Genomic DNA, 72,089 nt, shown 5'->3' on the forward strand with positions numbered 1-72,089 from the left:
ACACTCTTCAACATAAATCACAGCAAGATCTTTTTTGACCCACCTCCTAGAGAAATGGAAATAAAAACAAAAATAAACAAATGGGATCTAATGAAACTTACAAGCTTTTGCACAGCAAATCAAACCGTAAATAAGATGAAAAGACAACCCTCACTATGGGAGAAAATATTTGAAAATGAAGCAACTGATAAAGGATTAATCTCCAAAATATACAAGCAGCTCATGCTGCTCAATATCAAAAAAACAAACAACCCAATCCAAACATGGGCAGAAGACATAAATAGACATTTCTCCAAAGAAGATATACAGATTGCCATCAAACAAATGAAAGTATGCTCATCATCACTAATCATTAGAGAAATGCAAATGAAAACCACAATGAAGTATTACCTCAGAATGGCCATCATCAAAAAATCTACAAACCATGAATACTGGAGAGGGTGTGGGGAAAAGGGAACCCTCTTCCCCGTTGGTGGGAATGTAAATTGATACAGCCACTATGAAGAACAATATGGAGTTTCCTTAAAAAACTACAAATAGAACTACCATATAACCCAGCAAACCCACTACTGGGCATATACCCTGATCAAACCATAATTCAAATAGAGTAATGTACCACAATGTTCATTGCAGCTCTATTTACAATAGCCAGGAGATGGAAGCAACCTAAGTGTCCATTGACAGATGAATAGATAAAGAAGATGTGGCACATATGTACAATGGAATATTACTTAACCAAAAAAGGAAATGAGATTGAGTTATCTGTAGTGAGGTGGATGGGCCTAGAGAGTGTCATACAGAGTGAAGTAAGTCAGAAAGAGAAAAACAAATATCGTATGCTAACACATATGTATGGAATCTAAAAACAAAAAAAAAACAACAAAAAAACAAGTTCTGAAGAGCCTAGGGGCAGGACAGGAATAAAAATGCAGATGTAGAGAATGGACTTGAGGGCACAGGGAGGGGGAAGGATAAACTGGGAGGAAGTGAGAGAGTGGCATGTACATATATATACTACCAAATGCAAAATAGATATCTAGTGGGAAGCAGTTCATAGTACAGGGAGATTAGCTCAGTGCTTTGAGTCCACTTAGAGGTGTGGAATAGTGAGTGTGGGAGGAAGACGCAAGAGGGGAGAGATATGGGGATATATGCATATGTATAGCTGATTCACTTTGTTATACAGCAGAAAATAACACACCATTGTAAAGAAATTATACTCCAATAAAGATGTTAAAAGAAGATAAAAAACAAAGATACTAGATCTTATTCCAGTAACCAGCTTATTCCCGTTATCCAGGCCACTTGGTTGTTTCATCTAGCAAGCTCAGAAGAAGGAACAGAACATGATTTTACAATACAATGTGGTGCCGTTAAAGACTGGATGAAAGCATAAGGGGTGGGAAAGCAAAATGTTCACTGAGGACAAGGGTCCCCTATGTGAAGTCACCAATGGAGTGAGCTAAGAAGTAGGAGCTTTAGCAGAACACCCTGTATCCATGTAAAAAGTTATGTTTACCTTGACATTCCCTGTAATGGACTGAATGTTTTAGCCTGTTACCCATTCATATGTTAAAACCATATTCTCAATGTGATAGTATTTGGAGGTGGAAGCTTTGTGAGGTAATTAGATAATGAGGGTGGGCTCTTCATGAATGAGATTAGTGCCCTTATAAGAAGAGGCTGGAGAACTAGTTTGGTCTCTTCCTGCTGTATGAGAATACAAGTCAGCAGTCTGCAACCTGGAAAGGGGTCCTCACCAGAACTGGACAATGCTGGCACCCTGATCTTGGACTTTCAACCTCCAGAACTGTGAGAAATAAATTTGTGCTGTTGGTAAGCCCCCTAGTTTATGGCATTTTGTTAGAGCAGCCCAAGTTGAATAAGATATCTCCTCAGGAAAAATAAGATGCATCTCTGAGTGACTAAGGAATGGGTTGAAACTTCTATCTTGTCTAAAGATGAAGAGGTTACACCTGACACATCTCATTGCCTAAGAATAAGGGAGATGGTCAGACATTGGATTCTCTGCAGAAATGAAAAATCCTGTTCCCCCCTCCCCTCTCTTTCAGACTGGTTCACTGTCCTGGCTCCCTCTTCTGTCTTTGAATGAAACAGTGTAGTTCTGATATGCCAGAGAGAAAAGGCTTGGAAAATAAAGACAGTGACTTATTACAAAGATAGAAAAGCATTATTGCTTTTACAGATGAAGTCTCAAGCTTTCCTATCCAAAATGCATTTTGAGTGACAGTGGCAAATATTACTGTACTGTTACTGGAAGAAAACTCTAAAAACAGAAATAGTAAAGAGTAGTAAGGATTGAAGTCTTAAGTAAAACTGTCACTCCTGTGGGAGCTGGGGTGGATAGGAGACAGTGGTAGCAGAGCAGGTGGGTACTTCATAGGGGAAAGCTACCCATACATCAAACATGAACTGGAGTGCTTGTGGTTTGACCATGTAAGGGAGACATGGTACGTGGCATGTCTGGTTCTGAATGTCCTGTTTGCTGGAGTTGTTTCTCACCAGGTACTTTTCAGCAGGAACTGTAAATCTTACTGCTCTGAAAACTGTTGTGATCCTTCTCTCCAGAGCTGTTTCCATGTCCTGGGCTGACAGTCAGCTCTTCTGGGCCCATTGAGGAGGGCCCAGTGACCTTGATCTCTCTTGAAAGACCCATCCTTCTCCACAGAGCTCAGATGCCCAGCTCCAGTTTGCTTCTTCAGAGATAGCAGGACCCTGGGGTTAGGCTAGAGCAGCTCCCCAGAGCTCTAGTTCCCTACCATGTGGAGTGAAGACTCAGGGTCTTACTGGTGCCATGCAGAGACAGTGACTCACAGTGTCAGAAACTGGAGCCTCCAATCTTAAATTCACGGGCAGAATAAGTATCAGTGGGGCTGAGCATGGGGAAAAACATGAACACTGTAGCTTCAGCATGGATGGCTAGTCTTTTGTTTCTTTGTTCAACTTCTGTCCTTGTGGAAAGTAGGAGCTGGACTAGAGAAACTCTCCAAATTGCTCTTGGCATTTCATAAGAATAACAAATGGACTAAGCTCCTTATAATCTTTCTCTTCTTATTAAAGTAATATCATCAATCAAATCTTCATTGATCACCAACTGTGTGCATTGGCATTTAGTAGAGGGTTGGGAACTTTAAAAGACAAGGCTCCTGCTCTCCAAATGTCTCCACATGCTGGATTGCAACACATATGGGGCTAAAATGAAGAGTCAGAAGAGCAGAAATCAAAGTGAACTGGAGTGATCAGAGGAGAGGGTGACAATTTGTGTTGATCCTTGAAATTGGGAATAATGGAGGAATTTTTATTGACATTATTAGGAACAGTGCCTTTTTCAAGGTAGACTGATGCTACCAGTGAACTTCTTAATTCTATGCAAAAGGTATGTGTCTGCACAGTGACTCATCCAAAAAAAATGTTTCTTCTCTCATGTAGTGGATGATTCATCATGATTCTTTAATGATTGCTATCCATGAAATTAGCCCAGATCTGGGTTAGGACCTGAAAGTATCTGTATCCACATTCTTCAAGGATAATTACCATGGATTCCTTACCATTGTATACTTGTAATATGTTACGTAAGCAATACCCATATTCCCACTCCTTGTATTAGAGGCTGAAATAAGTCTACCTTCTGTTCCCAGAGTCTTTCATAGTCAGGGTTCTCATATGTCATCTTCTATTCAGCTAGAAGTCCTGGGCTCTAATGTAAGCTTAGATACCCAGGTACCTGGGGGACGAGAGACTGAAGGAGGGGATCTCACCCTACTCTGCTCAGTGGCTGAGGGCACAGGAGACATCACATTTTCCTAGCACAGAGAGGCCACAGGAACAAGTCTGGGACAGAAGCCCAGCATTTCCTGTCAGCAGACCTGGAGATCCCAGCTGTGAAGGAGTACAATGCTGGCCAATATTACTATAGAGCTGACAATGGCCACAATCCCATCCAGAACAAGGTGGTGAATATTTCTGTGAGAAGTAAATTTCACTCCCATTCATCTCAGACAGAAATCCCCCAACCAAGAGCCAGGAGTCATGAGGAAATTCCAGGAGATCCTAGTGATCAGTGATGTGGAGAACCACCAACAACTTGAGGATGGGTTACCTTCACAAGTTAAACTGCTGACATCTTTTTTTTTCATAGCAGAAAACACAAAGGTGGTTGGGTTGGCATTAGAAGTAAATAAGATGAGAACGACAAATGATCATGTCTCTAGACAATTACCCAGAACTGATATTTCCCCAAATTTCTAAAGACACTTTGAAAAAACAACCTCTGATTGCTCTAATGGGAATACAGGAATGGAAGGAATACACAATGACCAAGAGCCAGGCCCAATGCTGAGATCCTGGTATGGGAATTCATGAGTCTAATGCAGCATCACAAATCCTCTCTGATAGCCCCTTTTGGGTCTGTTAGTTCCAACATCTTGTCCTGTCCTCACCCTCAGGGGTCCCAGGACCCAGGCTGTCATGGTGGATATGGTAGAGCTTTGCTGTGAGGCTTGGAGCTGCCCCTACATCCCCCACCCCAATCCTGTACCGGTTTTATCATGAGGACATCAACCTGGGTAGCAGCTCAGTGCCCTCTGGAGAAGGAGCATCCTTCAACCTCTCTCTAACTGCAGGGCATTCTGGAAGCTACTCCTGTGAGGCTGACAATGGCCTGGGGGCCCAGTTCTGTGAACTGGTGCCACTCTCCATCTCAGGTGGGTTGATGGTCCCTGGATACAGGAGTAGTATTATAGTCAATGGCTTTTTATTGGTACCATACTTGGGTTTCAGAAAATAGGTGGAGGTCGAGGTGATGTCTGCTCTATGGGGGGAGTTGGAGAAGGTGAGCTCCCTCAATGCCTGACTGCTTTTCTTCTCTCCACACTAACCTGAAAAGTACACACTATGCTTAAATTTACATGAATTTATATTTACTGTTTCTGCATAGTATTGGCAAGGATTCCAAGACCCATTACTGCTATAGATTGGATTTGAAAAAAAAAAGAGAGAAAAATGAAAACCTTCAAAAATCTGATCATTTATTTTCATGCTTCACAATTTTCTAAGGCTCCATGTAGTGGGCAATGTTGCCATATTACTAATTTTACAATTTGTCATTTTTCCCTGTGTGTAGTCACTTGAGACTAAAACCATTAGCACATTCCTCCATGCTTGACTTTTAAATAAAAAGTCCAATTATTAAATGTAATTTAATAATTTTCAATAGACAAAATTAGTTTATATGCAATGGAGTAAAATATAATTAAGAGTTTTATTTAAATAAATGAAAACAACTTAGTATAATATTTTATCTTTTATTTATCTATTTCTTCTCAGTTACCCAACTCATGACAAGAACAGTGACTCCTTTTTGAATTCTTGGATCTATTATATGGATCATAAGGGGCCATCTTCACCTGCGTGTCTGGTGGTTGATGCTGGCTATAGGTTGGGACCTCAACCTGGACAGTCAATTAGAGTGTGTATGTGTGACCCTTCAATGTGGTCTGGACTTCCTCATAACATGGTGGCCTCAGGGTAGTCAGACTTTTTATATGTTGGCTTAAGCTTCAAAAAAAATGTGATAGTAAATCTATAACATCTTATCAACTAATTCAAAAATTACAGTATCACTTCCACCACAGTTTTATTGGGTCTTAGCACCTAACAAACTTGTCCAGATACAAGGGGAGGGAGTATAGACTCCACCTCTAAATTGAGGAACTGTCAAAAATTTTACAGCCATATATATATTTTTTATTGAAGTATAGCTGATTTATGATATTGCATTAGTTTCAGGTATACAGTACAATGATTTGGTTCTGCTTCTGGTTTTTTTTTTTTTGCAGATCATATTCCATTATAAGTTATTACAAGATATTGAATATAATTCCCTGTGCTATACAGTAAACTCTTGTTGCTTATCTATTTTATGTATCATAGTTTGTATATGTTAATCCCATACTTCTAATTTATCCCTCCCTACCTCTCTCTGTATCCTCTTTGGTAACCATAAGTTTGATTTCTATGCCTGTGAGTCTGTTTCTGTTTTGTATATTTATTCATTTGTATTATTTTTTAGATTACTTACATGTAACTGATATCATATAGTATTTGTCTTTCTCTGCCTGACTTGTTTCACTAAGCTAAGTATTCTCTAGATCCATTCATGTTGCTGCAAATGGCAGTATTTTATTCTTTTTAATTTTACAATCATATTTTAAACATTTCCACACACACCAGCATGAATACCAGTCCATGTCTCCCAACCCCACAGGACTGTGCTGAAGCACAAGCCTCCCTGCTGCCCTTTGTGGACTTGGCAAGTGCCCTTTTAAACAAGTGGTTTCAGAAGCCAGGTTTTTGTCCCTGGGCTCCTTTCTTCTCTAATCGTGTCTCAGAATTCTTCGCTGTCTTATTATCTCTTCAGTACCTTGAAAGAGACTTTTAAAAGAATTTCGCCCAGCATTTCTAGTGATCCTCAAAAGAAAGGTTAGTTCCGTTTCTTCTTCCATCATTACTGGAAGTGTAAATGCATCCACCTTTTATAACCAACACTTTCATAAAGGTGTTATGTTTTTAGCCTTTTCAGCATAACTTTATCTCTTTGTAATATACAATTTTTAAGACCCAAAACTTAGAGAATACCTCCAAATGGTATATCATACTGATCCCTACTGATATTCTACTAGCCAAAAAATGTTACCAATGACTAATTATTGGGTCTATTATGTATGGAAAACTTACACATATTATCTGGAATTATTTAAAAAAAAGTATGTTTTAAGTGTGTGATATTGTCCATGGTTAACAATCTTGGGGAAGTAGTTTGCCATGTTCATACAGTCAGTAGAGGGTAGAGCTAAGACCAGAATCCATATTTCCCTGACTGCAGAGGCTTAAACCTGACTTTGTTGCACCTCCTCACTTTATTTTCCTCTTGTAAGTTTCACCAAATTTAGTAAGGCATCATTTATTAATCTGTAAGATACAGCATCTATATTAAACAGTATAAAGTTTCTAACAAAAGTTAAAGATAGAACTATTGTATGATCCACCAATCCCAGTTCTGTGTATTCATCCAAAATAATTGAAATCAGGATCTTGAAGAGATATTAGCACTGCTATGTTCATTAAAGCACTATGCGCAATAACCATGATGTGGAAGAAACCTCACTGTCCATCACTAGATATATGGATAAAGAAAGCATGGTATATATGTTACTGAGTCCAAGTTCCCTCTGCTCGCTGCATGACAGGCCAATAAATCAGGAGACAAGGTGTTGAGGCAAAGAATAATGACTTTATTTGGAAACCTGGCAGACAGAGAAAATGGCAGACTAATGTCTAAAAAAAAAACATCTTATCGGGGTCTGGATGTCAGTTTCTTTTATAGAACAGAGGGTGGGAGGAGGTGAGGAAGTAAAATAAAAAGGCCATAAGTCTTGCAAATATCTCCTGGAATGGCCAGCCTCGGAGAGGGGACATGCTAATTTCTTCTCTCTTGCAGCTGTTCCCAGGCGGACAGGGTCAGTTTGCTTCCCTAAACAAAGGCACTTTGGTTTAACATTCAGGCAGAGGGGCAGGGTTCCCAAAGGCAGGCCATTATGTATACACAGTGTCCTTTTAGTGAACAAAAGCAACAGGAAGCAAAGGTTAAAGTAAAGAAACAGATCCAACATGGAGACAGGATTGGCTCTTCCCTGTTATATGTACATACAATGAAAAACTACTCAGCCTTAAAAAAGGAAGGAAATTCTTCAACTTGTGACAACATGGGTGAAACATGAGGACAATTATGTTGTGACATAGGCCAGTCACAGAAAAACAAACATTGCATTATTCCACTTACATGAGCTATCTAAAATAATCAAATTCATAGTATCAGAGTGGAACTGTGGTTGCCAGGAGGAGGAACTGAGGGGTTACTAGTCAACTGGCATGAAGTTTCAGTTACGCAAGATTAAGTTAAGCTTTAGAGCGCTGCTGTACAACATTGTATCTATAATCAACGATAATGTATTGTATAATGAAAAATTTGTTAAGATAGATATCATGTTAACTGTTCTTTCTACAACAAAAAAAGAGAGGAAGGGAGGAAGGAGTGTAGGAGGAAATAAGGGATGGGAGGAAGGAAGAAAAGAAAGAAAACGTGATGGAGAATACACCAGACTCTTTTCAGCCCTGTGATACTACAGTCTAAGGAGAGAAAGGAACATCATAACCACGTAAATGCATACAGAAAAACAAAATTTGGTAACTGTCATGGGGGGGAACAAAAGAATGCCATCTGGTTAAAGGAGAGGACTTCTTTCCATTATAGCCTCAGGATAGCCTCCACAAAGAAGGGAAACTTGATCAGAGGTTTCTGTTTCTAATACAAAGATGTCTTTGAATGGTCATAACTTTCTATCCTGGTAGTTAGATTGCTGAGAATGGTCTGTCTCTACGTCTCGAGCATGCATTCCCAACAGAGGTGATACCACCCTACAAGCAGCAAAAATTGATCCTTGTGGAGGTGAAAAAAAAGTCTTACTTTTTATGTATATATATACATACAGCGTATCTGTGCTATTAATGTTTCATAGAGGAGGGGGGTGGATAGAAAAAAAAATCTGAAAAGGCCCCTTAGGGAAGTGCTAATGAAATAAATGTCAAGAAACCCTGGTCCAGAGTTTTTCATAGTTTCTCAAAAAATACTTATTTAATGCCTCCCTGCAAGAGAAAATTGGTAGAGGTACAAGGGATACAACAATGGGTAAGCTAAACATGGGCCCTTGAATGATAGCTGAGGAGAAGACCTAAAAACAAACAAGAAAATAGAGGAAATAATTACAAATAATGATAAAATGCTATGAAAAACAAGCATACAGGGGCTTGAAACAGAAAATAATCAGGTGAGACCTCTTTGATTGCAAGGCCAGGGAAGGCCTCTCTGATAAAGGCTCTGGCTTTAAAAACAGAGGTTCTGTAACGTGGGTCCTAACAGTTGTTCTTTCTTTCATAATGCAAGTGCCCGACTTAAACTTTGATTGCTGAGGCATCCACTTCAAAGAGCTACTTTGAATAAACACATTGCCAGCCACTAGATAAAAGGCAGCACCAAAGCCCACCCCACTGCCCTCCTTTGCCCCCCAGGCTCCTTTGTTTTAGAGATATTGGTTGATTTTGATAACTGACCATTTGGGCCTCTTGTTTTTTTCTCTTCCTGTGCTTTAACTTCTGGCTTTTATATTTTAAATTCACCAATAAAGAGTGAGCCCTCAAAACACTAAGCCCCACCCTCCACCCCAATAAAAGCTTTCCAGGACCTATGAGTAATAAACTTTTTTTCCCAAAGTTTCTTCGTGGTTATTGCTGAGGGTGTCTTGCAATCATAATAAGAATCACAAGGGCCTGTCCAGGCACAGCACTGGTTATAGGCTGAGATGGGGCACAAAACAGTTTCCTACCTAAGGCTTGTTCTTTTATCTCCTAATTTGCACCTGGGAGGAATTTAGGGGCAGCTCCTTTTGTAGTTGGTGAATTTAAAAAAAATTTTCCTCCTCAACAACTTTGTGCCAGTTTATGTAAAGTTAAAAGGCTTTCGTGTCTGCTTTGACCCTTTGACTTTTTGTGACTTACACCATAAAACATAGCAGGACACCACAGTCACCAGGTATGTCTATATTAGGAGCCTTATGCAGAACCAGATGTTGTATGAATTCAAGGTAATGGAAGGGTTTTTCCATTTGAAAAATGAAAAAAAGTTATTTGAATACTAGCAAATCTATAGTGTGGCATTTCAGAGAACCCAGCACAGCCTTGGAGACATTTCTCCACAGAGAGTTGAGCTGCTAGAAGATAACTGTCAACGTCTAAAACTGCACAGCTGCCGGGGTTGAAATACAAACAACATTTAGGAAGGTAGTTGTGTTAATTTTTCAGAACCCAAAGCAAGATATAATTCTTTTACTTCCCCTTTTCTAACTCTTGCAGATCTCATCTGAGTACCTCCCTTCTGTCCTCTTTCGTGGATGAGAAAGAAGCCTGGCTTATGGTGAGACAGACTTTCCCTGCCCTCAACCAGGCCACATCCCCATGTTTCTGTGGCTGCTACTGCTGATCCTGGGTGAGTAGATGGGTTGGACTGGGACAGGGGCCTCAGCTCCTAATGTCATCCAGGGAAGACCAAGGAGCTTCTGTCTCTGCTTCCACTTGGGGTTCAGAGACAGAGAGCAAGTGTCAAATGAAAGAAAAATGCACAACATAAAAGCTGAGAATTAAGTTTTATTAAGAAACTTACTGAGGACTATCGCCCAGAAGACAGCCTCTCAGATAGCTCTGAGGAACTGCTCTGAAGAGGTAAGGGAGGAGCCAGGATATATACAAACTTTTTGCTGGAAAAACATGTAGTCAAGCATCAAAAGATTAGTGCTAATCACAAAGAAGAGAAATCTCAACTTAATGATTTTAGTGCTTTTCTCTGTATGGGAAGATGTAAGAATCTGGGGTCATTTAAAAATTTCCCTTAGGGGCTTCCCTGGTGGCGCAGTGGTTGAGAGTCTGCCTGCCGATGCAGGGGACACGGGTTCGTGCCCCGGTCCGGGAAGATCCCACATGCCGTGGAGTGGCTGGGCCCGTGAGCCATGGCCGCTGAGCCTGCGCGTCTGGAGCCTGTGCTCCGCAACGGGAGAGGCCACAACAGTGAGAGGCCTGCATACCACAAAAAATAAAAATTTCCCTTAGATATACATCTTAACTATTTAAGGACCAGTATACCCAAAACACAGAATGTTTCTTGTTTTTCTCTATCCTGAATTCCCCTTGGAGCTCACTGTTTGTGGGCAACTGCAGTGGCTAATGGCTTGATCCTTATAGAACTGGAATGGCAGGCAACATTTTTTTCTTTACAGTGCCCTTTGTTGGTCATAAATTCGACCAAGGTTTGGGAGGCATTTCATGACCTATTTGTCCCGTGGCGCTAAGAACACTAATTCCTAAGTAAGGCGAAGATCTCAGTGATAGGCCATTCATGTGCTATATCTGGATTAGGCCCTGTTAATAACCTAAAATTCTCTGGATCATCTGTCTTACTAGTCTATTATGATCCAGGAAATGTTTTTCCCTTGTTACTTCTTCCCATATCTAGAGTTGCACTATTACAATTATTCTGTATAGAGTTATATATGTGATCATTGCCTCAAGACTTTTAGCCATCATTAATTTTGTTGGAGGCCTGGTTACACATCAGGTAATTTAAGAAACAACAATATTACAAAATAGACAGAATATAAGTAATATAGCTCAGAGTGGAGCAGAGAGAGACAAAAAGCATAGTTTGAAAACAACAAAGAGAGAACAGATTAAAATAATGATGAGTATAACTAGTTGTAATCTGGATTGCAATAAGCTATAAAGTCCAGAGGGGAGCCAGCTGGAAAAGCCAAATTCTGGAGGGATCAGGTAGAGAGAAAAAGCTAAATATTTCATCTTTGGTTACAAAGGTATACTTTATCATTTTTTTGTAGGTCATAGTGTAAGAGGAAAGGTTTTCTGGAAAATAAATATTAAAAGTCAATAATATTTCAGAAAAAAGTTATAAAATACAAATTGTGTTTATTAGTTCATTCAGTCCCGTGAAATTGATTCCTGCTGATCTGGATGAAGTCATCAGGTTTTCCATTAGAGTTTTGTAATTTCTTACCCAGTTCAGTGGTATGATCTACAAGTCATCAGAAACCTTATTTGTCAAAAAGTCCTTTCTGTGAATCTTGAAGATCTTGATTTTGTAAAAGCATAAAACAATGACTGTCTATAAAAGACAAAAGATTTTAAATGGCATGGTTAAATATCTGATTACAACATAACTGACAAAGAATATACAACATTCTGTGACATAAAACATTTTAAGATAATAATTAGAATTATGACTAATAACACTATACCAGGACATATCGGATTTTTAGGAATTTCATATAATTTTTAGAAGCTCTATATTAATGACATATACCCATATAATATAGCCTAAGAAAGTTTATCACAACTTATTTGACAATATTTCCCATGTAATTGAATATACTCAACAACCCTAATTAGTTTAATATCTCTCTTTGGGATGTTTCAGTGGCCCTTTGAAGCATCACAAAGTCAGCTAGAAGTCAAGAGAATTCATTTGGAATTTGACTTGGGAAGTTTGTCAAAGATATCAAAAGGTTTTTAAAACACTTGGTCAAATAGGATCATAGGTCAGTGTGAAACAATACTTATTCACTCACCCAACGTGACATTAAAGATTTTAAAGGCAAATACAGGAAGCTACAACAAATTATTTAAAAGGTAAAGAAACGTTACAATCTGTTATCAAAAGCAGATCAATATTCCAAGAAAACTTTGTTCTCTAAACTTGGAGAGAAAACCAAATTCTAGTTTTGTACCAGCTTACTTTTAATATTTAAACTTATTTACTCAATTAAATTTTATTTTAATTCTAGCCAGTCCTGACCATGCACAAAACTCTTTTCTCAGGGTTCCTTTCCCACAAACTTTCTATAACTGTCTTTTTTACTTTCAGATTTAGTCCAGTGCTTTTTCTTCCTTTTTTTCTCTCCGGAACAAAATGACTCTCTTTTCCCATAACAAAATGTTCATTCTTTATGTCCTTTTCCTTTCATGCAAAGTTGTTACCCTTATTAGTTTTAGTAGTTTTAATTATGTATATTAATTAGAATTCTTAATGTTTAAGTACTGTAATTTCTAGTAAAAGCTAAGAAGTAAGCAACGATGCACTGTCTTTTACATTAGCATTCTGTAGATCGGCAAACTTACAAATATTATTTATGATTTCTAAAAATATGTGCTTTTTTATAGACTATTTTTAGTGTGGCACCAAACATTTTCATTAATAGTCCGAAATATCTTTAGTTTCTCTGCAAAATGAAGCCTATATTCAGTAATTAATATTTCAGTATCTTATTTTATTTGGAAATGGTCTAGATATTTAATAAATTTCCATCATTTAAATTCACTTACCAAAATTCTAAAGTTTCAAGTTACCAAAAATCTAGAGAAACTATTTTTAAGTAGATATACCATAAAACATAATTATTCTTCAAGGGTTCGCCTAAAAGCTCTTACCCCATTTATATCTATTTAATTCATTTGTTCTCAACAATTATGTTTAGATTATCCATGAAAACTTTGAGACATGACACCAAGTCAGCCACCATCCCAAGCTATTTTTCTCACTGATAAATTTTATAATAGAGATAATATGACCTTATTTGACTTTTAGTAAAGCTAAGTGTAATAAAAAGTAAGATATATCTGTATTAATTAAACCAACAAACTTGAACTTTAATACTGAATATTAATTTAATATTGAATATTTCCCAGATCATGTGAACTTGAAATTCATTTGGGTTAGTTTCTACTACATTTAAAAATATTTAATTTGTAAATGCTACTTTTAAGTCAATTAGATACAGCTCTTCTATAAATTTAATTTTGATAATACTATCTGAAGGTAAAGATGTATCATATGTATAATGTACACACAGATGTATAAACAGACATAACTAGAGATCTCATAACTTCATTTTAAATCTGAGTCATGAATCAGGTATTACAATATAAACTTACTAATTTATAAATGACAGTTGGTGTAAGTTAAATTTATTTGCTCAGATAATTAAGGCTTATTACTATTTGCAGAAAAGACTTTGAGATTTGTATCTGTCCTTGATAAATCCTTAAGGAGGCCGTTAATTCGATTTTGGGTGAGGGAGCCTTTCAAGCAGTTTGAATTTGTTTGCTTTTGTTTTGTTTAGTTTTTTTTTTTTTTTTTTTTACATCTTTATTGGAGTATAATTGCTTTACAATGGTGTGTTAGTTTCTGCTTTATAACAAAGTGAATCAGTTATACATATACATATGTTCCCATATCTCTTCCCTCTTGCGTCTACCTCCCTCCCACCCTCCCTATCCCACCCCTCTAGGTGGTCACAAAGCACCAAGCTGATCTCCCTCTGCTATGCGGCTGCTTCCCACTAGCTATCTATTTTACGTTTGCTAGTGTATATATGTCCATGCCACTCTCTCACTTTGTCACAGCTTACCCTTCCCCCTCCCCATATACTCAAGTCCAATCTCTAGTAGGTCTGTGTCTTTATTCCTGTCTTACTCCTAGGTTCTTCATGACATTTTTTCCCTCAAATTCCATATATATGTGTTAGCATACAGTATTGTCTTTCTCTCTCTGACTTACTTCACTCTGTATGACAGACTCTAGGTCCATCCACCTCATTACAAATAGCTCAATTTCGTTTCTTTTTATGGCTGAGTAATATTCCATTGTATATATGTGCCACGTCTTCTTTATCCATTCATCCGATGATGGACATTTAGGTTGTTTCCATCTCCAGGCTATTGAAAATAGAGCTGCAATGAACATTTTGGTACATGACTCTTTCTGAATTATGGTTTTCTCAGTGTATATGCCCAGTAGTGGGATTGCTGGGTCATATGGTAGTTCTATTTGTATTTTTTTAAGGAACCTCCCTACTGTACTCCATAGTGGCTGTACCAATTCATATTCCCACCAGCAGTGCAAGAGTGTTCCCTTTTCCCCACACCCTCTCCAGCATTTATTGTTTCTAGATTTTTTGATGATGGCCATTCTGACTGGTGTGAGATGATATCTCATTGCAGTTTTGATTTGCATTTCTCTAATGATTAATGATGTTGAGCATTCTTTCATGTGTTTGTTGGCAATCTGTATATCTTTTTTGGAGAAATGTCTATTTAGGTCTTCTGCCCATTTTTGGATTGGGTTGTTTGTTTCTTTGTTATTGAGCTACATGACCTGCTTATAAATTTTGGAGATTAATCCATTGTCAGTTGCTTCATTTGCAAATATTTTCTCCCATTCTGAGGGGTGTCTTTTGGTCTTGTTTGTGGTTTCCTTTGCTGTGCAAAAGTTTTGAAGTTTCATTAGGTCCCATTTGTTTATTTTTGTTTTTATTTCCATTTCTTTAGGAGGTGGGTCAAAAAGCATCTTGTTGTGATTTATGTCATAGAGTGTTCTGCCTATGTTTTCCTCTAAGAGTTTGATAGTTTCTGGCCTTACATTTAGGTCTTTAATCCATTTTGAGCTTATTTTTGTGTACGGTGTTAGGGAGTTATCTAATCTCATATTTTTACATGTACCTGTCCAGTTTTCCCAGCACCACTTATTGAAGAGGCTGTCCTTTCTCCACTGTAATTCCTGCCACCTTTATCAAAGATAAAGTGACCATATGTGCATGGGTTTATCTCTGGGCTTTCTATCCTGTTCCATTGATCTATCTTTCTGGTTTTTTGCCAGTACCATACTGTCTTGATTACTGTGGCTTTGTAGTATAGTCTGAAGTTAGGAAGCCTGATTCCTCCAGCTCCGTTTTTCGTTCTCAAGATTGCTTTGGCTATTCAGGGTCTTTTGTGTTTCCATACAAATTGTGACATTTTTTGTTCTAGTTCTGTGAAAAATGCCAGTGGTAGTTTGATAGGTATTGCATTGAATCTGTAGATTGCTTTGGGTAGTAGAGTCATTTTCACAATGTTGATTTTTCCAATCCAAGAACATGGTACATCTCTCCATCTCTTTGTATCATCTTTAATTTCTTTCATCAGTGTCTTATAATTTTCTGCATACAGGTCTTTTGTCTCCTTAGGTAGGTTTATTCCTAGATATTTTATTCTTTTCATTGCAATGGTAAATGGGAGTGTTTTCTTGATTTCACTTGCAGATTTTTCATCATTAGTGTATAGGAATGCAAGATATTTCTGTGCATTAATTTTGTATCCTGCTACTTTACCAAATTCATTGATTAGCTGTAGCAGTTTTCTGGTAGAATCCTTAGGATTCTCTATGTATAGTATCATGTCATCTGCAAACAGTGACAGTTTTACTTCTTTTCCGATTTGGATTCCTTTTATTTTGTTTTCTTCTCTGATTGCTGTGGCTAAAACTTCCAAAACTATGTTGAATAAGAGTGGTAAGAGTGGGCAACCTTGTCTTGTTCCTGATCTTAGTGGAAATGCTTTCAGTTTTTCACCATTGAGGATGATGTTGGCTGTGTGTATGTCATATATGGCCTTTATTATGTTGAGGAAAGTTCTCTCTATGCGTACTTTCTGCAGGGTTTTTATCATAAATGGGTGTTGAATTTTGTCAAAAGCTTTCTAGCATCTATTGAGATGATCATATGGTTTTTCTCCTTCAATTAGCTAATATGGTATATCACGTTGATTGATTTGCGTATATTGAAGAATCCTTGCATTCCTGGAATAAACCCCACTTGATCATGGTGTATGATCCTTTTAATGTGCTGTTGGATTCTGTTTGCTAGTATTTTGTTGAGGATTTTTGCATCTATGTTTATCAGTGCTATTGGCCTGTAGTTTCCTTTCTTTGTGACATCCTTGTCTGGTTTTGGTATCAGGGTGATGGTGGTCTCGTAGAATGAGTTTGGGAGTGTTCCTCCCCCTGCTATTTTTTGTAGGAGTTTGAGAAGGATAGGTGTTAGCTCTTCTCTAAATTTTTGATAGAATTCGCCTGTGAAGCCATCTGGTCCTGGGCTTTTGTTTGTTGGAAGATTTTTTTTTTTTTTCGGTATGTGGGCCTCACTGTTGTGGCCTCTCCCACTGTGGAACACAGGCTCCGGATGCACAGGCTCAGTGGCCATGGCTCATAGGCCCAGCTGCTCCACGGCATGTGGGATCCTCCCAGACTGGGGCACGAACCCCATCCCCTGCATCAGCAGGTGGACTCCCAACCACTGCGCCACCAGGGAAACCCTGTTGGAAGATTTTTAATCACACTTTCAATTTCAGTGCTTGTGATTGGTCTGTTCATATTTTCTATTTCCTCCTGATTCAGTCTTGGCAGATTGTGCATTTCTAAGAATTTGTCCATTTCTATCAGGTTGTCCATTTTATTGGCATAGAGTTGCTTGTAGTAATCTCTCATGATCTTTTGTATTTCTGCAGTGTCAGTTGTTACTTCTCCTTTTTCATTTCTAATTCTATTGATTTGAGTCTTCTCCCTTTTTTTCTTGATGAGTCTGGCTAATGGTTTATCAATTTTGTTTATCTTCTCAAAGAACCAGCTTTTAGTTTTATTGTTCTTTGTTATCATTTCCTTCATTTCTTTTTCATTTATTTCTGATCTGATTTTTATGATTTCTTTCCTTCTGCTAACTTTGGGGGTTTTTTTGTCCTTCTTTCTCTAATTGCTTTAGGTGCAAGGTTAGGTTGTTTATTCGAGATGTTTCCTGTTTCTTAAGGTAGGATTGTATTGCTATAAAATTCCCTCTTAGAACTGCTTTTGCTGCATCTCATAGGTTTTTGGTTGTCGTGTCTCCATTGTCATTTGTTTCTAGGTAGTTTTTTATTTCCTCTTTGATTTCTTCAGTGATCACTTCGTTATTAAGTAGTGTATTGTTTAGCCTCCATGTGTTTGTATTTTTTACAGATCTTTTCCTGTAATTGATATCTAGTCTCATAGTGTTGTGGTCGGAAAAGACACTTGATACAATTTCAATTTTCTTAAATTTACCAAGGCTTGATTTGTGACCCAAGATATGAGTCCTGGAGAATGCTCCATGAGCACTTGAGAAAAATGTGTATTCTGTTGTTTTTGGATGGAATGTCCTATAAATATCAGTTAAGTCCATCTTGGATAATGTATAATTTAAAGCTTGTGTTTCCTTATTTATTTTCATTTTGGATGATCTGTTCATTGGTGAAAGTGGGGTGTTAAAGTTCCCTACTATGAATGTGTTACTGTTGATTTCCCCTTTTATGGCTGTTAGTATTTGCCTTATGTATTGAGGTGCTCCTATGTTGGGTGCATAAATATTTACAATTGTTATATCTTCTTCTTGGATTGATCCCTTGATCATTATGTAGTGTCCTTCTTTGTCTCTTCTAATAGTCTTTATTTTAAAGTCTATTTTGTCTGATATGAGAATTGCTACTCCAGCTTTCTTTTGGTTTCCATTTGTATGAAATATATTTTTCCATCCCCTTACTTTCAGTCTGTATGTGTCTCTAGGTCTGAAGTGGGTCTCTTGTAGACAGCATATATATGGGTCTTGTTTTTGTATCCATTCAGCCAATCTGTGTCTTTTAGTGGGAGCATTTAGTCCATTTACATTTAAGGTAATTATCAATATGTATGTCCCTATTCCCATTTTCTTAATTGTTTTGGGTTTGTTATTGTAGGTCTTTCCTTCTCTTGTGTTTCTTGCCTAGAAAAGTTCCTTTCTCATTTGTTCCAAAGCTGGTTTGGTGGTGCTGAACTCTCTCAGCTTTTGCTTGTCTGTAAAGGTTTTTATTTCTCCATCAAATCTGAATGAGATCTTTGCTTGGTAGAGTAATCTTGGTTGCAGGTTTTTCTCCTTCATCACTTTAAATATGTCCTGCCAGTCCCTTCTGACTTGCAGAGTTTCTGTTGAAAGATCAGCTGTTAACCTTATGGGGATTCCCTTGTGTGTTATTTGTTGCTTTTCCCTTGCTACTTTTAATATGTTTTCTTTGTATTTAATTTTTGACAGTTTGATTAATATGTGTCTTGGCGTATTTCTCCTTGGATTTATCCTGTATGGGACTCTCTGTGCTTCCTGGATTTGGTTAACTATTTCCTTTTCCATATTAGGGAATTTTCAACTATAATCTCTTCAAATATTTTCTCAGTCCCTTTCTTTTTCTCTTCTTCTTCTGGAACCCCTATAATTCGAATGTTGGTGTGTTTAATGTTGTCCCAGAGGTCTCTGAGACTTTCCTCAGTTCTTTTCATTCTTTTTTCTTTATTCTGCTCTGCAGTAGTTATTCCCACTATTTTATCTTCCAGATCACTTATCCATTCTTCTGCCTCAGTTATTCTGCTATTGATCCCATCTAGAGTATTTTTCATTTCATTTATTGTGTTGTTCATCATTGTTTGTTTCATCTTTAGTTCTTCTAGGTCCTTGTTAAATGTTTCTTGCATTTTGTCCATTCTATTTCCAAGATTTTGGATCATCTTTACTAACATTATTCTGAATTCTTTTTCAGGTAGACTGCCTATTTCCTCTTCATTTGTTAGGTCTGGTGGGTTTTTGTCTTGCTCCTTCATCTGCTGTGTGTTTTTCTGTCTTCTCATTTTGCTTATCTTACTGTGTTTGGGGTCTCCTTTTTGTAGACCACAGGTTCGTAGTTCCCATTTTTTTTGGTGTCTGTCCCCAGTGGCTAAGGTTGCTTCAGTGGGTTGTGTAAGCTTCCTCGTGGAGGGGACTAGTGCCTGTGTTCTGGTGGATGAGGTTGGATCTTGTCTTTCTGGTGGGCAGGTCCACGTCTGGTGGTGTGTTTTGGGGTGTCTGTGGCCTTATTATGATTTTAGGCAGTCTCTCTGCTAATGGGTGAGGTTGTGTTCGTGTTTTGTTAGTTGTTTGGCATAGGGTGTCCAGCATTGTAGCTTGCTGGTTGTTGAGTGAAGCTGGGTGCTGGTGTTGAGATGGAGATCTCTGGGAGATTTTTGCTGTTTGATATTTTGTGGAGCTTGGAGGTCTCTTGTGGACTAGTGTCCTGAAGTTGGCTCTCCCACCTCTGAGGCACAGCACTGACTCCTGGCTGCAGCACCAAGAGCCTTTCATCCACACAGCTCAGAATAAAAAGGAGAAAAAGTAGAAAGAAAGGAAGAAAGAAAAGAAAGAAAGAAAGAAAGGAAGGAAGGAAGGAAGGAAGGAAGAAAGAAAGAAAAAAGAAAGAAAGGAGGAAGGGAGGGAAGGAGGAAAGAAGGAAGATAAAATAAAATAAAGTAAGATAAAATAAAGTTATTAAAATAAAAAATAATTATTAAGAAAAATTTTTTTCTTTTTTAAAAACAAGAAGAAGAAAAAAAAAAAACGGACGGATAGAACCTTAGGACAAATGGTGGAAGCAAAGCTATACAGAGAAAATCTCACACAGAAGCATACACATACACACTCACAAAAAGAGGAAAAGGGGAAAAAATAATAAATTTTGCTCTCAAAGTCCACCTCCTCAATTTGAGATGATTTGTTGTCTATTCATGTGTTGCACAGATGCAGGGTACATCAAGTTGATTGTGGAGCTTTAATCCGCTGCTTCTGAGGCTGCTGGGAGAGATTTCCCTTTCTCTTCTTTGTTCTCACAGCTCCCAGGGGCTCAGCTTTGGATTGGGCCCCGCCTCTGTGTGTAGGTCGCTGGAGGGCGTCTGTTTTTCCGCTCAGACAGGACGGGGTTAAAGGAGCCACTGATTGGGGGGCTCTGGCTCACTCAGGCCGGGGGAAGGGAGGGGCACGGAGTGCGGGGCGAGCCTGCGGCGTCAGAGGCCAGCATGACGTTGCACCAGCCTGAGGCGCGCCGTGCGTTCTCCTGGGGAAGTTGTCCCTGGATCACGGGACCCTGGCAGTGGCGAGCTGCACAGGCTCCCCAGAAGGGGGGTGTGGATAGTAACCTGTGCTCGCACACAGGCTTCTTGGTGGCGGCAGCAGCAGCGTTAGCGTCTCATGCCCGTCTCTGGGTTCCGCGCTTTTAGCCAAGGCCCGGGCCAGTCTCTGGAGCTCCTTTAAGCAGCGCTCTTAATCCCCTCTCCTCACGCACCATGAAACAAAGAGGGAAGGAAACGTTTCTTGTCTCTTCGGCAGGTCCAGACTTTTCCCCAGACTCCCTCCCGGCTAGCCGTGGTGCACTAACCCCCTGCAGGCTGTGTTCATGCCGCCAACCCCAGTCCTCTCCCTGCGCTTCGACCAAAGCCCGAGCCTCAGCTCGCAGCCCCGCCCACCCCGGCGGGTGAGCAGACAAGCCTCTCGGGCTGATGAGTGCTGGTCGGCACTGATCCTCTGTGTGGGAATCTCCGCTTTGCCCTTCGCACCCCTGTTGCTGCACTCTCCTCCGCGGCCCCGAAGCTTTCCCCCTCCGTCACCCGCAGTCTCCGTCCGCGAAGGGGCTTCCTAGTGTGTGGAAACCTTTCCTCCCTCACAGCTCCCTCCCACTGGCGCAGGTCCCGTCCCTATCCTTTTGTCTCTGTTTATTCTTTTTTCTTTTGCCCTACCCAGGTACGTGGGGACTTTCTTGCCTTTTGGGAGGTCTGAGGTCTTCTGCCAGCGTTCAGTAGGTGTTCTGTAGGAGTTGTTCCACATGTAGATGTATTTCTGATGTATCTGTGGGGAGGAAGGTGATCTCCGCGTCTTACTCTTCCGCCATCTTCCCCTCGTTCCTTGTTTAGTTTTTATTTATTTATTTATTTATTAGATAGGTAAGAAGTGGATTTATTTATTTACTTTTAATTTTTTGATTAATTTTTATTGGAGTATAGTTGATTTACAATGTTGTGTTAGTTTCTATTGTACAGCAAAGTGAATCAGCTATACACATACATATATCCCCTCTTTTTTGGATTTCCTTCCCATTTAGGTCACCACAGTGCATTAAGTAGAGTCCCTGTGCTATACAGTATGTTCTCATTAGTTGTCTATTTTATACATAGCGTCAGTAGTGTATATGTGTCAATCCCAATCTCCCAATTCCTCCCACCCCCACCCCTTTCCCCCTTGGTATCCATACATTTGTTCTCTACGTCTCTCTTCTTTGCAAATAAGATAATCTATACAATTTTTCTAGATCCCACATATATGCATTAATATACGGTATTTGTTTTTCTCTTTTTCATTTACTTCACTGTGTATGACACTCTCTAGGTCCATCCACGTGTCTACAAATGACCCAGTTTCATTCCTTTTTATGGCTGAGTTTATTTAGAGAGATACACTTTCCATAGGCAGAATGCTATTCGCGTCTCAAAAGGCAAGACGGCCCTGGGAGAAACACACACCACAGACAGAATGTGGGCCATCTCAGAAGGCAAGAGCACCAACAGTTTGAGTTTTATTGATAAAAGGCCTCTTTTTTCCTTTTTTCCCTCTTCAGCTTCAGGTTCAATCTGATTGAGCTAATTAGGCTCAGTCTCAGGTCACTGTGGGCTGTATTTACATTTCTGATTTGTAGATTGGCAAGACAAAGACAGTTGCTTTTAATTCCCCAAAGAACTGGTCTGCTGCCTAAATGATATTAAAAGATTGATTTGCCCAATTACATTTTCTTTCATTTGCTTTTTTAATATCAGCAAGAAGATTTTCCACTAAACTGGAAATCAAGAGTTCTATGTTCTAGAACTTCGGGATTCAATTTATCATACCTTCAAAAATTTATGCACAAGGTATTCTACAAAGACCCTCTTTGTGCATGCACAAATTAAACAGAGCAATTTACCCTAGGGGCAAAAAATATTTATTATTGCTTTTATTACTCCCTGAATTTTGGGGCCCAGTTTTTACTTTATACTGTGTGGGCGCAGGTAACTATATTGGTTTCTTTCTTTTTTTAAAAAATCAACTTTTAATTAAATTAATTATTTATTTTGGTTGCACCGAGTCTTAGTTGCAGCTCTCCAGCTCCTTAGTTGTGGCATGCAAACTCTTAGTTGCAGCATGCATGTGGGCTCCAGTTCCCTGACCAGGGATCGAACCCATTTCCCCTGCATTGGAAGGTGGATTCTTAACCACTTTGCCACCTGGGAAGTCCCTATTGGTTTCTTTTAGTATGTTTAATTAATACTGCCTAAGGGGCAGATTTATATGCCCTGTCTTATAATACCAGTCAGGGGAAGCATTCCTCATAGAGATGTAATGTCTATCCCACAGTACAATTAGACAAAAGAGATGTAACCATCTTATATAAATCCCATTCAAATACACCAGTTTTTATAAGATTTTATTTCAAATTTATAACTCTTGTACCTTTAACTTAAGCCTCCATTAGGACCCCATCAACAAGTCTTGGTCTTACAAGGAGTCCAGAAACTTTCCTTTTTATCCCCTGGCCATTTTATCCATTTTTGTATATAAAGCTTTGGGGTCCCCAGTGAGGGGTCAAGCCAAGGGACACAGGCCCTTTTGTCAATCGTAACTTCATTAATTGATCTCACTGTTGTCCCAAGCAAATGCTAGTCAGGTATCTCAGTGTAATTTTCTTCCAGCCTTTAAATTTTGTTTCAAAATAGGGGTTAATAGAGTGCACTTTAATGTTGGGGGGACAAATTGGGGGGTCCCTTTGGTCTATCCAACCCCAGGTAGTCAAAACTTTTGTTTTAATCCTATCAAAATCCATTTTATTTATCCCATTTCCTAATAATCATCTAAAGATTTCCATTCTGTTGGGATAAGTCCCTTTAAATTTTTCACTTCGTTGGGAAGAAGTCTCTTGACTTTCCCCTCAGTTTCTTCTTATTCTCCTGTTAATCAACCTAATTAACATTAATTAAGCTAATGTTTTTATTAGCATCTGCAAGAACCATTGAAGGGAAGCTGAGACCACAAATAAGGCTTCCTAAAACAGTTTTTATTTGTTAGTTTTAAACTAAGGGAGGTTTTTTTTTGTTTTGTACTTTTGTTTTTGTTTTTTTTTTTGCAGTACGCGGGCCTCTCACTGTTGTGGCCTCTCCCGTTGCGGAGCACAGGCTCTGGGCACGCAGGCTCAGCAGCCATGGCTCACGGGCCCAGCCGCTCCGCGGCATGTGGGATCTTCCCGGACCGGGGCACGAACCCCTGTCCCCTGCATCGGCAGGTGGACTCTCAACCACTGCGCCACCAGGGAAGCCCTTAAACTAAGGGAGTTTTTAAGGTTACCTGTTTTACTTATGTATGTATATATATATATTTTGCATCTACCTTTTAATTTGGTATTTTCATAGGCACCAATAAAACAGCTGTGTAAAATGAGAGCTCTCTAAAAATTTAGCAATTTAGAAGTTTCTCCAATTTAAAGAATCCAATGTCTGGCCATTGATGAATAGTATCTTAATAGCAACTCAAACCAATAAGACGCAAGAGGCAACCCCACAAGAGAGCGCAAAGAATGCAGCCTTCTTAAAATACAGAAAGTTTACTCCCCATAATAGTCTAAGAAACTAAAGGTCTTTTTTGTGCAGGTAGACACAACAAAGGTTGAGATGACAAGGCCCCTTATGGGCTGGGACTCCTTATAACAAATTTTCCTGAGAGCTGGCATAGCCAGACAAGATGACTGCTTGGAATCCCAATCTATTCAGCTGGCTGCCAAATGTACACCATATGTGTACCTTCTGGATGGCAAAGACCAAGCTCTCGAAACACGGAATAAAATGCCTAAGAAGATCAGATATAACTTTTACATCTCAAAAGCACAGGGAGCAAAATGCAAGTTCCTCCTAGAAGGGCTTTTGTTCCTTTAAGGTCAAAATTTTGAAAAGATGTTTTATCAAGCTGGCTTTCTTCTAATCATTTTTAGAATGTCAAAAGAACCCTATCTTGGCCATTTTAAGGCAAGATTTCCTTTAATTCCCAATTAAACAAGTATTCAATATTTGTAAGTATAAATTCCATATGTACATAAACATGGCTGGAGTGTTAGTTGGAGGCTGGCTTTCTGATGCCCTTCATTTTACCCAGCCCAGAGGCTCAGTGTCTTTCAACTGAATAAATCCTTGTATCTTTTAACCAGGCTCCTCCAGTATCTTTAAACTGGGGTGGAGGTGATTTTGGAGAGGCAGAAGTGAGTGGTGGCATGAAGCAAGATCTTAATTCCCTGCCCAGGAATTGAACCCGGGTAGCCTGGATGAAAACCAGGAATCATAGCCACCACACCCCATGGCTCTTGCCCCCAGTGAAAAATGCATTTCTCATGGAGGTAAAAACTGTAAAAACAGGTACAAAGTTTATTATTAGAGACATAGCACAAGTGGGAGACAACACAGAGAAACAGTTTGTTTAGCAAGGCAGAGATGCACGCCCCGAGAGAAAGAGCGTGGGCATCCTCCCTAAGGAGAAGAAGAGTGATAAAGAGGCAGTTAAGTCGTTTATATAGGGCAGTTCTTCCGGGTCTTTGTTTACCTTTGGCCAATTATCTGGCTTCTTTTTCCACACCTGACCTGCCCTAGGACCCTCCCCAACATGTGTGTGCAACATTTTTCCAAGTTGGATTTCAGCCCAAAGGCCTATGGGGTGGCCTTAGCATCACATATTATGGGGTGGTGAGCCCTCCTTTTTGACCCTCAAGGAGACTTTCTGCCCATGTGCAATGTGTCCCTTGCCCCAAGAAGGGGAAATATGTGACCTCTTGACCCTTTACTCAAACAAGGTTTAGCCCCTCTCTGTTCCAGCTATGACTGTTATCTTAAGGTGGCCCTGAGCAAGGGCAGCCAGGGATGGGAACACAGGATGCTGGAACCCAGCAGATCCTCTCCTGTTATTCAGCTGTACACACCCTGCATGCATACACGTGCACACACAAACACACTTGCACGCATGTACACATGAACAGAACTGAACACAGAGTGGAGACTCCCAGCCCGGGCGGCGTGTGGTTGGGCTTGTCAGATCACCCCTCAGCTTTTGAAGGTATCCACAGGAGATGAAGCCTGGCTATTTACACTGTCTCTGTCATTGCTTCCATTTCGGAGAGCAAACAGGAGACTGATTTTCAATGTCTAACCTGGAGGCCATCTATCTCCTGTCCCAGGAAATGCAAACGGGAGTCTAGCTGTAAGTGTCCAGCCCGAAGCCCATGTTTTCCTCCCTCATGAAATGTAAAGAGGCCAGTTGTAAATGTTTAACCTGGGGCCCATCTATCTCCTGGCTCAGGGGGAGGGGAGACAAATCCCATTATACACCACAAAATAGAACTAACTCAGGATCATCAACCAATAATTGGGAGATCCTACAAACAATAAATGCTGGAGAGGGTGTGGAGAAAAGGGAACCTCTTGCACTGTTGGTGGGAATGTAAATTGATACAGCCACTATGGAGAACAGTATGGAGGTTCCTTAAAAAACTACAAATAGAACTACCATATGACCCAGCAATCCCACTACTGGGCATATACCCTGAGAAAACCATAATTCAAGAAGAGTCATGTACCAAAAATGTTCATTGCAGCTCTATTTACAATAGCCAGGGCATGGAAGCAACCTAAGTGCCCATCAACAGATGAATGGATAAAGAAGATGTGGCACATATATACAATGGAATATTACTCAGCCATAAAAAGGAACAAAACTGAGTTATTTGTAGTGAGGTGGATGGACCTAGAGACTGTCATACAGAGTGAAGTAAGTCAGAAAGAGAAAAACAAATACCATATGCTAACACATATATATGGAATCTAAAAAAAAAAAGAAAAAAAATAGTCAGAAGAACTTAGGGGCAAGATGGGAATAAAGATGCAGACCTACTAGAGAATGGACTTGAGGATACGGGGAGGGGGAAGGGTAAGCTGGGACAAAGTGAGAGAGTGGCATGCACATATATACACTAGCAAACGTAAAATAGATAGCTAGTGGGAAGCAGCCGCATAGCACAGGGAGATCAGCTCAGTGCTTTGTGACCACCTAGAGGGGTGGGATAAGGAGGGTGGGAGGGAGATACAAGAGGGAAGAGATATGGGGACATATGGATATGTATAACTGATTCACTTTGTTATAAAGCAGAAACTAACACACCACTGTAAAGCAATTATACTCTAATAAAGATGTTAAAAAAAAGAATATATGAAACATTATGCTGGGACTCTATAAAGCCATGGACATTATATCATGATTATATGTTTAAGTAGCTGAAAGTCATTTGTAGTCTTAATATGCATGGATGATATAATAAAGGACATGATGAACATGGGCCTTAAACCAAAATAATAATAATTGTGAGATCCGAGAACCAGGAGAGACTCACCCAAATTTGTCTAAACTCATGGAAGAGGCAAATGGGCACAAGAGGCTCTTGCTGGTACCAAGGCTCCTGATCCTCAGGCAAAGGAGTGAAGTCTGCTCTGGGTCCCTTTGTGGTCACCGAAACTATTGACTGAAAGAAAACTGCACAATGTGAAATCTGAGTTAAGTTTTATTTGGGGAAATTATTGAAGACTATAGCCCAGAAGACAACCTCTCAGATAGCTCTGAGGAACTGCTCTGAAGAGGTAAGGGAGGAGCCAGGATATATATAAACTTTTTGCTGGTAAAACATGTAGTCAAGCATCAAAAGATTACTGCTAATCACAAAGAAGAGAAATCTCACCGATTTTAGTGCTTTTCTCTGTATGGGAAGATGCAACAATCTGGGGTCATTTGAAACTTTCCCTTAGATATGCATCTTAACTGTCTAAGGGCCAATATATCCAAAGCCCAGAACGTTTCTTGTCTTTCTTCATCCTGAATTCCTCAGAGTACACTGTCTGTAGGCAACTACAATGGCTAATAGCTTGATCATTGTAGAACTGGAATGGCAGGCAACACTTTTTTCTTTACACAAGAGGTGAAGAATGAGCAGAGCTGGATCCCAGGAAAACCAAAGCCAACAGAGCAAACCAAGTATATTACCCTTGATTCTTCAACCATTTCTTTTTCATCTCATAGGAAGCTTGGATGTTTCTTTCCACCAAACCCCTTCTAAATCCCTCACATAAACAATATTTTTCAAAATTCAGTTGAGTAAGGGAAGATCTACTGAGAAATATGACCCCGCTTCCTGAGACTTTAAGCCAGTATTTAGCCAGAGATTGAAAAAGTAGGAGGAACAGTACCCAAGTAATGAGGGGAGGAGAAACCATTTCTCCAAGGCCTTTTCTGTCTCTACATGGCTGAGTTCAGACTAGGGAAGACAGGGGGGAATGAACTATGAAGCTGCTATGTATTAAATAGCAAAGAGAAAAGTCAGGATTGTGGGTACAAGTCATTCATATTTATACAATAAATTATAGGCTATTCTTTTTTGTTTCTTTGTTTGGGGACTATGGGTATCATAGAATGGGGGCAAAGAAATGGGAAGGAAAAACCGAAGAAGTGGTTGTGGCTGGGTTGTTGGAACACTTCTCAAATTGCATAAGTGAAAAGGTTTGAAAAACTTTACTCTGTGCTAACCTTTAAATCTTGGCTCCCTCACAGCTCCTGGAAGAGATCAATCAGGTCAGTTTTCCCTTTTCTCTGTTCCTCCTGGTCTCTGGGCATTGGTCCTCCCAGCCAGCACTGCCTGTACCCATAAATGAGGCCTGTGGTGATGTGCCAACATCAGTGGTATTGCTACTCCGAGGTCACACCTGTTGCATTAGTGGGTGAGCAGACTCTCCTCTGACTTCTCCAGTCTTCAGTTCTTTCCCTATTACTGAATGCCACAGTGCGGAGGGGAAGGAAATATTTGCAGAAGGAAAGGCAGAGGCAGGAGGCTGATATTGAGAGAAACTCAAATCTGATCTCCTCTATTCCCTAAGACCCCTCTGTATGTCCAAGCTGGTGCCACTATCAAAGAACATAGAAATATCTCCTATTCACAGTGGAAAATGCTAGAGCCAAATCTTTATACATCTCCAAAAGAAGCTCATGTCACTACACTGTTTCAATTTCTGGTCCCATTGGTTAGTTGCAATTATATATACAAATATGATTATGCAAGCAGTCCATGCCCCTTTGTTCAAATTTTTTATATCCTGTATCAATTACTGATTATACTCACCTTAGGCGGAGAGTAGAAAAATGTTGCCTTCCCCATAGACTCTCAAATTAAGCGAAGTTTAAAAGAATTGTAAGTGAAACAAATCTTGTTCATTAGATATTAATAACCAAGTAGGTACTGGTTTTTCAGAGTCTAGAAACTGCTTCTGAGGTATATACATCCCAGGCTGACTTTTACCTTGACAGGAAGGTATAGGACAAGAGCACTTCAGAATCAGCCCACCTTCAGAGGCCCTCACAATGTATGCCTTACTACAAATCATGTCTCCTGAACTTCTCTGAGCCCATACCAGGAACCTGAGACCTATCCCACATGACACCTACCCATCCACTGCTACTAGGCAAAAAATGACAAAGAACAGATTCTGTCCCAGGCAGTTCCCCAAGTTGTGTCTGCTCCATTTCCAGCCCTAGTCCTAATAGGAATTAGCCCAGAAAAACTCCTAGTTGCAGCTGGGCCCTTCCTTACGCCCCACCCACCTCTCATTCACCTTTACCTGCCTTCGTCTTTCCATTTCCTATTCAGGAGTAACTCCAAAAGCTTTTCTTCTCCTCAATCCTCCATGGTCTACAAACTTCAAAAATGACAGAGTGACTCTCACATGCAGAGATTCCCTTTCTCCAGCCCAAGGAGACATATCTTGGTATCATGATGATCATTTGTTGGATAATAAATCTGAACAGATCCAAATACACGAGACTGGATATTACAAATGCAAGACTCGAAGATCCTCTCCCAGTGACCCCGTACATATGGATTTTTTATCTGGTGAGGAAAGAAAGGAGGGAGTCTCTGAAATTAAACCACTGGGCAGCATGTCTAAGGGCTATGCTAATGCAGGGAGCCTAGGCAGGGCTGTAAACAGGCATGAGGATATTTGATGTATTGACCCCAGTGGGGAAAATAAGGAGATAGGACAGCAACAGAATGCTGCCTTGTCCATCCTCTCCATCCAGAGAAGTATTGGTAAGTATTGGTAAGAAGTATTGGTAAGTATTGGTAAGTATGGGGGAAGTCACCAGGAAAAAGGGACTTGGGTCTGAAGAAATGTATGGTATAAAACTTCTCTTTTAACAATATGTATAAGGATTTCTTAAGGATATTTTCTGGAAATTAGTTCATTATCCTAGGACAAGGGAGAACTGGGTTTTGGGATCATGTGGAAATGTTGATGGAGGACAGTTGCAGGTATGTATAGGACTGCAGCTCTTTCTTCATGGGCAGAAATGAGAGTTTGAAGAAACAAGCATCAGGAAATAAATTGATTGCATTCCTCCACTCTTTGCAGACAGACTGATCATCCAGGCTCCACACCCTGTCTTTGAAGGAGATGATGTTGTTCTGAGATGCCAGGGGAAAGAAGCAACAATTGAAACAGTTTTATACAAAAATAAAAAAGAAATTAGGAAGAGTTCTATACCAAACTTCACACTAAATTCAGTCTCCAGGGACAATGGCAAATATCATTGTACTGCTTCTAGGAAAATCTTTTGGGGAATAAAGAGAGACATTTCAAAACCTCTAACAATTCAAGTTCAAGGTAATGGATGCCCTCCTGTGGGTAATAGGACTTGGCAGGGAAACTGTGTGAGGATTTAGGGAGGGGCTCATCAGTGGGGATTTCATGAAAATCCTCCAGTCATGGGAGGGAGATGGGAAGTGGTTCCACCTACTTGGGTCTCTGTGTTCTGATAGCTGGTGCTGAAAGCACACGTGCATCTTTCCAGGAGCCCTGAACCTCACTACCTTGGGAACTGTGTTTGTTCTTCTCTCTAGAGCTGTTTCCCCCTCCTGTGCTGACAGTCAGACCCTCCCAGCCCATAGAGGGGAGACCGGTGACTCTGAAATGTGAGACTTGGCTCCCTCCACAGCGGTCATACATTCAGCTTCAATTCTGCTTCTTCAGAGAAGAGCAGGCCTTGGGATCAGGCTGGAGCAGCTCCCCAGAGCTCAATTTACCTACCATGTGGAGTGAAGACTCAGGGTCTTACTGGTGCCAGGCAGAGACAGTGACTCACCATGTCAGGAAAAGAAGCTTGAGATCCCAGATACATGTGCAGAGTGAGTGTCTGTGGGGCTGCACTTCCAGAGTCAGAGCTGGGGAGAGGAGAGGAGAGCAATGACATTTCCTACTCCCTAGGACACTGAACATAACAGAGAGGAGAATTTCAGCTGTCCTGGTATCCTTCTCTCTTCAGGTTCAACACTGGCCTAATGTCCCTAGAACATTCTCTTCCATCTAACTCAGTTAATAACAGTTATTGATCAGTTACTGGGTCCCCAACCCTGTGGGGGGGGTGGTTACAGAGACTTACAGGATATGTTCTCTCAAGAGTCAACAGATAGGGCTTCCCTGGTGGCACAGTGGTTGAGAGTCCGCCTGCCGATGCAGGGGACACGGGTTCGTGCCCCGGTCCAGGAAGATCCCACATGCCGTGGAGCAGCTGGGCCCGTGAGCCATGGCCGCTGAGCCTGCGCATCCGGAGCCTGTGCTCCACGACAGGAGAGGCCATAACAGTGAGAGGCCCGCGTAGCGCAAAAAAAAAAAAAAAAGTCAACAGACACAGATGACCACATGCAGTCTTTAGAGGTCCCTATGCTGCTTCCGTTTGTTGACCTAAACATATTCCAAAATAAAAGTGGAAGACAAACATGAACTGGAATAATCAGAAAAGAATGTGGGAAGATGGAGGTGAGACTGGAGAAGAGTCTTGAAGGATAGGAAAGGGGTTTGAATTTCAGGATAGAAGTAATATTCTCAGGGTTCACTCTTATTTTGTGATCCATCAGCTCACCAAAGATTCCTTAGATATAAATGTAAATAAAATGTGACTGCAGTCAGCATTAGGTTTAAGAAGATCAGGAGCCTAGTCCCCACATTCCCCAAGAATGGGAACTGTTGTATGTGGTGGGAGGGGTGTTTCTGCCTTTATAATAACATGCACAATTAATTCCTTATTGCCCACTTTGGACCCCTGCTTATTGTACCTGCTGCTATGGGCTTGTTCGTGACAGAACCAGCCTTCTCCTTGACCCTGAAGTTTCTGCCATGAGAACCCTCATGTGTCATCTTGTGTCCTCCCAGGAGTCCCTGTGTCTGATGTAAATCTAGAGATCCGGCCCCCCGAGGGGCAGCTGATTGAAGGAGAAAATCTGCTCCTTATCTGCTCAGTAGCCAAGGGTACAGGGACTGTCACATTCTCCTGGCACAGAGAGGGCACAGTGAGAAGTTTGGGAACAAAGACCCAGCGTTCCTTGTCGGCAGAGCTGCAGATACTCACTGTGAAGGAGCATGATGCTGGGAGATACTACTGTGCAGCTGACAACATTCACGGTCCCATCCTCAGTAAACTGATTAAAGTCACACTGAGAAGTAAGTTCCCGATTCCTTCTATTCAGCCTCGGTTCACAAGCCAGGGTTTAGGCGTTCTATCAGCCATGAGGCTCTTTGGAAGAAGGCAAAGGAACAGAGTTGTGAAGATTTAGAAGCTAACCAAGGAATGGCAAAGATGACAAAAGTTGAAGATATTTTATTTGTGGAGAGGACCGTGGTGATGAAAACAAAATTATTTAGGATTACTCTTCATGGTTCAAGAGATATATCTATATTTAAGTTTCTTGAGTGGGGTTATGAGTCTGTCACAGCATCAGAGTCCTCTGACAGTCTACTATCTCTCTCAGTTCCAGTGTCTCGCCCTGTCCTCACTCTCAGGGCTCCTGGGGCCCAGGTTGTGGTGGGGGACGTGATGGAGCTTCACTGTGAGGCCTGGAGAGGCTCTCCCCCGATCCTGTACCGATTTTATCATGATGGTGTCAGCCTGGGGAGCAGCTCAGTTCCCTCTGGAAGAGCATTCTTCAAATTCTCTCTGACTGCAGAACATTCTGGAAACTACTCCTGTGAGGCTGACAATGGCCTGGGGGTCCAGCTCAGTGACAGAGTGACTCTCAGTGTCACAGGTTAGTAGGGGTGCCTGCAGCAATTACAGCCCAGAATAGACTGTGTCTTCTCTTTTGGGCTACTTGCTGGTGTGACATTCCAGCAGACTCCCCACTTTTTCTTCCTCTACCTGAGAGTTCTGGGATTCTTTCTTCTGACTCTACATTCAGGAACTTAGGCCATTCCTAATGGTTTTTCTGCATTTATCAAGATGGTCATATGATTTTTATTTTTTATTTTATTGATGTGATGTACCATGTTGATTGATTTGCAATGTTGAACTACTCTTGCATACATGGAGTAAATCCCACGTGATCATGGTGTATGATCCTTTTAAAGTACTGTTGTATTCGGTTTGTTAATATTCTGTTGAGGATTTTTGCATCTATGTTACCTGAGATATTGGCCTGTAATTTTCTTTTTTGTGTGTTGTCTTTGGTTTTGGTGTCAGGGTGATGTTAGCCTTGTAAAATAAGTTAGGAAGTATTCCCTTCTCTTCAGGTTTTTTGAATATTTTGAGAAAGATAGGATTTACAGCACCTTTGAATGTTTGGTAGAATTCACCTGTGAAGTTATCTGGTCCTGTACTTTTATTCTTGGGAGGTTTTTGATTTCTATTTCAGTCTCTTTCCTAGTGATTGGTCATTCAGATTTTATTTTTTTATGATTCAGTCTCAGAAGGTTGTGTGATTCTAAGAATTTGCCCATTTATTCTAGGTTGCTCAATTTGTTGGCATATAACTGTCCACAATATTCTTGTATAATCCTTTGTATTTCTGGGCATTCATTGTTATAGCTCCTCTTTCGTTTCTGATTTTATTTATCAGAGCCTTCTCTCATTTTTCTTAGTGAGTCTAGCTAAAGGTTTGGCAATTTTGTCCATCTTTTAAAAGAATCAGGTCTTAGTTTTTATCAATATTTTCTATTTTCTTTTTAGTGTATATTTCATTTCTCTTTGAATCTTTATCATTTCCTTCCTCCTACTGACTTTTGGCTTCATTTGTTCTTCTTTTTCTAGTTCCTTTATGTGCAAAGTTAAATTTTGGTATGTCATATTTTCATTTTCATTTGTCTTCAGGTATTTTTTCAATTCACCTTTGATTTCTTGTTTGACCCAATAGTTGTTTAGCAGCTTGTTGTTTAGTCTCCACATATTTGTGATTTTCCAGCTTTCTTCTTGTGGTTGATCTCTAGTTTCATACCATTGTGAACAGGCAAGATGGTTGATATGATTTCAATCTTCTTAAATTCATTGAGACTTGTTTTGTATTCCAACATATGGTCTATTCTTGAGAAAGTTTCATGAGCACTTAAGAAGTATGTGTATTTTACTGCATTTGGATGGAATGTTCTGTATAAATTTATCAAGTCCATCTGGTCTAATGTATCTTTTAAGGCTGCTGTTTCCTTGTTGACTTTCTTTCTGTATGATCTATCCATTAATAGTGGGGTGTTACAGTTCCCTACTATTATTGTGTTGCTGTCAATTTCTCCCTTTAGGTCTGTTAATAATTGCTTTGTATATTTTGGTGCTCCTATGTTACGTGCATATATATTTATCACTATTACGTCTTCTTGATGAATTGTCCCCTTTATCACAATTAATGTCCATTTTTGTCCTTTGTTATCTTTTTTGGCTTGAGGTCTATTTCTCCTGATATGAGCATGGCTGTACCCACTTTTTTTTTTTTTTTTTTTGGCTGCCATATGCATGGAGTATCATCTTCCATCCTTTCACTATGAGCCTATGTTTGTCTTTAAAGGTAATGTGAGTTTCTTGGAGACAGCATAGAATTGGGTCTTATTTTTTACTCCATCTAGCCACTCTATGTCTTTTGATTGGTGAATTCAACCCATTTACATTTAAGGTTATTATTGATAAAGGAGAATTTAGTATTGCCATTTTACCTTTCATTTTCAGGTTGCTCTATATCTCCATTTTTTTCTTCCCCTTAAGTTTCTGCCTGCCATTTTGGTTTTGTGGTTTTTTATGATATTTTTCTCAGTTTCCCTTTTTTCATGTTTTGTATCTCTGTTCTAGACTTATATTTTGTGGTTACACTGCACTAGGAGAGGTCTTGCATAAGACCTCTCCTAGATAAAATAGTCTGTTTTCTGCTGATAGAATCTTATCTTCATTTACCTATATGGGTTCCATCCTTTTCCTCTTCCCCTTTTATGTTTTTATTGTCTCAAATTATCTCTTTTTGTATTGTGAGTTTTATACCAAATTGAAGTAGCTATAGTTATTTTTCTGGCTTCCCCCCTTTTACCTTTATGCTATAATAAAGTGTTTAAAACCTATTCTGATAAAGAGCTGCAATTTTCTGATTCTGTCTATTTCAGTTTCCTCAAAGTTTTGTACTTTTGCCTTTTTGTTTTTTGTAGAAGAGCTTCTTTCAACAATTCTTGTAAGCAGAACCAGTGTTGATGTATTCCCTCAGCTTTCATTCATATGGGAAAGTCTTTGTTTCTCCTTCATATCTGAATAATAACTTTGCTGGAAAAAATATTCTTGGGTGACACTTTTTATCTCTCAGTATTTTGAGAATGTCATTCCATACCCTCTTGTCCTGTAGAATTTCTGTTGAGAAACCTGATGTTAGGCTCATGGAGATTCTTTTGTAGGTTACCATCCTTTTTTCCCCCAGACTGCCTTAAAATTCTTTCTTTGTGATTGACTTTTGACAATTTTAATATAACATGTCTTGTAAAAGGTATTTTTGCTTTGAAGTAATTAAGTGTTCTCTTAGCTTCATGGATTTGTATATCCAGTTTCTTTCCTAGGTTTGGGAAGTTCTCAGCTATTATTTATTTAAATATACTCTCTGTTCGCCTCTCCCTGTTTTCTCCTGGGACACCCCTTATACTAATGTTGCCTTTCCTAAAAGAGTCAGATAGGTCTTGGAGAATTCCCTCATTTTAAAATTATCTTATTTATCTCTCCTCTTATACTTGTATCATGTCTAGATTTCTATCTTGAGATCACTAATTCTCTCTTTCATATAGTCTGATCTATTTCTAGTGCTTTCCAAGGCATTCTTCTCAACATTTATTCAGTTCTTCAATTCCAGAATTCCTGTTTGGCTCTTTTTTAGAGTTTTAATATCTCTGGTAAAGTATTTCTTTTGTTCATTAATTTTATTTCTGAGCTCATTAATCTGGCTTTCTGAGTGTTCTTGTAGCTTGTTGAGTTTCTGAATGACAACTATTTTGACTTTCTTTGAATTCTTTCTCAGTTAGATCACAATATTTCATGACTGTAAGTTTGAATTCTTTCTCAGTTAGATCACAATATTTCATGACTGTAAGTTTGGTTTCTGGAGAATTGCCAGTTTCTTTTTGTGGTACAGTGTTACTGTGATTCTTCATGGTACTTGATGGGTAGTTTCTCTGCTGGTGCACTTGATGTGGTGACAGTTAGATATCAGAGGCCTTTCTTTTGTTTTCCAGTAGATGGTGGTATGGCATAAGTTTTTGGTTTCTCTTACCTAAGCTGCCTCTGGCTATGTTTGAGAGTAGTCACTTTCCATCCTCCCCTCTCTCTATAAGAAGTGTGGCTCTATTATCACTTCCTGTGCCTCCGGAGTTACTGCTGCTTTGCTCCTGAAGTGTTGCTGTTATCATCACCTGGTGCCCCAGGATGGTGGGCTGTTCTCTCGTGTCTGGGATCCCTTGAGTCATAGGTTCCACCAATGCAGGCAAAGCAAGGGGGTAGGGTGGGAGCTAGGGTCAGGCTGGCACCTATACCCTTTCTGATGTCATAAGGTTTGTGGACTCTGCCGTTGTGGGTTGAGAGGCAGGGGCTGGCGTCATGGGGCACTCATTAAAAAAATGAGTAAAGGACTTGAATAGACATTTCTCCAAAGAAGACATAAAAATGGCTATTAGATACATGAAAAAAATGCTCAACATCACTCATTATTAGGGAAATGCAAACCAAAACTACAATGAAATACCACCTCATACTCATTAGGATGGGTACTATAAAAATAATAGAAAATAACAAGTGTTGGCTAGGATGTGGAGAAATTGGAATCCTTGTGTAATGTTGGTAGGAATGTAAAATGATGAAATCATTATTGAGAACACTATGGAGGCTCCTCGGAAAATTAAAAATAGAGCTACCGTATGATACAGAAATTCCACTTCTGGGTATACATCCCCCGACGCTGAAAATATATTCTCAAAAAGATATTTGTACACGCGTGTACAGAGCAACATTATTCATAATAGCTAAAACATGGAAACAACCCAGTCCGTTTATCTGTTGATAACCCAATATCCATTATCAATAGATAAATGGATAAGCAAAGTGTGGTATGCACATAATATGAAATATTACTCAGACTTAAAAAGAAAGAAAATTATGCTACAACCTGGATGAATCTTGAGGTCATTATGCTAAGTGAAACAAACCAGTCAATAAAAGACAAATACTGTATGATCCCACTTATATAAGATGTTTAGGTTAGTCAAAATCATAGAAACAGAAAGTAGCCTGGTGCTTGTCACGGGGTGGGGAAATGGAGTATAGGGAGTTATTGTTTAACGGGTATAGAATTTCACTTTTACAAGGTAAAAAGTTATGGAGATGGATGGTGGTATTGGTTTCACAATGTCATGAAATTATTTAATACCACTTAACTGTACACTTAAAAAGTTTATGATGGAAAATGTTAAGTTATGAGCATTTTACAGCAATAAAAATTGGATAAAAATATATGAGGTGGTGACATGGGTGGAAAGGCACACTGAGATGTGCAAAGAATGTATAAAGCCTTACCCCGGAGACTCTTCGCATTTGGCCCAGGTCACTATATATTGTAAAGGATGTACAGAAGGGTGAATTATTCCCATTCAATGGATTGTCTCCATGTTCCCTCCCCTTTAGCCAATCTCAGATGCAAAGCAAAGCTTAAGATCCTTACCAAACTTCTCTTGCCAATGAAGCACACAGCTTATATCTAAAGCACTGCACACAGATTGGCTCATCCAGGTTCCCTCACAACTTAGCAGAATCAGCAATCTCACAGTTCACATTAATTAATTATTGATTAATAATTCCATATATTAATTAAAAACATAGTGATTTTCTGTTTTTCCTGGCTGTCCTATTTCTATAATCACAAAGTAAAATGGAAATCATATTGTTATTGCTGTGTCTGGATATTTTGGGGCCAATCTGGATCAATTTTGTCATCCACTCATTCACGAATTGTTGATGAACTATTACATGCCAAGACAAAGTTCCAGCAGCCGGAAATACAAAAATGAACAAACAGATATGTCCTCATCCTTATGAAACGTACATTCTATTAGAGGAATCAGATATACAACAATGATAGATGATAGATAGATAAATAAGAGAGAGATACATAGATACATAGATTGATAGATGTTAGTGTTAATGCTATGCAGAAAAATAAAGCAAGGTAACTGGGTAAAAGGTAATGAGGTCCTACTTCAGATAGGTGTGGAAGTCTAGGTTTAAAGCTAAGTCTCAGGAGTCAATCAATGATATGGAGAAACAAACCTTGCTTTTAGTTATTATTTCTATCAGTAATAGTAGCTAACATTTATCGAGCATTTTACATACATGATTCTTATTACCATAGCTTGTGATATAATTATTATTAGCTCCATTTTACGAAGGAATAAACTGAGACTTGGAGCTAGTAAAAAGTTTTTAAAACATCAAGATCACAGGGCTAATAAAGAGCAGAGACGGGATTTAAACTCAGGTTTTCCTGAATCCCAGGTCTATGTTCCTACTACTAAACTAAACTAAATATTTCCTTTATTAACTTATCTTGTACACATACTTAATTAAAGCTGCTCATGAACTATGTTGCTTCCCTCAGTTCCAGTGTCTCATCCTGTCTTCACCTTCCACCCTGCTGGGGCCCAGGCTATGGTGGGAGATGTGTTAGAGCTTCGCTGTGAGGCCCAAAGAGGCTCTCCCCCGATCCTGTACTGGTTTTATCACAAGAATGTCACCCTGGGGAGCATCTCGGACCCCTTTGGAGGAGGAGCATCCTTCAACCTCACTCTGATGGCAGAGCATTCTGGGAACTTCTCTTGTGGGGCTGACAATGGCCTGGGGGTCCAGCGCAGTGAGATGGTGACACTCAGCGTCACAGGTGGGTTGGTGGTACCTGGGCTATAGGTTACATTTATAAGCAATAAAATATTTCTCCAATAGACTGTAGAAATTCTCCCAGTGTCAAAGAGTTATTAACATGAAAACAAGGCTTGAAGTTTCTGGAGACTGGTACTGATTTCATGGGGGTGAGGGAGGGAAAAGGAATACATTTTAATGTTAGATTCTGGCAATCACTCTCATGTGCTATTATTTTGAAAATTACAAATTATACTGTAAATGATTCAAATTGAGAAATCAGAACCTGGCAAAACCTGTCCTAATATATAGCTAGCCCCCACATACATGTTTTTTGTCTAGATAAAAAAATATTTGGCCCTGAACTCAAGTATAGGTCTCTTTACTTAGGGCCTTCCAGTAACAAAATAACGCTTATCACCAAGGGGGTCACTGCAGGACTGCTAAGTATCCTTGGCCTTGCTGCTACTGCTGCTCTGGTGTGTTACTTCAGGACCCAAAGGAATTCAGGTGAGTGACTATATCTTACTCTTTGATGTTGTGACTTTTGCCATTGCTGTAATAACTTGGACTTGTGTAGTACATCCTATAAAGGTCAATTATCCCTTTCCAAGTACTAAGCCCTCAGTTCTAATCACTGCCACTCTGTGGCAGTGACAAAAAGGTACAACAAATTTCTTAATGAAGTTACTACTCCATGTATTTAATTTGAGATTTAAATCAGAGAACAGAGTTTAGCTTCCATTTAAAAATTAGAAAGTTAAGTATTTACTGTTCCAACCCCAGTCCAAAGCTTACTGAAAACAAAAAGAAGGAAAAACAAAGTCCTCCACTTGTCACAACAACAAAAATAGACAATAGCCATAAGTACAAACCATAAACTCTGAGATATATTTGAAAAGCATATAAAGACAGTGATATTTGTTAGTAGATAAAATTAATAGATATTATGAGAATGAAATTAAAATTTTAATTTCTGATTGTTGCTAGTATATAGAAATTCAGTTGATTTTTGTACATTGATCTCATATCCTGCAACCTTGCTAAACACACTTATTAATTCTAGTATTAGTTTTGTAGGTTCCATCAGATTTTTCTGCATAGATGATCAAGTCATCTGGGAATAAAGATAATTTTACTCCTTACTTTCCAATCTGGATTCCTTTTATTTCTTTTTCTTGCCTTAATGGACTGGCTAGAACCTCCTGTACAATGTTGAATAGAAGTGTTGAGAATAGACCTACTTGTCTTGTTCTTGAACTTAAAGGGGGGAAAGTGTTTGGACTTTCACCACTGCATATGATAATATTAGCTGTGGATTTCTTGTAGCTGCTGTTTATTAGGCTGAAGAACTCTCTACTAATTGTAATTTGCTGACAGTTTTTACAGAAGAAATGACAAATGTTTTTTCTACATTGATTGAGATGATCATATGATTTTATTTTCTAGTCTAGTGATACAGGTTTTGGATTTTGAATGTTGAACTGGCTTTGCATTTCTGGGGTCAACCTCACTTGCTTATAATTTTTGAATTTGATTTGCTAAAATCTTTAAGAACGTTTGCACCTATGTTCATAAGGGATATTGATTTGGTAGTTTTATTTTCTTGTCATTTCTTTTTCTGGCTTGATGTCTAGGTAATACCCACTTAGTTATCACTTCCAGAATTCTTCATTCCTTTTTGTATATACATACATCCATATGGTATCATTCTCTCTCAGTTTGAAGGACTTCTTTTTAACATTTCTTGTACTATGGGTTTGTTTGTGAACTTGATTGACAGTGTTGCTGAAGTCTTCTATATCCTTTCTGATTTTCTTTTTACTTGATCTATCAGTTATTGAGAGAAGGGTATTGAAATCTTCAACAATATTTGTAAATGTTTCCATTTCTTCTTGCAATTCTATCACATGTTCTTCATGTATTTTGAAACTTTATTATTAGGTGCACAAATATTTATCATTGTTATGTGTTTTTGATGAAATGACCACATTATCCTTATGACCTTTTTATTCCTGTAGCATCATTTACTCTGAAATATTCTTTGACATTAATATATTAATATAAATAATGTTAGCATGATATTTCTTTTTTCTACCCTTTTAACTTATTTGTGCCTCTATTTTTTTTATTTTTTTTATTTTTGCGGTACGCAGGCCTCTCACTGTTGTGGCCTCTCCCGTTGTGGAGCACAGGCTCCAGATGCGCAGGCTCAGCGGCCATGGCTCATGGGCCCAGCCGTTCCGCAGCATGTGGGATCTTCCCAGACCAGAGCACGAACCCGTGTCTCCTGCATTGGCAGGCGGACTCTCAACCACTGCGCCACCAGGGAAGCCCTGTGCCTCTATATTTAAAGTGTATTTTTATAGATAGCATATAGTTAACTTGGATTTTTTTAATCTAATATGGCAGTCTCTACCCTTTAATTTTAAAAATTTAGACCATTTAGATTAATGTGATTATTGATAGGGTTAGGTCCCTAAATCTATTATTTTGCTATTTGTTTTCTATTTGTCTCATCTGTTCTTTGTTTTCCGTTTCCTTTTTTTTCTACCCTCTTTTGGACCACTTGAGTATTTTTTATGATTCCATTTTATTTCCTTTTTTGGCTTATTATCTATATAACTCATTGCTTTGTTATTTTAGTGGTTGTTTTAGAGTGTATGGTATACATATCTAACTTATCACAGTCTACTTTCAAGTGACATTTTATCACTTCATGTATAGCATAAGAATCTTACCATTGTGTACTCCATTTCTCCCCTGCCTGTTACATTGCTATTAATTTTGTAAACAACTATCTTTTAAAGAAGTTTACATATAATTTTAAAATATTATACATTTACTTATAAAGTTACCACTTCCAATGTTCTTCATTCCTTTTTGTATATCCATATGTTCATCTGGTATCATTTTCTTTCCACCTAAAAGATTTCTTTTAACATTTCTTGTAGTATGGGTCTGCTGGTGGTGAATTATTTCAGCTTCTGTATGTCTGTAAAAGTCTCTGTTTTGCATTCATTTGTGAAATATATTTTTACTGGCATAGAATTCTGGGTTGAAAATTTTGTTTTCTTTCAATATTTTAAAGATGCTGTACTGTCTTCCTGTGTGCATGGTTTCTAACAAGAAATCTGTCATAATCCTTGCCTTTTTCTTATGTGATTGCTTTTATTTTTCTCTCTGAATGTTTTTTCATGGATCAGAAATCTTTGAGTGAATAGACTGTTTTATTCAGTGCTTTGGGTGCTTATAAGGTTTCAAGACTTTATATCTGGAATTACTAATCCTTTACTTTCTGTCTTTCTCTGTGGTGTAACATGAACTCTCTTTTTCTGTCAGACCAAATGGTTCTGTTTTCCTTTTTCAGGGCTCATATTGAAAATCAAGCAAATAAACAAATAATTGGGTCTCAATTTAATGAAAGCTTTACATACTTTCCTTAATGATAGTGGTTAAGCATTGTCTTCTGACTTCCACTTTCAGGTCAATCAATGAGCATCCATCCTTCCTCTTCTTTGTATAAAAAATGGCATCATCATTTTATGACTGATATTTAAAGCTACTTAATAGTTTCTTAAATAATATTACATATACAATTATGTGTGTAGCACTAACCCTGATAGTACTCATCATAAAATCTGTCATTCATGTAGAGTCTATTATATGCAATTTTATAGTGTCTAATTCTCTCAGTTTTTCAGTATGTACATTTCACTTCAATTAAACCAATATCATTATAACCATATTAAAGATGAAGAAATGAAGATTTGGAGAAGTTAGACACCTTTCCAAATTCATGTGTATCTACTAAGAGTCAGAGTTAGGTCTTAACTGGGGTCTCCCTAGCCCTTGAGTCCATATACTCTCCATTACATCTTGGTGACTTGTAAAAGGCTGGTTGTACCTCCTACTTTAAAAATTACTTTTCTATCTCATTACCTATCTGGATGTCATTTATTAATCAGTAACATACTAGAAGTGCAGACATTAGAACCTCAGTATTGCAGTTGATAATATTAAAAAAACAGGTTGCTCAGTCAGTACAACACCAAATAACATAAGGGAAGGAAAGATTACCAATCATTATTTAATGTGATCCATGAGGGCAGAAACCCAGGAGATTCTGTCCTCTACATCTAAGGGAAATGTTTTTTTAAATAGCAAACTCAACTAAGGAATTCTGACAGTGTCAATCAGAGGATCTCTGCCTTTCACATCTCAAAATCTTGTCTACTGTACTTCCCTCATAGCAAAGTCTTCCTTCTCATTATTGACCAGTCTTCTCAGGGAAGAGCTCAGGCCTTTCAAATTCATCTAAAAGTGAAGGACTCTGCTCCTTAAGCCTGAGTGTTTCCTCCAAGTTACCTAAGGGAGTGATATATTTATTGACTCTATAACTGCTTGGAATTAAATTCCAGTAATGTAACTCTCCAAACTCCAGTCTCCTTAGCTGTATAATGGTCATAATAATAGTATACACCTTTTAGGTGCTATGAGACAATCTATGTAAACTGCTTAGCACAGTGCCTGGCCCATATATCTTTAGTGAATACTAGCTTATATTATAAATAGCCACCTTCTGGGTCTGTTTTCCTTTATGCAGATGAAGAGATAATCTGACTCTCAGATGCATCCTGGGACTTAGTTAACCTGCTTACAAGTAAGGGTATTAGTTGTTGATTGATATGGTTACAATGGCCCTGAGGAGAGAGATACAGGCCAGGATCACACTTACACACCTCTAGTTTAACTCAGGACACCTGGTTCCCAAAGATGGGGTTTGTAGGCATTAATCAGTCATTTTCCATGAGAGGTAAGGCTGAATATGTTTACTTTGGGAAATAACTTGTGTCCTCTAAGCCCAGTGAGACAGATATAGAGCCACAGATAAGTAGGCAAAGGGCAGAGATGGGAAACTGGGAGGAGGCTGTACTGGGCAGGCCAGAAAGATTTCAATATTTTTGTGTTGATGGAAAGCTGGCATATTTTCAAGGCTGATGGAGTAGGCTTCCAAATTAGGTTTACATGTAGTCACCTATTAAAAAATTGTCAACTTGTTTTTCTTTTAGTCCTCATAGTACATAGTTTAATTTGTTCAGTCGTTTAACAAATCTTTACTAAATATTTTCAAACTTCTAGGCACTGGAAATAGAAAAATAATTAAGACAAGTTTTGCGCCTTCAAGTAACACACCTTTTCACGAAGGAGAGAGTTAGAGGCAAACACAGAAATAGATAATTAAAATACAATATAGTAATTTTAATATTGCAGGGTTCTATGTGCATGGATATAGGTCACTTAATCCAGCCTGTTGGCATCAGGGAAAGCTCTGGAGGAGGAAAGATAAATTGGTATTAGCCAGGTGAAAGCGAAGGAAAGAAGGGGTATGGAGAAAACAATATGCACCCAATGTTGTTGAAATGGATTTGCAAGGTCAGAGATAAAGAAAGGTCTGGGCTTATTCTGGTAGTCCTATTGAGTCATACTTGTGTAACAAGTATTAATTTTAACCCCCCTCTAGGCCTCAGTCTCCTTGTCTCTACCTCATAGGGCTGCAGTGAGAATAGAGAAGTGGGAGTATGGGAAGCACTTGATCTAGAGTTAAATATTAAGTTGTCTCTCTTCTGCTACTTCGTCACAACTACTTAGAGTTCATGCTGCTATTACTGATTGAATGATTGAGAATAAGTGTGATTCTGTGCAAATGTCTCTCCAGACCCCACCTTCTTTATCTATAACATGACATAAGGGGTGGAGCCGGATGTTCTCAAAGGTTTGCCATAGCTGAAATCTAGACTGAATTTGATTTCTGGGAAAGGATATTCTAACATAGAGCACATTGTCCACAGAGATCACTTATCATCAATGTTCCTTTTTTTGTTTTTCAGGAGGACTTTCCACCACTGGAACACCTAGGTGAGGTCTCTGCTTCTTGTGCTGTCAGCATTTTCATTTTAGTTATGCTCACAAGATAGAACATGGAAATATGTACATTAAAAATATTTTACTCATTTCCTATTAAAATTTCAAATTCTTATGAAATAAAAAATGTGATTAAGAAGGCCACTTTTGATCATAGTTGTGAATAATACTCACTTATACCTACTTATACACAGAAATAATGTTATTTACTATCCATGGTTAATTTATCTCCTTCCTTAAGTGTGCGCCAGTAGAGAATTGATCACTGATGTCTTAATGATATCATCTTTCATAAGGCTACATTTATTCACTCCCTTATCACTCATTTCCCCACTCATACACTCATTCAGGAAACAATTATTGAATGCTGGCAATGTTCAACTCACAATATTAACTGCAGAAGGAAATGAAATTGGAAAAAAATACTTTTCCTGAAAAGCCTTCATAATATTTTACAGGAAAGGTAGATCATTGTAATATGAGGTAGAAAACTGAAAGGAACCTAAAAAAGGACAAAGGTCAACTTCTGTGGAATGCAGAAGCCTTTGTGTACCAATGTTGAAACATTTAAACTTTTGAAAGTAATAAAAAATAGGCAAACACAAGTGTTTACTCTGTCAAAGGGACCTTGAACTATGTAGCCTTTGTCCTCTGACCTTGCCTCAGCTGGCCTTCTCTGTGATGCTGCCCTGGCTCTGTCTTGTGCCATACTTCTGACGTTTTCTCAAAAGAAGCATGAAGACTCAGAGTAGCAGCCATGATATTTTCACATGAACCATGCTGAGCTCTTCCTGGATATTGATTTTCCTGAGATTCTGTGTAATCCACAAATAATTTTCTCCTTTTTGTCTCTCTCCCCTTCTGTCACAGTTACAGTCCCAAGGAGTTTAAGGAACCTTCTAGAACCTCCCACACAGACCCCCAAGAACCCACTTACTCTGAACCACCAGACCCAATGGAACAGCAGCCAGTGTACAGCAATGGTGAGAACTTCCTAAGGAACAGAGGGCTCCAGGGAGGAACCAGGGAGGGAAGAGAGATTGAGCAACAGTCCATGGTTCAGTCATATTCAATATAAAAATGTCATTTCTGTCACTATGTCAAGGTTAGAAGGTGGTTATAAACTTGGTGACTGGGAAGAAGAGTTTATAGTGTGAGCTCTTGACTGCAGCCAACTGTGATCTATTGTTTTGCAGTGGATCTTGGTGAGAGCAACCTGGTTTATTCCCAGATCTGCAGCATCCAAGATACAAAAGAAAATTCAGGTGAGACACAAGTAGAGGTAAGGTGGCAGTGTTTTATCAAATCCAGCAAGGGGTTTTTGATCAAAGAGTCATCTCAATATGAATCCAACATGAGAGGCATTAACTGCTCCTCTTATATTACCAATCCTATAATCATATCCATTCCCTCTTACCTGTCTACACTGCCACAATTACCCCATAAACTCTTTAAGGACAGACACCTTATTTCTTTGCTAATATATCAGTAGCATATAGTGTTATGCTTAGAAAATGATAGGCCCCCTCAAATTTTTCTTTAATGAATGAATGAACATAGGCATAATAAATGAACAATAAATGAACATAATAAATGAACAAAGGCATAATAAATTAAGTCTTTAATTATCTAATGTGTAGACAATTGTAATTCTCTTAACTGGTCTCTTTATTTCTAATCTCATTCTCCTTCCAACCTTGTAACGACCTGTTTCCAGTGTGATCCCTCTGAGATGCACAATTGATCACATCATTGTCTAGGTTAACTGCCCTCAGTGATTCTCCATTTTAAAGCATGACCCTTGCCTTCCCCTGTGATTTTGTCCCTCCTCTAAGCTCTGCCTTATGTCCTTACTTTAGCCATATTGAACTCTTAACATTTCTTTGATCAAACTGGGTGGTTTTGTGCTTTGGTGCTCGTGCTTCTTATTTGTCTTGTAATGTTCTTGCCTCTAGTTTGTCTGTGACCCTTGCTCACATTTCAAGAAATAATTCAGTTATCATCGTGAAACTCAGTAATTCCCACCAGCCCTCCCTATCTCCTAACCTGAGAGGAACTGATTACCCTTTGTGGCAACAGCATAGTTTAATATGTATTTTTATCTTGGTGCTCATAATACTTCTTGCATTTGTTTCCATGTCTGTTTCTCTATTTCTCTCCTTAAAAATGATAAGATTCTTAATTGTATGGACTGAGTTTATGTCATTTTTGCCACTTTATGGCTTACCAATGCTTAATAGAAGGTCATTGTTCACTGAATGCTTATTGGCTGAATAACTAAATGAAAGAGATCCAAAGAATCCCTTGGTAGGTTAGGAGAAATACACACACTGAATTTTCTCAATGTTAGCACTGCGTATCTTTGGCTTACTGGGCATTTTCTGTTTGGCCTTAGAATGCCAAGTCCCTATTGGAGCTGCCTCCTCCAATTTCTCTGTGCAAAGTGAAGTGAATCATATTTACTTCCTTCTCCCAGATGATCAATGTAGCCATAGAGGCCCTAAATAGTAGTAGGGAGGTGGAAATAACAGAGTTGCTCTGCTGGGGTTGTGATGAGCTGTGGAAAAAGGAAGATATTTTCAAGAAAGTCATTCTGGGAATTTTATGGGCAGAGGAAAGGCTTTATTGTTTGTGTGAGGATGAGATTCTTGCTCTGTGAGGGCTTTGGAAGAATTCAGCAGAGGAGACAGGAAATGAGTCAGCAGAGGAAAGATTGGCTTGGAATGCACTGTGAGTAGGTTGTAAGTTACAATGTAGTACCCACAGTTTAATACTTTTCTTTCCTCTTCCCATTCAACAGCAAATTCACCAAAGAAACACTGGGAGGATAAGGTGGGTCATATTTCCTGGCTTGCTTTCCCCTCTGCTCTTCCTCACCTACATTTAGGTACTTACTCTCTGTGTTTTGTTTTTTTTTTCCACTAGGAGCCTGTAGTCATCTATTCAGAGTTGAAGAAGGCACATCTAGATGATTCTGCAGGGCTGGCCATCAATCAAGACAGGGACCTTGAAGATGCTGCAGAAAACTATGAGAATGTCCCATGTGCACTGTCAGCCATAGACCACTAGCTCTGTACCCATAGTGGCTCACAGAGACCCTGAGAAGCAGCCTGTGTCATTATCTCTGTTATCTCCAGCCATGCTACCTCTTTCCCTCCAGGGCTCAGCATCCCAAGAGGCTGGGCTATAGGGGACATCAGGCTGGGTGAAAGCTCTGCCAACTTCCTCTGTGCCTGAGTCTGTGTATTATCTAGGAACATAGTGATCAGCATTTGAGTAAATTCTGCATTCCTTTCACAGTAGAGACACATGTGAAGGCAGGGCAGTTGGGCCTTCAGCTCCCGGGCCTGTTGATGAGAAAGGAGAAATGGTCTAGCCAGGATCATGAGGATGCAATCGTGACCGGTTGATCTAAGTGGGATCAAAATCTTTTTATGTACTATCTCTACATAAACAGTTTGTTCTAAACATCTTGTTTCCATTTTTGTGGGGTTGATAGTGGCATGGCTGATGTTCTGTTGTACATGCTTTGTTCCAGCTACCAAATTGGAAACAACCAAAAAGCTTTGTTCTATCCACGTATATACTATTTCTTCATGAACTATACATCAGTATTAAGATTTTTTAAAATAACACATTCTATTTAATGGGAGAGAGCTTCCAAATTGTCTGATTAGATAGTATAATGGACTGAATTGTATTCTCTCAAAATTCAATGTGACTATACTTGGAGATAGGACCTTTAAGGAGATAATTATGGTTAAATGAGGTCATAAGGGTGGCCCCTAATTGAATTGGACTGGTGTCTTTCTAAGAAGAAGAGGAGACACCAGAGCCCTCTCTATCTTTCTTCATGCACACAGAGGAAAGGCCATGTGAAGACACAGCAAGACAGATATCTGCAAAGCCTGAAAGTGGCAGGAAGAGAGGTCTCGCCAGAAACCAACTCTGCCAGCACCTTGATCTTGGACTTCTAGAACTGTGAGAAAATAGATATCTGATGTTTAAGCCACCTAGTCTGTGGTATTTTGTTATGGCAGCCAGAGCAGACTAACACAAATTTATACATAGATACATAGATGACAAATGATTGATGACGATGATGATGATGATAGATAGATAGATAAAGATAGATGCAGGTATATGACACACACACACATACACACCCCAGCCCACACAGAATTTGTAGTCTTCAAGATACTTCATCTCTCATAAGATCAAACATTCCTCCTACAAGTTGCAGCTCAGTTTTACTGTTTAATTATTCAACATCCACTATTTGATGGCTACAGAAGCATCAACATCAATCTTGGAAGGTCAGTAGAGCCAATGATTTACATGACTCAGATGGTAAAGCTTAGTGTCACTCAGGAGCCCTCATGACCTGAGCTGGCATTGGGTGTAGAGATGCAAGGCAATTAGTAGGCTCAAAGGAAGACATCCCCTTCCATTGCTCAGTGACTCCTAATCAATTCCTCAATTGACTGACAGATATTGGGTGTCTACCAATGAAGAAAAAACATTTTTTTAAGTATGCCAGCAAAAATGTCAGAAGCAGTTTTATTCATAAGTTCTGCTGAGGCAGAAAAGGAATAATTGAAATTGTTAGCCTCTATCACCTAGTGTTACACTGAACTGTTTTAGCTTTGAAAACAATAGACCTTAAGGAAAGAAGCTAGACGTTCACTGAGGACTGATGCACCTCAACTGATACAATTTATGGACATCATTGATTTTACACCAGCCATTGTTGATAACGTTAAGTAAATAATGAAATGATGCTTTGCAAACCTTGAAAACACCTCAAGCATAAAAGTATTCAAATTTTATGTTTTTCCCCTTGGGTGTCAGAAGCTTAGACATCAGGAAGTATAACATATATCAAAATGCAATCTGATTTGAGGCTTTTAGCCTTGACTAATGAATTCAACTAACAAGATCATTTGCCAAGGGAAAAAATAATTGCCTTCTTAAAGAGGAAATACATATTTTTATTATGAAAGAGGGACTTACCATTCTAGTTTCCATATTAGTAGGTACAATATGCAATCCATAATGTATGCCTGGCTTTTAGAGGGAGAAAGGAATCCAGGTGTAGTCTGTGTCTGTCCTTAAATTTTGCTCCAAATGCCTCCCCACCTTGAGCTCCAGAACGAATAAGGTATACAGGAGAAGGGGAACATGACACTAGATCCAGCTGTGGGAAACCCATCTAAAAGAGTTGTGACAAAAGGCAGGTTTTCTCTCTTGACTTAAGAGAGAAAAAAATCCTTAAGGGAAAAAGACAGGATTGAGGTAGCTTCCTATGGACAGTGAGAGCCACTCTCCAGGAGTGCATGCAAGAGGTGCAAGCAGCACCAAGGACAGCAACCTATAAGCCGGACAGAATCAGGAAATGCCAGCAGAAATGGGGACACCAGAGGGGCTGTACAGCCTACAGAATAGTTCCGAGTGTATAGAGGACCTCCCTCCCAGAACCCCTTATGCAGATCTTCAAACCAAGGGCAAATAGTAGTACCTGTAAGCAGTCAGGGAGAGTCGAAGGAATATTTGAGAGAAGATTCATGAGGCAATTATTTTCCCAACTAGTCAGGAAGGTAACAGTCGGGGCATTAAGATTCAAGACATTACTATAATTTCTTTCTTTATATTTATTTTAATTTTTTTTACAAATAATTGAATAATTTATGCAGAGTAAACTGCATGGATTTAAAGTATACAATTTGATGAATTTTGACAAATATATGCGTCCATGAAGACACTACCACAATCAAGATCCCAAATATCTCCATCACCCCCCAAAGTTTCCTTATCCTGTACGTAATACTTCTTTCCCTCCACCTTTATCTTATGCAGTCATTGATATGCTTTCTGTCACTGTAGATTACAATGTATGCTGTAAGATTTTATATAAATAGAACCATAGAGTATATACTCTTTTGTGCCTGGCTTCTTTCACCAAGCAGAAAGATTTTGAGATTCATTCACATTGCTTCATGAATCCATAGTATATATATATTTTTTATTGCTGAGTAAATATTCCATTATATGTATATACCACTTTTGTTATCCATTTACCTGTTAATGGACATTTGGATTGTTTCATTTGTCATTATTAAAAATAAAGCTGCTATGAAAATTCATGTACAATTCTTTGTGTGGACATATGTTTCCATCGCTCCCTTGTAAACACTCTGGAGTATAATTGCTGGGTCACATAGTAGATTGATGCTTCTCATTTTAAGAGGCTGCAATACTCTTTTCCAAAATGGCTGTACCATTTTACATTCCCATAAACAGTGTTTGATAGTTACAGTTGCTCCACATCCTTGTCAACACTTGGCATTTTCAGTTTTTAATTTTGGTCACTCTAAAGAGTTTGTAATGTGGTATAGTGTTATCTCATTGTGGTTTTGATTTCACTGATAATCAATGATGTTGATTATCTTCTCAATTCCCTATTAGCACTTTGTAGGTCTTCTTTTGTGAAGTGTCTATTCACACATTTTACCTCTTCTTTATTGGATAGTCTTTTTTTTTTTTTTTTTTTTTTTGCGGTATGCGGGCCTCTCACTGTTGTGGCCTCTCCCGTTGCGGAGCACAGGCTCCGGATGCACAGGCTCAGTGGCCATGGCTCACGGGCCCAGCTGCTCCGCGGCATGTGGGATCTTCCTGGACCGGGGCACGACCCCGCGTCCCCTGCATCGGCAGGCAGACTCTCAGCAACTGCGCCACCAGGGAAGCCCTACTGGTTAGTCTTTTTTATGATTGAGTTGCAAGAGGTTTTTTTGTTTGTTTGTTTATATATCCTGGTCTGATTTATGTGTTGCAAATGTTTTCTCCATGTCTGTAACTTGCCCTTCATTTTCTTAATGGTGTCTTTTGAAGAAAAGATATTCTTTTATTTTTGATAAAATCCAATTTATCTACTTTTTCATTTTATGGGTAAGCTTTGTGTTTTTTATGTAAGAAAATATACCCCAAAGTCAACAGATTCTTTCCTATTTCGTTTTCTAGAAATTTTATAGTTTAACTCTTACATATAAACCTAAGAGCCATTTAGAGTGTGTGTATTGTGTGAGGAAAAATGTTCATTTTTTTCTTGTTAATATCCAGTTGTTCCAGCACTATTTGCTGAGTAAACTTTCTTTTGCCTCTTTATAATTTGAGTTCTTTGTCTTCTTATTACTGAGTTACTGGAGTTCTTTATGTATTTGGGATATGTATACCTTTGTCAGAAATGCTTAGCAAATATTTTCTCCTAATACATGACTTGCCTTTACATTTTCTTAACTGTACCTTTCAAAAGCAAACATTTTTAATTTGATGTGGTGGATTTATAGTCTAAATCGTTACCAGTTCCCCAGCCCAACAGCTATTCCTTGTTTCTACATATTCACATTTCCCAATCATTAACTCTTGAGTCAGCCTTTTACTTCAAAAGACAAGGTCACAGGGGTATGTACATGATTTCAATACTGATTTCTAATTTAATTACATTGTTATTGGAGAACATTCTATTATTTCAGTCATTTCAGACCTATTGGGACTAGTTTTATGACCCAGTATATAATCTGTCTCGATGAATATACCATGTGCACTTGAAAATAATATATATTCTGCAATTTTGGAGTGTCCTATTCTATAAATATCAATTAAGTCGAAGTTGAGAGTGTTGTTCAAATTTTCTGTGTCTTTATTGAGTTTTTGTCTAACATTCTTTCAAGAGCTGAGAGAAGAATGTTAAAAATTTCCTACTACAATTGTGGAATTATGTATTTTTACCATCAATTTTTGTGTCATGTATTTGAGGCTCTGGTACTAGATGTATACACATTAATAATTATGGATTCCTGAAGTTGTCTCTTTCATCATGAAATTCCATTTTATCTCTAATAATAATCTGTCTTGAAATCTATTTTATCCAATATTAGTGTAACCACTCCAGTTCTCTTATGCTATTGTTTGAATAATGTATATGTGTCTATCCATTTACTTTCAATCAGTGTCTTTATATTCCAAGTGTGTTTCTTGTAAGCAGTGTATAGTTGGGTCTCACTTTTTTAAGTATTCAGATAATTTCTTTCATTTCATTAGTGTTTAGACCAATAACATTTCAGATAATTATTGATATGGTTGGACTTATTAACTTTAGTTTTTGCTTCCTATTTTTCTCTACTGTTTTTCTGTTCCTTTGTTTTTCCCTTTCCCTCTTTCGAATTATTTGAACATTTTTAGTATCCTATTTTAGTGTGTTAAATATGGCAATTTTATTATCTTTTTAGCTATATGTCTTTATATTATTTTTAAAGGCTGATCTAGAGATTACAATATACATTCTTAATCTTTCCTGATCTGCTTGAAATTAGTATTCTACTTCTCCATAGAAAATGGAGAAATGAAACCATATAGGTATCTTTATATCCCTGCTCCTTGAATTCTTTATGTGATATTTGTCATAGGTACTACATTTACATACATGTAAAAAAATCATATAAGTCATTGCTGTAATTTATGTTTTAAGCAGTCACACATATTTTAAATAACTTAAGTAGAAAATTGTAATCTTTTATTTTTCTCCAGATATTTCAATGTTCTTAACTTTTCCTGAAGATCCAATTTTCCCTCTGATATGATTTTCCTTCAGTACTCAATATATTTGGACATTTTTCATGCTGTTAAGTATTCTTCTAAAACATGAATTTAATAGCTATATAGTATTGCATGATATAGATTCTCCCATTTTAGGATATTTCATTTTTTTTCTACTTTTGTAAAAACGTTTGAGATGTAACTTTTGTCTGTATCTCTGATTATTTTCTCACAATAAATTCTTATTGGGACATGGAGTATAAAGAATGTTAAAGCTCTTAATCCAGTACAACTTTATATTTTATTGTTCCAGAAACGTGTATGTGTTCCAACACTGGGTGGTGTATTTTTTTTTTCCAATATGATAACAGAAGCTATATCTGATGGTTTACATTTTATTTGGTTATTAGCGAAGTTGAATATCATTTTATGTGTGTGGGGTAGTGTTCTTTTTTTTAAACCAATAGTCAGTTTGTGATAATATTTTTGTATATTTTTTTAGCAGTTGGAACCGTCTTTTCCTAGTGAACTGTGTGATTACTTTATGAACTAATGATACTAATCCTTTACTTATTATGTGTGATGTAGATATTCATGGTGTGTCCTTTGCCTTATACTTTTGTTCATGGTATTTTAATATGCCAAAGTTATCTAATAGAATATAAAGATATATTCATTTATGAAAATGCCCTCTTCCAGCCATGGGTGAAGAGACAGGACATCTGCTGACACTTCTCTAAATTTCTCGAAACATGAAACCAAAACTTGGTCTGAAGAGAGGAAATACCCATGTGTAATGTGGAAGACATGCCACTTCTTGAATTGTATTCTCCAAAGCAGGGTGTCTTGATGCTCAAAAATCTCTGAAAATTAGGTGTCAGACAGAAAGAATTAAGGATAGGGCCCCCTAACTGCAAACAACCTGACAGCAAAGGATGATTTCAGAATCATGGACTAGGGTTACTGCTTAAAAGAACCATAATCCTTGGGTCATTCAGTCTAGAGAACAGCTTCATTGTTCCAAAAGCAAGTACGGTGTAATATATATTGGAGCATCCACTTTTGTCTGTGCTACGCACTTACAGGGGACATACTCTTAAGATGCAAGCCAAAAACAGTGCCTTGTTGGTGAATAAAGAGACATTTATATCAAGGATTATAACTTACAATGAAATAGCCTCTCACAGTTCCCTTTGACATTTCAGTTTCCTCCCAGTACTGTCCTTCTAGTAGATGAAATCATATTTACACATTACTCTCTCTGACAACTGTAAATTCTTCTCTCTCCCTTCCTTGGTTTGAAGGAAGTTGAATGGATCTATCTACACAAGCCACTCTTAAAATAAATCTCTCCCCTCTTCTCTATCGATGGATAATTAATGTGATTCTGCTTCAACAACTGCTAATTTCTTCAGCCTTTCAGCTAGGACTGGGCTGCTTTACATATGGTGTGAGGGGTAAAAAAGGAATAGAGGGAAGTAAGCACAAAAGGAAGAAATAGTGGTTAGTAGGTTGCTGAGAAAGTTCTCAGAAATTTGCAGATTGAAAAGATTGGAAAATGAGCAATTCTGTGCAAGTGTCTGGTTTCTTTTCTTTGGCAGTTCCAGGCAGAAGGAAAAAAAAAATCTGTGACTTCCATTCCTGCTTTATGGTCTCCAGGCAAGGTCCACTCCCTTTATCAGCACCCAGAAAACTCATATATATCTATCTAAGCCCCTTCTCTCTAACAGCTACAAGAGTGAGGCTCCTGTCACTTGAGGCCAAGAGACTTCTGTGGTTACACCCATCTGCACCCCAGTCTCCTGCCTGTCATTCTGTGTGAGCAGGGCCTGCCCTAAAAGGTAACCCTATCTGCTGAGGAATGCTAATGAGGGAGGGATAAGACCTCTTCAAAGAGAAGGGCAGGTTTTACAAGTGGCTATTGATGGAACAATGTCTGTGCCATCAATCTCCTTGGGATTTGGCAAATGACGGACTTCGGTGAGATGGATCCTGAAAACAAAGGGAATGTTGTAGAAAAATCCATGATCCATGTCCAGAATAAAGTAGTATCCTTGTGATTATCATCTGCTTTCAATAGTCAACCCAGCCATTTAGCTTTAGCTTCCCATTAACCAGGTGCCTCAACTAGTTCTTCATACAAACTTTTTTTTTTTTTGGTCCCTCAGTACCTAATGGAAAGAAAGGCCCCTAACACTAATATGGTAAAGAGGAGAACCTTGCTCTCCACACAGGTTTCAATCTACTGAAAGTGGAAATTGCTCTTTACTCATAAAATATCGATAGGACTCTTCTGGTATCAGGGAATGTGGACCAACTTATGTGACCTTAAATAGAAGTGGGAAATTATTATTAAAAAACAACTGCTTTTAGAATACTGATCAGAAAGGTCAGAAACAAATTGGAATCAGAAAGTGGGATGTTGTGGGAACCTCAGCACTAACCTGCCCCTGAAACCAGGCAGACTCATCCACCAGCCCCCATGTGTCCTTGGACAAATACTCAACTTCCTTATGCCTCAGTTTCCTCATATTAAAATGAGAATAACAATATTTTGTGAGGATGAAATGAGTTAACTTGTGCCAAGGGCTTAGAGCTATGTCTGAAATTTACTAAACACTCAAATAGTAGCTGTTGTTGCTGTCTATTGTTGTTGCTTGCTTCATTTTATCTAACCACATATTTTGATTTCTATTTTGTTTCTTTCATAGAAAGTCCCACTATCTGAAACTATCTCGTTTACATAATCGTTTATTGGTATATTTGCCTTCTCCGCTAGTATGTAAGTTTCTTCACAACCTCAAGGACAGTGGGTGTCCTGCTGTGTGCCCTGTTTGCTGGTGCTGAGAACTCTCAGCTTGTTTCTTACCCAGACTTGTACTCTGGAAACTGTAACAGTGTCTCATCCCCAGGGCTGGTTCTATCTCCCTAGCTAAATGCTGGACTTCCTACCCCAAGGAGGGGAGCTCCTTGAGCCTCAATTCTAAAGATGAATTAATCAGAATTCATTTGATTTCAAGTCAGACTGAGAAGACGACCATTTATAATGCTTGAAGTTCTGTCCCTTGTAAGGATTCCCTTCATCACTTTTTTTCAGGAACAATCCTAGTTGGAGTGGTAATGCTGTAGCAGTTCACTTCCAATTAATTTCAGTATTTTGTGCAAAATCGTCATGAAACAAGCCCTAGTTTTTCTTCTTTAGTTAACCGGTTATAAGGAACTCTACATGTGGGCTGAGAGAGAGGAGGAAATGAGGCAAAAGTTGGTGCCATGGCAGCCTGAGCTACCTGCTCACACATCACACAACTTACTTATGCCTGTCTGAGCCTAGTTTTGTTTTGGTTTTTTTGTGTGTGTGTTTTTCGTTTGTTTTTACTCTTGAGGATGGATTGCTGCTGTGCATATACAATATGATTATCTAAAATCTATCTCATGATTTTGTGGTCACTTGATGTCCCACGGTTAAGCATTCAATTTCCAATAAGACCCAGTAAGAAATCTAGATGCTACTTCTCAAAAGAAGAAGAGTTATCTCAGGAGTTATCTCTAGAAGAGAGTACATAGTTTTTGTCTAAAATCTTAGGACGCTATGCTGTAATTCTCCTCTCCTGGCTCCTCGGGTGCCCCATGCAACATCCATACTTGCCACAGTCATCTCAGGCAGCATCAGATTTGCAGGACTGTACCCTTCCCATGGTTGAGCAGCTTCCATGGCAACGTGGACTTGTTGCAGACTCGTCTTTTGCCCTGGACCTCACTCAAAACTGACAGTCGTCTGGTCTCCTCAGTGATTGGGTCACAGCAGTACACTTAAATGAGGAATACGTTGCCTCCAAAATAAAAAAGAAAATCTACCAAGGATTTTGCCTCTTCTTTAGTGATAAGGGAGTGTTAGGTGCAATAATTGGCTTTGACGATGTCCTGAAATGGGGGTAATAATATCATCTAACTTACAGAGGTTTCGGGAGGAGAACATGAGATACCTGGCACAATGTATGGCATTTAGTAAGTCCTTAGTAAGTATTAGCTCAGAGGATGATGGGGGTGATGATGATTCTGTTTATTATCTCAGCAAGACTGCATAGAGAATGCCTTTTCAGACTTTTAAAACCTTTTTCCTTCTTCCCATCCTCACCACTGCACACCGCAATCAGCAGAGTCGGAAAAGGATAGAGATGACATTTGAGGTAGCCATAACTGTATTCATATCTATTATAAAAAGCAGCTATCAAATTCAAGAAGCCAGCTTAGATCTCTACTGGAAAAAGTTAATGAACAGGAACTGCCATTAAATAGAGTCAGAAGACCAGCAGGGGGAGCTCTCACACCCTGTGATGGCAGCAGAGCCGACCAGGAAGAAGAAAGATCTCTTTTAGCAAGGACTCAGCAGTTAATGAAGTCATGGACTTTTTTTACTGCAGCCCTCTCAGCTTCCTTTTCCCTCTAGAAAAGCATTCTCCTTCCCTCTCTGTGTGGGGACTTGCATATGGCTAACCGTGGTTGCAGACCCTGAATTGTAATTCTCTGCTGATCCCAAATAATCCCACCTTTGCTGGAGAAATACCTGGCGGTCTATTTGTTTCAGGTCAACAGTACAAACAGCTGTTGTGTGTCTAAGTCATTTTATATGTAGTTATATTCCAGTGAAGTCCTAGACAATTTTTTTTTTACAGTTTTTAGCAAGAAAGTGACAAGAAGTATCCTTGGTCCATACTTGCTGTGTATGTTTGTGTGAATGTGCATCAGGGCAGGGGTGTGGGGAAGGACAGGGGGCGGGTACAGTGACCCCCGCCCCCAGGAGGATAACAGGCCTTTGGGTTCCTAAGTACCAAACCCTCCATAATCCCAGAAAGAATAAACAGGTCTTCCTGGGTTTGTGTGGGCTAAGACCTTCCTAACAGACAATTCAATTTTTACTCTCAAGAAGGAAATGGATACTTTGAGTTCAAAAGGCAAAGGCAGTTGTAGACCTGGTATGAGAATAAGGGGAAGGAAAAGAAACAGAGGCTTTGGGTCCAGGAAAGAGGTAGTCATCTGCTCCTGAACAGATGGAGCTCCTGAGTGGCACCCCTCACACTGTTTTCAGGATCTGTCTGTGTCCCAGGAAGTCCCAGGGTCAATCAACTATAGGCTCTACTACTGGGAGGGACACCTTGAAAGTGTCCAGCTGTGGTGGCTAAAACAGAGGACCCATCCCAGAGGTACTCTTTCCAAGGAAGCCCTCCTGCCACATGAGTGATAACATTGTCACTCACGGGCTTCAGTGTACTGAGCACCACTTACTGTGGAACTGCAATAGGACACATCCCAGGACTTGTAAGATCTATGTGATCACTAAGACCCACTGGGTGGAAGAGTTGGAGTGCATATGTAAGCAGCTCTTTGCAGTAAACTGCCCTCAGCAGGAAACCCCTTTTCTTGTCACTTTAGCAAAGCTATATTGTTACTAACTTTTTTGTGTGTGTGTGTGGTACACGGGCCTCTCACTGTTGTGGCCTCTCCCGTTGCGGAGCACAGGCTCCGGACGCGCAGGCTCAGCGGCCATGGCTCACGGGCCCAGCCACTCCGCGGCATGTGGGATCTTCCCGGACCAGGGCACAAACCCGTGTCCCCTGCATCGGCAGGCAGACTCTCAACCACTGCTCCACCAGGGAAGCCCTATTACTAACTTTTAAACCAAGCACCCCCTTGCTCTACTCATCTCTGGCTCTAGCAGACCTTTCAAATCTTTTGATCACACAATACTTCTTTGGTTCTTTCCTAGATCAAAGAAGTAGAAACAAAGAATAAGTAATTAACAGATGACCATATCTCTTCCTTAGCTTTGTCTTCAGTAATATCATGAACAAACTTTATGACCAAACTGTGTAAACAAGATAACATCTAGAGGAAGATCACAAGAAGTAAATGGACCTGCATGCCATGGGGGATAGCCATGACCCTGACCCCCTATCTCAAAGATTAACTGAGATTATTTCCTTTTTTTCCTTTAAAACATTCATGGTCTAGCAGAGTCTTCGGAGGTAATTTTTTGGGGAAGCTGAGTCTACCATCTCCCCAGATTGCCAGCATTCTGATTAAAAGCAACTTTCTTTTTTACCAACATTTGTCTTTCTTGAGTTTGAGTTTTGAGTGGAGAGCCGCCAGACCTAATTCGGTAACACATATACTCTGGAGGTGAACTGAAACAATTTGGTGCACGACGAGTATGGGACAGACAGATATTCCCCTTTCATTCATTTATTTCTTGTATGTGTCAGGTGCTAGTTTAAGTGTTTTCACATAGTAACATTTAATGGAGAAGTTGAGATTTCTGCTCAAGGTGAGAGCCAATAGGCCCTAGAGCACATGAGTGTGTTTGCAGGGTGTGAGCAGAGTAGAAACTACGTATAAGGAACCACATGAAGTATAAACAAGTGATAGATGAGAAGCATTCTGGTGAAAGACATCAAGTAAGTTCTTTGATCCTAACAGGAAAATAGATGATATGTCATTCTCTATCAAGGCTTTCTCCCCTTATTAGACTAGAAACTACATGAGGTCAGGGATCATTAGCTTCGTTCAACACAACATGGCCAGGGAGATATAGGTCACCTATATAACTCAGCCCATAAGACACAGTAAATAAACAATAGATAATTGTTAAAGGAATGAATGAAATCCCCCAGACACAGAAACTAGGGAGACTTGAACTGTTATAATGGGATACCAAGTCTTACAGTTCCTGGATGACTCCTTGACTATTTTAGCTACGTTGTTGACCTATATTTAAGCAGATATATAAACAAGAGAACAATTTCACTTCCTTAGGACCCCCAACAGAGGAAATGGCAATTAGCAAATAACAGTGTCCTCGGCTTTCCCTTTTCAAAATCTCTGGGCCACGCTTATTGGTGCCACTGTGGACAACCTCTGTCCTCAGATCCAAGTGCAACCGTCAATTTCCAAGAGGAACTCTTCTGAGTCTCCTGGAACAAGACTCCATGCTGCTGTGGATTTGCTGCTGGTTCTAGGTGAGTGGGCACCACAGAGCAGGACCTGGATGGGATGGATTTTTCAGCCTCCCCAGAGCACTAGTCTCAGATGCCCATAAAAATTCCCTTGGGCTCTGCCCTCAGGCATTCTCTAGGGGTAAAATGGACTGGGAAAGCTTTCCTTGGAATGTGGGCCCCTATCATCTTAAATAAGAATTTAGCAGTGTGTCAAAATAAAAATGATGACAATAGAAATGTTAATATTTTTTGAGTGCTCTCTAGCAATTTGCTTGTGTTAAGTATTTTCATCTTACACTAACTACTACCAAGTAGAATTTGTGTCAGAATTGAAGAATAGATATATCGACGGTTATTATATAATTAACCACATCAAAATGCTAAATAGGAGAAAAATTATGGTGACAACAAGTGCCAAAGGTATTAGAATAGGTATAAAAAAATCAATATCTATTCCTAAAATAGGTATCACAGAACAGAAGACTACCTACCTAACATAACAAAGAATACCTGTTCTAGATTGACAGCCAATATTACACATAACAGAACAAGACTAAAATTGCCATTCAAATTGGAGCTAGAACCCAGAGGCTTGCTATCATTATCATTTGTCATAGTTTTTAAATTTTGCCAGTACGCTAACATTAGTAGCAAAAGTAAGAGGCATACACATTGAAGGCAAGATTTAAAATATATTATTCATTCTTTATTCATTCCCACCACACTTATTTGACATTTGCTTGTTTGCTATTGTGTTATGAACTATGCAGCCTCTATTCTTGATTATATCATCTATGTGGTATAGTTTGAAGTACATGAATATGAATTAATTAGGAAGATTCAAGATAACAACCAAAGCAGTGACCTCCTTGAATATTATCAAATATTAGTTTGAGATTATAGTGAAGAAATTCCATCTACAGTAGCCATAAAAGTGAAAAAATAAGAGTGATAAAAATGGTTTTTGACTTATAAAAGGAAATCTATAAAACTGTACAAAGAAAACTTCAATGAATGAAGACATGTCATATCCAAGACAGTCTGGATAGGAGCACTAAAGTAGGAGTGTTATAAAGATGTCAGTTCTCCCCAAGTTGATTTATAGATTCTATATAATTTCAATCAAACTACCTGCAGAATTTTCCTTGGAACTCAATAAAATGTTCAAAAACTTATCTGGAAAAATCTATTGGTGAGAGTATCAAAGAATAGATTTTTTTTTTAAAGAGTAACATTGGAAATCTAATTCATATATTTTATAAATAGATTCTAGAACAATATAAAAAGATGATAATATGGGTACAAGATATAAATATAGATCAGTGGAAAATAATAGAAATCTAGAAATACGTTCAATTACATATTAGCTTAATTTATGGTAAATAGACATCATCACACAATAGATATTTACAGATTCCACTGTAAATTTTAAAATAAACCAGATAATTAAGAAATAAGTGTATTTTTTTAATTCTCAAAAACATGGAAAATGCATTAAGGCTGTATTGGATTTTTATACAGATTATGTCTTCCTAAATATTGAAGTAGTAGAAAATTCAGAGAAGATTTTCTAAAATAAACATTTGATATGTCTGTAATATGATAATAATACAACTATAATAAAAATGAGTATTACCTTTGGAAAATATTTACAGCTAATAAGGCAAAGAGCTGAGATATGATGCAAAGAATTCATATAAATTGGCAAAAAACTTGAAAATGTTTTGGGTAAATGGATAAAGATCATGATGATCTACTAAAAGACACTTCCTGCAGCAGCTGCTTACTGGACCACCCGCTTCACAAAAACCATTGTTTATCCCTAAAACCTAGCAGAGTGCCTGGCACGTAGCTGCACTCAGTTAATATTTCTTGTATGAATTAGTAAATCCATTCAAGAAACACAGATTAAAACATGGCGGTACAGTTTACAGTCAATAAATTTGCAACAGCAACAATAATCCCAGAAGGCCACATGCTAGTTTCCCAGTGCAGGAAGATTGAGTAAAGCAGATGCAGTCACGTTGCTCCTGGCAGCGGAAGTGGTAAAGCATATCTGGAAAGCCAGTTAAAAAATGGCATGTATGTTGACCTAGGAATCCCAGTTCTGGGAATCTAAAATAAAGGGGTCAGCATGGAGAAGAGAATGTGCACCATGATGTTCACTGTATTTATTATAATATGATAATATCAAAGAAATGAAAGCAGAATTCTAAACTGTATCTTAACAAGCACTAAAATTAGGTTAAGATAATACACATACAAGAAAAATGGAAGGAAATAGTGAAATCTGATGAGCTGTGGAATTGAAAATATACAGGAGAAGTTATATTTTTTTAATATAAATAATATTTAAAATATTTGAAAAATAAGAGTTTCAAACTTCAATTCTGACAGTAGGCTTAGCATTTTTACTTTGATGTATCCCTGTTACATTGCAAAACTACATAAATGGTCTTTTTTTATTCAGTAAAAAGGAGAAGTTTGATACCCACTTCTGTGTTCTTAACAATTCTCTCTCTTCCCACTGTCATAGCCCTATTACACTGTATTGTAATTTCTTATCAACTTAGCATCTCTTCCATTAGACTGTAATTTTCTTGAGGGTAGGGGCAGTGTCTTATTCTTGGTAACTCTAATATTTAGACCCACTCCTGGCACAGTAAGTATTTACCAAACGCTTGTTGAACAAATGAGTGCATGAACAAGGAAGTTGCTTCCACTGAGTGCCCTTGTAAAGGGACAATCCCCCAGATGAGAACTTGGTGAGATCAGACTTCTGCTAAACCCTTCTCTGGACACCAAAGTCAAAACAGAGAGCAGGTAAGGGAGACCAGTGCCGAGGAAATGGAAGGGCTAGATGTCTTTCTCCACTGTTCTTCTTGCCTCTGGGCTATTCCACACTAGCGTCTGGGACCAAAGAAGAGAACTGCTGAGTAGCCAATAGGCCCTGATGATGAACTGGAGAAGTGTCCATCAGCTGTTTGGGTAGGGACAGGGCAACATAGAGAAGGCAAAGAAAGGCAGATAAAGTGTGAGTGTGCAGCTGAGGACGGGATCCCTGTACTGTGCTAATTTCTCATGTCTCTCTCTCTTGCAGTTCCTGGCTGAGGAGAGTCCTGTAAGCTCCTCTTTGTTTCTTTTTCATCGCCTTGGAGTTACAGTGCCCGGCACAGGAACCTGGGGAAGCTTGTACCAATCCTTCTCCCCACAGTTGCAGGGAAGTGTCCCCCTTTCCCCTAGGCCCAGTCGTTCTAGTCCTATCTACCTCTCTGTTCCTGGCACCTTCCTGCTCTGCTCTGCTCAAGAGTTTACTTTCTGACCTCTTCTGCAAAAGGAGGAGGATGCACCTGACAAAGGAAAGACAGGTAAGGAGACAGTGTCTTCACCTGGTTGCAGGTGCACGAAGTCTTCTGGGAGCACCCCAGCTGGAAATCCATTTTAGGAACAGGGAGGCAGCTCTGCCAGAAATATTCACAGGAACTGTCTCACCCAAATCCTTGATCCAGGCTCAGAACAAATTCCTGTCATTTCCATCCTTTTCACCTACAAACTCAATATTTCATATTGACCCTGTTTCAACTTGTTATTTCCTGGTCTGAGCAAGAGTCAGTGCTGTTTTGGGGTGTGGGAGGAGGAACTGTTTACTCATTTGTCTGATTCATTTCAGGCCCTGATACTCATAAAGAATCATACGAGGAAGGGCCATAACTACCCCAGAGCAATGTGGGCTCCTCACTTCCTTGGCACCAGCCAAGCAAGGGATGAGGGTTTTGGCAGCCAGTCCAAACTTAGGGTCTCTTTCTCTTTCTCTTTCTTTCTCAAGCAGAGAGCATGGTTTAGTAGAAAGACTATGGCCTTAAAATTCAGCAAATGAGGTTCAAATCCTATCTTTGCTACACTCTAGCTCTGTGACCATGAGCAAAATGGCCTGATTCCCCCACTGACTTACATGTTTACAAATGAGACATGATGATAATGACCCCACGGGTATTCGTGAGGATTCAGTGACCTCATGTAACAAGTATAACTAGGTGCCTCGCGCCCAGTGGAAACTTGATTCATGACAGGTTCGTTCCATCTGCTGCCCAACCAAAAGCTGTGCTCCCTTCCATCCTCCAAGGACCACCATCTTCCAAGGCACAGTGGTAACAATGACATGCAAAGCATCCCTCTACCCAGGAACAGAGAGAACATGATGAGCCTATGAAAGAATATGGACTAAAAATTTCATTTCAAATGCTATTTAAGAGACACATCCTGGAAAGCACCAGTGCTGTACCCTGAACTTGAGTCCCAGTGACCCTGTGTACCTGGTAGTCTCTTCAGGTGAGGGAGAGGAGGGTCAGGCTTCAGAAATCATCTGCTCCTGAATGAAGGGTAAAATTCATGAGGAAAAAGCAAAACTGTCATTGAAGAAACTATGAATGGATAGGTTTTGTGGGGAAAGTGAGTGCAAGATATCAACAGGCACCCAGAGGATGGAAAATCAAGGAGTGAATTGAGTGTCTACTCTATTGCAGACTGGCTGATTCTCCAGGTCCCACACTCTATCTTTGAAGGAGATAGAGTGATTCTGAGCTGCTGGAGAAGGGAGGGAGGGGAATTGAATGAAATTATTTACTACAAGGATGGGAAAAAACTTGCTGCTTGACGTAGAGAATGGACTTGAGGACACGGGGAGGAGGAAGGGTAAGCTGGGATGAAGTGAGAGAGTGGCATGGACATATATACACTACCAAATGTAAAATAGATAGCTAGTGGGAAGCAGCCACATAGCACAGGGAGATCAGCTCGGTACTTTGTGACCACCTAGAGGGGCGGGATAGGAAGGGTGGGAGGGAGGCTCAAGAGGGAGGAGATATGGGGGTATACGTATATGTGTAGCTGATTCAGTTTGTTATAAAGCAGAAACTAACACACCATTGTAAAGCAATTATACTCCAATAAAGATGTTAAAAGAAAAAAACTTGCTGCTTTTACAAGGAACTCAAGCTTCAGCATACCAAAAGCGGTCTCCAGATACGATGGCTTATATAATTGCGCTGCTTTCTGAGGAAGGTTATGTATCTCTGTGGCAAAGAACTTCAAACCGTGTAAGGGTCAAAATTCAAGGTAATGACTACACTCCAGGTATAGCAGGGTTGGGTGCAAACAAGTCTCGTCAAGGAGCAGGGAGGCGGAGGGTGTGCTCATCAAGCTTCCCTAGAAAGCCATGGGTAGAAATTATGATACTTCAGTTGTGCCAGGGAGTTGGGTGGTGATTCTATTGACCTGGTTTTGTAAGACCTATTTGATAGTGCTGAGAACATAGATGAGTCTCTCCAGGTGCTCTGAGCCTCGCTGCCCTGGGATTATGTTTGTTCTCTTTAGAGCTGTTTCCACCTCCTGTGCTGACAGCTAACACCGTCTGGCCCACCAAGGAGAGTCTAGTAACCCTAACCTGTAAGACTCCGCTCTCTCCACAGAGTCAGATGCCCAACTTCAATTTCACCTCTTCAGAGATGTCTAGGACCTGGGGTCATGCTGGGGCAGCTCCCCAAAGCTCCAGATAGCTGCCAGGTGGAAAGAAGACTCAGGGTCTTCCTGGTGCAAGGTACAGAAGTGACTTCCTGTGTCTGGAAACTGAGCCAGAGATTCCAAATTTATGTACAGAGTGAGTTTTGGTGAAAAGGGCTACTGGGGCTGGAAAAAGGGAGGTAGGGCAGGGCGTTATTCAGACCTTAGTTCCTTCTTTTCCCATAAGATGGGGATGGGGGTCTGTTCCAGAGAGATCCTGAGGCTATCCTGAACTCCTCTCATTTCTAATAGTGCTTTAGGACTGGAATGGTTACCGAGAGGCTTCAAGAATCATAAAACTTCATGGGCTTCTCTGGTGGCGCAGTGGTTGAGAGTCCACCTGCCGATGCAGGGGACACGGGTTTGTGTCCCAGTCCGGGAAGATCCCACATGTCGCGGAGCGGCTGGGCCCGTGAGCCATGGCCGCTGAGCCTGCGCGTCCGGAGCCTGTGCTCTGCAATGGGAGAGGCCACGACTGTGAGAGGCCCGCGTACGACTAAAAAAAAAAAAAAAAAAAAAAATCATAAAACTTCAGAATGTCCACCACAGTCCTCTTAACTTTACCTTTCTTATTGTAATATAATCAGATATATACTGGGTGCCTATTATTATGCTATAGAGGCTTTGCAGGGAGCTGACAGTCATCTAGAGAGTAGCCTAGTAGCAAATCCAACACAGTAGGATTTGAGAGAACAGAGAGACCCATTTTATATCAGAGCAATTAGAGAAGATAGTATTGAAGCAGAGGGTCTTGAGGGAGGTCTGAAAGGAAGGGAGAGAAGCAGTTTATCATCTTGCATGATGTCCCTTTAAAGGAGGGCTAATATTTTCCATTATTCTTCCTAGCTCTCAACACAAGACTTCTGCCTATTGTCACCAAGACAAGCCCAAAGATTTTCCCCTGGCGTTGCCCATCCTGGCCCCCTAGGGGAAATAAGCTCCTGAAGTGAGTACATTATAAGATGAGGAACCTCATGTGACCGAAGGCTGAGAAGTGAGAATCTTGCCTCCCACAGAAATATACTCAGGATTGACACCCAGCATCCCCAATTCGTACTCTACAAAGATCGCTGTTTTCTGATCTTACTCAAAATTTCCAAGTCCATCTGCTGTCACTTTTAAGGTGATACCAACCACTTCAGCCCTGATGTTCCCAAGAGTCAAGCCTCACCTGCTGTCTCCTGTTCACACAGGGAGCCCTGTGTCTTGTGTCTCCGTGGAAACTCTGCCCCCAGAGGGCAGGTGATTGAAAGGAAGACACTGGTCCTTGTCTGCTCTGTGTCTGAAGGCGCAGGGGACATCACCTTTTCCTGACACAGAGGGGACGTGAAGGAGAGTCTGGGGACCAAAACTTGGCATTTCCAGGGAGCAGAGCTGGAAATCCTTGTTATCACGGAGGGCCAGGCTGGGGGATACTACTCTACAGCTGACAACAGCTATGGCTTCATCCAGAGTGAGGCAGTAAATATCACTGTGAGAAGTGAGTTCCACCCACCCACAGTTCAGTCAGAGGTACTCAAAGTGGGCTCAGGGAACCTTTGGGTCATGAGAACATTTTAAGGTAATCATAGGGATGAGAGCTATGAAGAGCTAATTCTTTTCTGACAGAGGCAGACCTTCCAAAATAAATAGCTGCTTTAGGGGAACTACAAATTCGGTAGAAAAAATAAGATAGTAAGACGAAAGAGATGAAAGAACACTGCTGCTGTCAGCCAGCCGGAGAAAGGCTTCCTGGAATTCATCCTCACAGTTCTGGGGTAAATGCCTCTGCAGCTGTGCTGTTCAATACAGTGGCCGCTCGTCACATTTGGCTGTTTACATTTAAATTAATTAAAATAAAAAATTTTCTCTTTTGTTCACACTAGTCACATTTCAAGTGCACAGCAGGCATATGCGTGTAGTGGCTGCCATACTGAGCAGCAGGGCTATAGAGCGTTTCCACCACTGCAGGACGTTCTGTTGGACAGCCCTGATCTAAGGATTAACTCTGGAATGTGGAAACAGAGGCAGGGGTAGATGGTGAGCTGTCAAGAGGAAGAGACCCTTTCTGACAGCCCGCGGTCCCCCTCAGGTCCTGTGTGTTGCCCTGTCCTCACTCTCAGGGATCCCGGAGCCCAGGCTGTGGCGGGGAACGTGATGGAGCTTCTCTGTGAGGCCCAGAAAGGCTCTCCCCGATCCTGTACTGGTTTTATCATGAGGATGTCAGCCTGGGGACCAGCTCGGCCCCATTTGGAGGAGGAGCATCCTTCATTCTCTCTCTGACCACAGAACATGCTGGAAACTACTATGTGAAGCTGTCAATGGCCTGGGGGCCCAGCGCAGTGAGGCACTACTATTCAACGTCATTTGTGTGTTGCTTGAGCTTGGGTTACACGCTTCCCTTCCAGAGGAAAGACTCTAAGCATGCCGGTCGATGAGAAAGGGCATTTGGTTAAGATTGGGGCTCCTCGGGAATTCCCTGGTGGTCCAGTGGTTAGGCCTCCACACTTTCACTGCCATGGCCCAGGTTCAGTCCCCGGTCGGGCAACTGAGATCCCACAAGTCATGTGCCACAGCCAAAAGAAAAAAATTGGGGTTCCTCAGTGACTCATACTGGAAATAGAGACTACTAGAAATTGTGAAAGTTAGCAGCCAGCCTCACACTAGCCTGAGAGGAGTGGATTACACTCCAGGTCATTGGACAAATAACTGAACATCCACTTATCCGTTTCAAACTAAGGCAAAACTCACTGGGACCCCTGCCCCATCCCTGACCTCACACCCCCTCCCCCGCAGTATCCGCAGATGTCCAGCTTGAGTCCCAGGCCTCTCTCCTCAGAACCTGCAGAGGACAAGGGCCACCTTCTGGCTGCAGTGATGGCGGGGAGGTGGGGGGAGTCACTGCTTGGTTTCCTGACAACTGCTGCTCTGTTTTTCACCTAAGGTTCCAGAGGAAGTCAGGTTTGTAACTTCTGCTTTTACTTTTTGTTGCTCTATCACTGATTATCACCAAAAATACTGCCTGGGTGCAGCAGGTGGCATCCACATAGTCTGGAAGCTACCACCCAGTGGGTGAGGCTGTCAGTTAAAGTAATTCAACCCTCCAAGAAAGTGCTTTACATATGTGAGTTCAAGTGAGACTGATTGCCCATTTACATTTGTTTATTCAATAGAACTCTGACAAAATAGCTATGGGTTAGAAACAATCTCCATGAAGATGCATAGACAAGAGAAATACAACAGGGAACTAGATTTGAAAAGAAATAATCTGAGTATTCTAAGTACTATAGAATATAATGCAATGGGTACATTAAGTACAGTATAACTGGCATATTAATTATAATATATTATAATATACTATATTATGCATACTTATATATGATAATGTATAATATAATAGAAAAAGCCTTGGATTGGAAGTAAAGAGATGAGTTGTAGCCACAGTTCTGCCACTTGCTGGGTGGGATATATTAAAAACCTACCAAGACAATGGTTTTATCTCTCTGACCATTTTCTTTCTCTGAAAATGGGGATATTAATGCATCCTCTCCTTGCCCTCATAGAGGCATTCTGAGGATAACATGAAGTACAGAGTCATCTTACATAAAATGTCTTACTTCATTTACTCATTTAGTTATACCTCTAATTCATTCCATGAAGGACTTGAGAAAGCTTGTGACAAAAACATTGACAATTAGAGAAGAATGTCAAAGAGAGAATCAAGCCCATGGAAAACATAAAGAGATGGAAGTCAGCCACAGCTTGCTTACCTCAGCTTGTACTCACACAGACACAGGTCCTAGGCTGCCCTCTTGGTAGCAGGAGTGTGCTGGCTGCTCCAAGCCTGCCTCTTGTTTAATGCTCAGGATCCAGATGGCTCCTGCAGAAGTCTCAAGGAGAACTTGGGACGAGCCAGCCTGGAGCATGAATGGCACATGTCCCACCCTTCACAGGAGTAAGGAAGGAGGAGGCAACCTCACCCAAATCTCATGAACCAAGCACAATTGTCATCTAATAGGTGAGGGGTGCCCCCCCCCGAAGAAGACTTTATTGGATACACAAAGCCAGCTAAAATCTTGACAATAGACAATCAGATATCACTACCTTGACTCCAAGAAGTCACTTGTTCCAAAATTAATATAGGCTAGGTCCTTTACCCACAATAGAATAATCACATTTCCTCTCCCAATTCAGCCCCCTTCCATCACCTTTTTCAATTCTTATGCCCAAAGAAGAGCTGTTAATCCCAAGAGAGGCTTTTTTTTTTTTTTTTTTTTTTGGCGATACGCGGGCCTCTCACTGTTGTGGCCTCTCCCGTTGCGCAGCACAGGCTCCGGACGCACAGGCTCAGCGGCCATGGCTCACGGGCCCAGCCACTCCGCGGCATGTGGGATCTTCCCGGACTGAGGCACGAACCCGTGTCCCCCGCATCGGCAGGCGGACCCTCAATCACTGCGCCACCAGGGAAGCCCCCAGGAGAGACTTTTGATGTTTTTCTCTGGGGAGTCTTTCCACTACTTTTACCTTTTTTAAAAAAGGCTCTTGTAATATTATGCCATAATGCACTTACTAGATGGATTAGGGATGCCCAGCATATTGGTGCCAAGGACAGCACTTCCATCCTTAGAAGCCCTCCAGATATCCAGCAAGCTCACATAAAGACAATGTCAAAAGTAGAGAAAATCCTAACTAACACAGGGAAGGAAAAGGACCCCGGCACTCACTTAATATCCCCAGTCACAAAAGGCGCCTATTAAAATGCCCTGTGCTAAGAGACTGCAGAAGACCTTCAGAGCGAAATGTCCCCATGAAGATACTAACCAGAGGGACAGAAGGGAGCCTGGCACACACCAAACAAGTGGTTGCAGATCTCCATGGCCTTGAAGGGTATTTAGAGTGTTTTAAAGTGCCTTATTTTCAGGACAGAGGAAGGAAGAATATAGACTCCAGCAGGATGAAGACTACCCTGCCTGCTAAGGGTACCTGTTAAAGTTCATGTTTATTTCATTTAAATATTCACTTTTTAAACCTTCCAGGCAAGACTGTATATTACTTGTGCAAAGCGAATCAGTGATGGCCAAATAATTAAAATCCTCAAGAATTCAAAATTGTGGGTCCTTTAATTTCAAAATCAAGTATGTCCTGAATATATGCTATAGGATTACCCTGAACTGTGCCTATGTGGGACACAGAACAGCATCACAGCCTCTTAAGACTGGAAGAAACCAGGTCAGGGTCACCATGCAGTACAACTCCAGGGGATGCCATTCACATTGTAGTCTACAGAGACAGCATCCCATAGGGTTAAGCAGCATAGCCCTGGAGTCAATAAATCTGGCTGCACAACAGAATCAGCCATAGAATAAACAAATATCTGATCCCAGCCCAGACTTACTGAATCTAAATTTTTGGAAATGAGGATAAAGAAATGGTATTTAGGGCTTCCCTGGTGGCACAGTGGTTGAGAGTCCGCCTGCCAATGCAGGGGACACAGGTTCGTGCCCCGGTCCGGGAAGATCCCACATGCCGTGGAGCGGCTGGGCCCGTGAGCCATGGCCGCTGAGCCTGCGCGTCCGGATCCTGTGCTTCGCAACGGGAGAGGCCACAACAGTGAGAGGCCCGTGTACCGCAAAAAAAAAAAAAAAAAAAGAAATGGTATTTATTTAATTCCCTGAGTAACTCGAAAGCACAGTCAGGTTTAGGCTAATTCGTAAAACTAACAAAATAATATTAATAAAAATAATAGCAGCAAATATCTTCACCGTGTGTCAAATGCTGTTCCCATCACTTTAGCATGCGTTGACTAATTTAATCTTCATTTGAGAGGTATTATTATTATTACTGTTTTCCCCATTTCACAAATATGGAAACAAGAGGTACAGGAATGGTGAGTAACCCTAAAGTGACCCAACTACAGGCTGGCTGAAGAAGTGCGGCCACAGAGCTCATGTTTAACGCACTACACTATACTCATAAAGAGCACACCAAGGTCTCCAGAAGCTAAGTGATTCGCTTAGGTTACACAGCCAGTAGCCAAATCTCTAAATTTTCCAGGTGTAAAGCACCTGCTGTCTGCCCCTGGGAAGACAGGGATTTCACATTTTTCATTCATTCCACTAACATATATTAAGCACTAATTCAATGCCAGGAGCAGGGGGTCACGTAGAAGGTGGGATGCTTATTCTGACTGTAAACTTCCCAGCAAGGGGCCTTCCAGACCATCATCTACTGATATGTGAAATGAGTGGACTCCTTTTATGCCAAATCCATCCTAGAGAGAGCTTCCCCCTGGCAAACACTAGTTCTTCTCTGCCTCACAGGAGCAGGCTCTGGTGTCGACCCCCACAGCTGAGACCTTTGTGTCTAGTCCACATTTATGTGTTGGTTCATTTATTCAACATCTAGGTATGCATGT

General features: G+C 39.8%; 1 protein-coding gene across 1 annotated transcript; it reads left to right on the forward strand.

Moving 5' to 3' along the window:
- Window positions 1–28,101: 28,101 nt before the first annotated feature.
- On the forward strand, window positions 28,102–48,537 carry FCRL3 (Fc receptor like 3; the record flags this gene model as incomplete). The annotated part of the gene is given in 14 exon segments (XM_082660405.1): window positions 28,102–28,171; window positions 29,095–29,337; window positions 29,858–30,109; window positions 30,346–30,630; window positions 31,655–31,942; window positions 32,251–32,526; window positions 38,371–38,649; window positions 39,018–39,137; window positions 44,519–44,546; window positions 45,423–45,535; window positions 45,749–45,817; window positions 47,353–47,384; window positions 47,478–47,594; window positions 48,418–48,537. Coding segments are annotated over 14 exon segments (2,292 nt in total).
- Window positions 48,538–72,089: the final 23,552 nt, after the last annotated feature.

This window comes from Grampus griseus (genome assembly GCF_964374135.1).
Source record: "Grampus griseus genome assembly, chromosome: 1".
Classification (NCBI taxonomy): domain Eukaryota; kingdom Metazoa; phylum Chordata; class Mammalia; order Artiodactyla; family Delphinidae; genus Grampus; species Grampus griseus.